This window comes from Mesoplodon mirus, assembly GCF_964341445.2.
Source record: "Mesoplodon mirus genome assembly, chromosome: 4".
Taxonomy (NCBI): domain Eukaryota; kingdom Metazoa; phylum Chordata; class Mammalia; order Artiodactyla; family Ziphiidae; genus Mesoplodon; species Mesoplodon mirus.
This window is the reverse complement of record NC_138979.1, coordinates 116,856,726-116,928,814: the sequence shown is the minus strand read 5'-3', so window position 1 is coordinate 116,928,814 and position 72,089 is coordinate 116,856,726.

Genomic DNA, 72,089 nt, shown 5'->3' with positions numbered 1-72,089 from the left:
CCAGAAAATTCTACTTTTTGTAGTTTTCATTACTTAAGAGCCTTTATTAAAAAGCAAATATATATTAGGAATAGTCAGAACTCTTTATCAGCTAATTTTTTTTTTTTTTGCGGTACGCGGGCTTCTCACTGTTGTGGCCTCTCCCGTTGCGGAGCACAGGCTCCAGACGCGCAGGCTCAGCGGCCATGGCTCACGGGCCCAGCCGCACCGCAGCATGTGGGATCTTCCCGGACCAGGGCACGGACCTGTGTCCCCTGCATCTGCAGGCGGACTCTCAACCACTGAGCCACCAGGGAAGCCCTCAGCTAATTTTTAATAGTTCATTGGCAGAAAATAGGGAAAACATAAAGAATATGGTTAGAGGATATACCAATTAAAAACATAGGAGAAAATAAACAAAGGAATGACAAGAGTGCTCACTTCCCAATCTTTCTCCAGATGTCTCTGGCAAAGCTTAGTCTATCTTCCCCGCCAGAAGGTAGAGTCCATGAGGATGAGGCTTTGTTCTGCTCATTGCTCTCTCTCCAGAGTCAAATCAATTTAGACACATAACAGGTATTCAATCAATGTTTGTTGAGTCAATGGCTAAGTGAACATCAACAGATTAAAGGTTAATATATAACTGCTGAATGAAAGTTTCCATTGGCATGATTCTGAATACTTAAGGAAGATACCCTTTCATGATCAAGACAGTTACAACCCTGGGTATTAATTTTATTATCTTTAGTGACTAACATCTAAACCACAGGATTTTAAGCTCAGTAAAAGGAGGGATACTGTTTGTTTCCTTTTTCTTAAACCACTATTGAATAAATGAATTGTCAGGTAAAAACAGGAGAAAACAACAGTGAATTAGATAGTAAATAGGAAATGCTGCATTATTGTTATAAGAGTCAGATCAGCAATTTCATTTGGTGCATGGGAAGAAAAGAATAGGGCATGTAGAAAGAAAAGTGCATTCTTTGAAATCTGTTTTAAAACTTTATTCCTCTTGTGCTTTGAGTCTACTTCTGTATAACTGGCTCCCAATAAATGTTTATTGACTGATTTTCTGATTCCTCTCTCACTCCAAAACCAGCAATCCTAACTCAAATATGGCCCCAGTTTAAAATGGATTAAAAATAAACATTTATTTAATTTTCACTGTGCTCGTGTCTTTGCAACTCATTTCTGCTTATTGTTAGAACCAATATGTAAATTACCAGGACTCCAAAACTCACCTCCTCTCCTCTCATACTCCCTCACTGCCCCATTCATCTATTCCTCCATATTCAATCTTTTATCTATAGAACTCATGTCTGTCGGGTGCCCATCAATACAGGGTCTGGCATATAATGGGCACTCAACAAACAATTCACTTATTCTGATTTGGAAAAGTACCCTCTTGACAGTGTGCAAGATGAGTTGGAAGAATGTAAGGCAGAAACCTTGAGTGTAATTGTCTTGAAAAACTTGAAATCATATCACATCAGAATAAAACTCTTTACTCCACAACCCTCCCAAAACTTGTTGGTCTGTTTATGACTTATGAATGTGTGATACTGTACTCATAGACTGTATACATCATAAAACATACACAAAAATAGAAATTAAAAAATAATGCCATAAAGTAAAAAATTTTTTTTCTGTCATGTTATTTTCTACTGTAATTAACTATGATCTTAAGGTATAATATACACTTGGAACAATATGGATATAAATCCTTATTTCAGTTCTTATAATTTTGAAACTTTCTGAATTTTTTTCAGATACAATTAGATATTAATTGTTGGTACCTCATGATGCAGCTGACAAAGAGCTTATTCTAGAAATAGAGAATGGTTTGTGCTTCCATTTGCTTGAGTTTGCTTCTCTTTGCATCTTTAGGATAATCTTAATTTATATTTGTTATTTTTTTTTCAGTAATCTTTTTAAGCCTCATGTCACATGGTAAGAGCTGATTTTGTTAAATGAGATAATATGGTATAGAAACCCACTTGCTAAGTACTGTGATGCTTGGGATAAATTGAAAGTAAATAAAAGTGTCAGTAAAACACCATCAATCCCTCCGTGTTATAGAACTCTCATTCTTTTTTTTTTTAAATAAATTTCTTTATTTTATTTATTTATTTTTGGCTGTGTTGGGTCTTCTTTGCTGTGTGCGGGCTTTCTCTGGTTGCGACGAGCTGGGGCTGCTCCTTGTTGCAGTGTGTGGGCTTCTCACTGCAGTGGCTTCTCTTGTTGCGGAGCACAGGCTCTAGGCACACAGGCTTCAGTAGTTGTGGCACGTGGGCTCAGTAGTTGTGGCTCAAGGGCTTTAGAATGCAGTCTCAGTAGCTGTGGCACACAGGCTTATTTGCTCTGCAGCATGTGAGAGCTTCCTGGACCAAGGCTCAAACCCGTGTCTCCCGGATTGGCAGGCTGCATTCCACTGTACCACCAGGGAAGTCCCAGAACTCTCACTCTTTCTGAGAGATTCCTTTGCTGATCTGACATGGTATTTGAACATCTGATATACAGACCAAGAAAGGGTACCAAATACATTTGTATATTACATAAAAGTAAAGCTCAATTTTTCTCTTTTAGGTAAAAATATAGAACAATCTAGTACTTTTCTTCCCCCAGGGGAAGAAAACACCCCAGGGAATTATCATGGGAGCCCCTAGGGTTCACATGCCTACTTTTGAGGTCCTTGCCCTAGAGGATGCCAGAAAGAAGCAGTGGAAGGGAGATGTGAAGAAAAATATAAGAGGTAGAAACAAGGGAATGTGGTGCTAAAGCCTGATTCTTTTAACGATTCTTGTTCAATTAATGATTTATTTTTTCAGTTTCTTCTACTACAACTCTTATTTTGGTGCACATCTTACATCTGAAGCACTGCAAGGTGTAATTGTAATTTCAGGCTATTTTAATTTTCTTGTTTGTAATAAGAATATTTTCTAAATGTTATATCATGACATGCATTGTGAGGTGTAAATGATGAATATCTAATCATAGCTGACAAAAATTCAGAAATATAACTTTTGTAATACTATTTTAAATTAGAAGTCTAAATAACCTAATTAAACACAGAAAAAATATTTTTTTAATGTTTTGTATTTATTTTTCAGAGATCTAGAAAATTATGCTACTTCTGAACCTACACTTTTGTATATTACATATTAAAAATACTTGGCAGTTTATGCAGGATAGCCTGAGAGAATCTAAATCCTGTCTAAAATTTAAAAACTACAATATATTCCTGATAACTTCAATTTATCTTATATATAAGCATATTATATTACATATACCACATTATACATTATGTACAATATGTGTAACATATATTGTTATATTGTTTGTGAATTATATATCTTTTTTTAAATTTCATTTTTCTTTATCTTGATGTTTATTTTTGTCCTTTCTTCAATCACAAACATCTCAGCCAGAACCAGAGAGGCAACTCAGCAATTCAAGTCTATCTTACCCAGCAGCTACAACAGCAATAGTGGAAATTAATGTTTATGTGTGACTTTTAGTTTACAAAATGTTTTCACATGTATCTATTTATCTGATTCTTCCAAAATTCTGAGGTAGATATTAATATTATTAGTAGTACTAATTTTATACCCCATTTTATAGACAAAAATATTAATGGCGATGTGGCTTGCTCAAGTCGACCAAGTATAAGAGCTAGGACTTGAAACCACATGACTGTATGTTTTTTTTTCATAAATAATACTCTATGTTCTCTTTGTGTATGAATAACCTTGTGCAATGAATTTTTTTCTTAATCAGCAGCTGTAGCAGGAAGTATGGGGAAAAGAGGTTAGACTTTTCAAAACACTTTGTCTAAACATGAAACATACAAAATTAAAAAGATAACTACAGAAAATAATATAATAGACACCTATATATCAACCATCAATTTAAATAGCTGTTAATACTTTGCAAAATTTATTTCACATCTCTATGTTTAAATATATAAATTAATACTTATAATGTTTATATCTAAGGCTCTCTGTCTCATTCCATTTCCCTCCCTATCCCAGAATTATCCAGCAGTTGTAATATATTATTCCCATATGTTTTTATACCTTTTTATGCCTTTTATATAAATAGCATTATTCAGGTATTTTAAAAACATATGTGTGTTTATTTCTCTGTATGTTTTTGGCATTATGCCATATATTTTAATTGGCAACTTGTTTTCTTCAATTCAACGACATGATGTGAGGATTTAATTCATTCATTTACACTCCTGTTTAGTATTCCTTTGCATGAATAAGCTACATTGAATTGCCTAATTGAGGGCAACTTGGGTGTTTATGCTTTTTTTCTGTCACAAACATTGCTACAGTAAGTGTTCTTTATATGTCTCCTTTTTCATACATTTAACAGACTTTTAAAGTAGATATCTAAGAAGAGTAATTGCTGGATCTTAAAGTAGGTATGTAATCAACTTTACCAGGCAATTCCAAATTGTTCACCAAAATGGTGATACCAGTTTATACTCTCACCAGAATTTCCATATTCCAATGTCCTTATTTTTCTGGTTCTAAAAGGCTATTCATTTTTGCCAGCTTAATGAATATGGAATATTGTTTCATTGTTTAATTGGTACATTCTTGATTATTAGTGAAGCTGAGAATTTTAAAATATTTTATCAGCAAGTCATATTTATTTTCTTGTGTTTCCTTTTATAGCTTTGCCCATATTTTCTATTGAATTACATGTCTTTTTCTTATTGATTCATAGAAACTTTTATATATGCTGGATTATAATCTGTTTTTAGATTCAAATATTATAAATATCTTTTAATTTGTGACTGTCCTTTTTATTTCATTTATTTTGTCTTACAAATACTTTTAATTTAAAAGTAATATTTATCAATCTTTTCTTCTATGAACCCTACTTTTCATAGTTTGTTTAGAAAATCTTTCTTCTCTCTCTAAATTCTTGCACAGGAATCTTTAAATCTTATTGTCTCATTTGAAATACCCACTACTTTCTTCATGATGATGAGATCCCACTTAACACCAGGATTTAAAATTTAAAAGCAAATGATAGAAAAGAAGCCATTTGGAACAGGCTACCTACTGTATGATTCTAACCACAGGACATTCTGGAAAAGGCAAAACTATGGAGATATTAAAAACATCATTGGTTACCAGGGGCTTAGCAAGAGAGAAGGAGGGATGAATAAATGGATCACAGGGGATTTTTAGGGCAGTGAAACTATTCTGCATGATATGGTAATGGTAGATACATGACAATATACATTTGTCAAAACTCATAGAATATATAAACACAAAAAGTGAATCCTAATGTATACTATGATTGTTGGTTAATTAAACATATATTAATATTAGCTCATCAATTATAACAAATGCACCACACTAATGCAAGATGTTAATAATAGGAGAAAAGAAACTGGTGGTGGGGGGAGAGGGGAATCAGGGGGTATATGGGAACTCTCTGTACTTTCTGCTTATTTTTTCTGTAAACCTGAAACTGCTCTAAAAAAATAAAGATTCTAGGGGCTTCCCTGGTGGCGCAGTGTTTGAGAGTCCACCTGCCAATGCAGGGGACATGGGTTCGTGCCCCGGTCCGGGAAGATCCCACATGCCGTGGAGTGGCTGGGCCCGTGAGCCATGGTCGCTGAGCCTGTGCGTCCGGAGCCTGTGCTCCACAGCAGGAGAGGCCACAACAGTGAGAGGCCCGCGTACAGCAAAAAAAAAAAAAAAAGATAATAATGATTCTATTAAAATAAAAAAATTCTGTTAACTTAAAAGAATGAGTTCTCTGGCAAGGAATACTTTTTTTCACATATGAAAGTGATTGGAATCCTTAAGGAAGTATTAGAAAAGAACAGTTTTTGCAGTTCAGAGATAAATTATCTGCTGACTAGGGTGCCTAGCCCGGTATTTGTTTATGCCTGTTGTCCTGGTATAATTATTAACAGCATTCTCTACCACTCTCAAAACATATCGCTTTTAGATAATAAATCACCTGACCATTCTGCTGATAGCTCTCCAGGCTTGACTATTAAATATGGGATATACAGGTTTCTTTTTGACTAAAGCAGGCTGGAGGGTGGTTTATAGATGTTTTCCCAGGTTTCCTGATTCTTGGTAAAAGAAGCAGCTTGGTTTTCAGCATGATCATTACCTCCTGCTCTGGGCTCAGAAATGACAGCTGTAATTAATAACTGGGGAAAGAAATTCATAGTTTATGCTGGGAGACAAGTGCAGTGTCAGTAGAAGAGTGTTAGAAAGCAACAGATCTTATTCACTGGGAAAAGAAATGGAAATATTTCCTCTTGATATAAAACATGAAGATAAGTGTGCCGTTCTTGATTCTTCTGCTCTGCTCTTTACCTTGCTCCGCTAGCCCATGTAAGGAATAAGTATACGTGAACTCTAGTATCAATTCTGCTACGTGGTCTGAGATAAGCCACTTCATCTTTTGGGGCCTCATTTTCCTCATCTGAAAAAGGAATTACCTGAGTCAGATAATCTTCTTTTTCTTTTAGTCCTAAAATTATATGATTATGTGTTCTACAATTTTTAGATATGCCACTAGGAACTAAGAGAAGTGGGAGATAAGGCTGGGAAAATAAATGAGGCAAAAAAGTGGGAAGTTCTGAGAAGTTCAGACTTGAGACTTACCCTTCCAACTGTGAGAGAGAAGCTGGCATCAAACAAACATTCCCACTGAGAATAATGAGAAAATCAGATAAAATATAATAAACAACAGTTTGAAACAACATTAGAGACAGGAAGCCAGTATTTGAGAGGCTGTGATTACAGAGACAAGGGAACCAGTATCATATACTTTGGTTACCCCTTCTGGAAACCAGATGATTCTTGGTGCTAGGTGTGTGGTTAAGAATGTGGGGAGAGTTCTTACCAAGCGACTAAAGGAGCCGGCAAAGCTTTGGCAACCACGTGGGGCTGGTGAGATAAACTTGGATTTCAGAGCTGTTAAAGCATCCAGAACTTGAGGATCCAAGTTCCTGGAGAGAACAAGGAAGTAGACCTGACCTTAGTGTTTTTCCCTGTTAGGAACATGCTAAAATTTTAAGCTGCTCAGAGTTAGAACTTAAGAAGCTAAGCAAAAAAGTGCTGAAAAACAATGTGGAGTTGTTGGCAGACTCATGGTCTCAAGGAGAGGAAAAAAACAAGATATGTCAAAGAGGAGGGACCCAATAAATATCCCAGGCTCCCGGTCAGGATCCCTAGAGGGCTGTGCTCTAGGACGGTGGGAGCAGATATACCAAAGGTAGATGGAGACTTACTAAGACCAAAATCCACTCTCTAGTCAGCTCAGTCTTTTTTTTTTTTTTTTTTTTGCAGTACGTGGGCCTCTCACTGTTGTGGCCTCTCCCATTGTGGAGCACAGGCTCCGGACGCACAGGCTCAGCGGCCATGGCTCACGGGCCCAGCCGCTCCGCAGCATGTGGGATCTTCCCGGACCGGGGCACAAACCCCTGTCCCCTGCATCGGCAGGCGGACTCCCAACCACTGCGCCACCAGGGAAGCCCCAGCTCAGTCTTGGATTAGACAAAGGCATTCCCTTTTTACTCTAAGTGGGGAAGATGAAAAACAATATTATCTTAGCACTGTACACATTTCATACCCAATGTATAATATTCAGTTAAAATGATGCATGCACACATACATAAAAACAGGTCCAGACCAATAAGGAATAATGGCCTTTTCAATTCATAGTGTTAGGATAGTTGTTTAGATGTGAAAAAAGAAAGAAATTGGACTCCAGCCTTATCCTTATGAAAAAATAAATTTCAAAGGGATTAAAGAACTATATATAAAGTGACAAAATTAATAAATTTAAAAAGAAAATAGAAGAAAATAATTTTAATATCTTAGGTAAAGAAAGTCCTTTAAGAAGAACCTAAAGGGAAACAAAAAAGGATAAATCTGACTCAAGTAAAACTAGGGATGTCTGTTTATCAAAAGATACCTTAAAGAAAGTGTTAGCAAAGTTCTAAAGCAATCAGAACTCTTACACATTGTGGGTGGGAATATAAATCAGTATCGCTATGTTGGAAAACAGTTTGAATTACCTTGTAAATAATCTCAGCTACTCCACTTTCTTGATATGCCTTAGAAAAAATAATGCATGTGAGCATCAGTTTTAGTATAAGAGTGTGTGTAGCAGCACATTTTGTAAACGTAAAGCAAATGGACAAACACTGGAAATAACCCAAATATCACTCAGGAATAGAATGAATGAATTCTTTGTGGATGCATTCCACTGAATGCTAGAAACTTGTGTAAAGGAATAAATTGCATCTATTGCAAAAACATGGAAAACTCTCAGGAACATAATATTGAGGAAAACAAAGTAAGTCATAGCAGGATACATAGGATTTGTTTCGATTTGTATGAAATGCAAAGTTTGACATGATTTCTCAGAAATTATTGAGCTAGAAAAAATAATGGCACAATCAATGAATAAACATAGGACTTGGATCTTTGAAAACAAACCAACCAACCATAAACTAGACAAAGCTGTCTAATGTAATCAAGAAACAGCAGAAGAAACACAAATATATGTGCAATTAAAAATGTTATGTTTTCTATTGCTGCTCTAACAAATCACTATGAAACAGTTTAAAACAACACAATTTTATTATCTCACAATTCTGTAGGTCAGAAGTACAGGTGGGCTTAGCTGGTCATATGGTCCCTCTGCTCTAGGACTCACAAAGATGAAATTAAGGTGTCAGACAACCTGGGCTCTCAAGCAGGGATGCTGGGGAATCCTCTGCTTCCAAGCTCATTTAAGTGTCAGCAGAATTCAGTTGCTTTTGGTGGTAGGGTTAAGGTCACTCCTTCCTTGCTTGCTGTTAGTGAGGACCTCTCTCAGGCTTAAGGTTCTCCTAAAAGTTCCTGCATTCCTTGTGAACTAGCCCCTCCATCTTCAAACCAGCAACAGTGTGTCAAGTCCTTCTCATCCTCCTAATCTGTCTCATGCTCCTTCTGCCACTTTCCTTCTGCCATACTTTCTGGCTCCAGTCAGAGAAAGTCCTCTGCTTTCAAAGGCCTTGTACTTTGGTTGTGTCTACCAAGATAATCCAGGAAAATCTCTCCTTTTCAAGGTCTGCAGCGTTCATCACAACTGCAAAGTACCTATGCCATATAATGTAACATTCACAAATTCTGGGCATTAGGACATGGGTATTTTGGGGGGGGTAGGTGCACAAGAAGAAAGGTTTAATCTGCCTACTATAATAAAATGAGGAAGGGGAAATAACCAACGATGCAGAAAAACATTAAAAAAATTACAAAGCAGAAATCTATGCAAGTAAGGGTGAAAACCTACTGAAACAGATGATTTTGTAGGAAAATATAATTTATTAAATTTTACATGAGAAGAGACAGAAAAAGAATCTATCCATGGAAAAGAACGAAGAATGTCAAATTTCCCACAAAAGCACAAGTCTACATGGTTTCACAGTTGACTTTTTCAAACCATGAAGAAATAGACAGTTTCAATGTTACCTACATGATCCCAGAAAACTGAGAGAATACTAATGGTGTGCCAGTCATATTTATTGCTATCCAGCCTCTTATCTGACCATCTGTGTTCTCTGCATTTCAAGGGTCTGGAAGAGGGCTTTGCTAGTAGTGTTCTGTTAGTTCTGCCAGCTGGAGGCACTAATGCAAGATTAGGAAGGGAGAGGAGTGGAGAAGCCAAGTCCTGCTGCTGGTTATATTGGTGGGTCCAAGGCTGGTACAGGCAGGCTTATGAGGGGCACTGATGGGGGGTCCAGAGGCAGTGGTGGCCACAGCAAATTCATGGGTATTTCTCCTTCAGGGGCTGCAATTGCTTGGTGTAAGTCCTGATCTCAGGATGAAATGAACTTCTCTCTTTCTCTTCCAGCCCTTCCAAACATTTTTAGACCCTATACCCTATTTTACCTCCCTCTCTGATTGAAATTCCCTGAGTGGTTTCTGTGCTTCTTATTGCAACCTGACAGATAAAGAAGGTAAGCTTTCAAGTTATTTTTATAAAGCCACTCAAATTGATCACATAATTTGACAAACACAGCATAAAAAGAAAATGACAAACTAGTTTGATGACTGAATGTCAATGCAAAACTTCTGAATAAAATGTTAAATAAAATATTAAAGTAAAAACATAATTTAATGGATAATTTTATAAGTGATAAGTCATGACTAACTGGGGCTCATCTCAAAATCATTTATCATATTAATATGTCAAAGGAGGAAAAGGGAATTAAATAAACAGGTATAAATTTTCCAAAGAGGGAGACAAATTTGTTTCTTATGGTAATGTACTAATATAGCCCCAAATAATCAGCTGAGAGCTATTGGAAACAATATGAATATTTAATAAAGTGGTTACAAATTAATTTATAAAATAATTAGCTTTTCTTTTAAAAACAATAACTGAAATGAAAGAAAGTATCCTAGTCACCAAGTCAAGGAGAAAAATAGAACTGGAAAAATGTTTTTGAAAATGTGCAGCTGCATGACCACTGATGAAGGGCATAAAAAAAGCCCAAGATATGAAAAGATGTATTTTGTTCTTTGGTTAGAAAGCTCAACGTTGCAAAGATATTAATTCTTTGTAAATGAATCTGCTAAAACCACATATTCCCATCAAAATATCAAAATGGTTTATTTTTCATTTTTTTGAATCTGACAAAATAATTCTAAAATATAAGTTTGGGAGAATACTGAGAGAAAAAAGAAAAATGATGTGGGCAGTCTAACTGTATCCAAAAACAAAATGTACCATGAATGTTACAGTAATTAAAACAGTATGGCGCTGATGCAGGAACAGACCTGCTGACAATGAAACAGAGGAGGAAGTCCAAAATAGACTCAAGTACCTATAGGAATTTGGTACATAATGTAGTTGGCATTTCAAATCTTCGGGAATAATAAACATTTGAAGTCACAAGAGTGAATTAGTTTTTATTATTGGAGTAAAGAAAGCTTTTCTAAGAATAAACCCAGAGGCCATAAAAAATAATTGATATATTTTGAACATATATATTAAAATTTTTCTATTAGGCAAGAGATATGGATGGATGGATGGATGGATGGATAGGTAGATAGGTAGATAGAGAGAGTCAAAAGACAAATTTTTTCACAGAGCAAGAAATATTTGTAAAATGTATATCAAGCAAAAAGATTGAATCCCTAAATATGCAGAAAAGTACATAAAAATCTATATAAAAAAGGTTAACAAACAATCCAATAGAAAAATGGTTAAAGGATACAAATAAATAGTATGGCTAATAACCTTAGTAATATTTTCAACATTCTTTAAAATTAATGAAATGCAATTTAAAATAATGAAATGCACTTTTTCATTAATCACATTAAGAAAAATTAAAGTCTATAATCTCATTGTTGGCAAAATAGAACAGAGTGACTGATACATTTTATGTAAGTACAAAATGGTACAATCTTTTTGGAGGTAAATAAGCAATTTCCATACAATTTTAAAATTCATATGTCCCATAAAGAAAGACTGGGGATTTTTCTGGGGATTTTCTCTACAGATTTAATTCATATATTTAACACATATGTATAGGACACTTACTATATGCCATTCTCTGTGTTAAATACCAGGGATACAGTAGTGCCCAAGACAGTCTTTGCCTTTAAGGTACCAGCAATCTAAAATGTGGCATTGCTTATAGTGATTTAAAACAAAACAAAACAAAATGATGTTGGGAGAATCTTTGTGTGTTGGTAATCCACACAACATGATACCATGAAATTATTAAAGAGAATGAGATAAGTATAAATGTACTTTGCAGGAAAAGTTCATCAACTATCGTGAAGCAGAAAAACAAGTCACAGAAAGTATGCATAGCAGGTTGTTTTCCCCAAAGCTTATAAAGCACACACACATTCATACCTATAAGACAACAAAACATCTAGGAGAATACACACCTCATTCAAGAGGTCCCCTCTGGGCAGATGCATGGGAAAGGATGGTGATGTCAGACTGTTCCCCTTAATTTCATAGAATTCCAAATGGTTTTTTTCCCATCATCACAGGTTAATTTTTAATAATTAAAAAAAATCCATCTCAGATCCTTTTATAAAGAGTTCTCTCAAAGGGTCTTCCATATTTATTCCCACAGTACATTGAGATCTGTTGGCGAAATCCAAATTCCCTCCCATGGGGAACGGATTCCTGCCTAATTAAGCAACCCAGCCAGCGGAGAAGGTACCGGCACCAACGTTTGCAACACCAGGGCTCACACTGAGAGTTGCTCACACTCCTTACTTGTGCGGCAGTCTGTCTCAGCTAGAATTGATTTCATTCTTGAAGTTCAATACCTTCCAACATTGCTGACTAAGTCTACCCTCACCTTTGTGGAGTTTTCATTCTAGAAGTCTTCACTCCCTTGTTTAGTGTTTGAAGTTTCAAGGGGAGAGCTGTCATTAATTTTGTAACCCCAAAGTAATCATAAGGTGGTTATTTTAATACTCTCCCCTTTAGATTCAGTGCCTGAGCCAAATAGGATAAAAACTCTGCAGCCTTGACACTTCATTTTGCAAATAAACCTTTTCAGGCATCAATTATGGTCCCAAGGCAGCAGTACTGTGGGCATCTTAAAACTTCTTTCTTACATAGAAGAGGTTCACAGTTCTATAAAGGTTTTGTCATGGCATTTAAGCAGTCTGATATTCTACAATGCAATCATACCTACAAATATGATGGATTATATCTTAGTCACAGTGATTGTTTTCAGTGGAGGAAAAAGCCTCCATGGACGAATTGATACTAGGCTCCATGCTGAGTCTTATACATTAATCATGAAGTATCATGCTTATGCAAATGTGTAGAAGCCCAATTAGGCAGAGAGCACAGAGCCCTGGGAATAATGTTATGGGCTACTGGGTGTTTGAAATACACTCCTTGGCCAAATTTTCAAAAGCAAAGCAGATTTGAGATGCCTTTTTTACTTTTGAAAACAGGTGTACAATTGTCTTCTTAGTGCTTATTTCATGCCTTCAACCTTAAAATAAAGCTTTCTCCCATTTGGCATGATTTTCCCTCATTGCTCAACAGGAGCAGTGGAAATTCTGAATCACTGACAAGAAAATAAAATGTTCATTCAAAATCTAGACGTGCTGAGAATATTGAGGATGCATCAATATTTGGGGGTTTTGCCACACATTTTGAATGTTTCATATATTCAGTTTTCCTCTGGTAATCTCTGCTATTTCTTATATTTTGTATGATTAATCAAAATATTCAGATTTCTGTTTTGCAAATCCTCTGCACACAATGCAAATGTTGTGAAGAGAAAATACAAAATGCTGGAAGACAAGCTCTCACTTTTTTGTATTACTTCCCACTTTCTAACTTTATTTTGCTAACTTGAAACTGCTGATGTCTTATCCCTGGCTCTTATTTTCATTCCCTTGTTGGAACTGCTCCAGGATTTGGAGAGGCTGTAGTGATGGATGGACAAAAGCAAAAGAGTTTAGAGAAGTTTGCTGTCCCCCATTTAAATATCTCTATCTAAGGTGATCATTTTGAATGTGGTTATGTCTACACTGCTAATTATTCAGATTAGACAGATAAAGTGGCAGATCAAGTGTTGCTATATAAGAAAAGTTCATAGGTTAGGAAAAAAGACTAACATTTTTTTTGCAGTCATGTGTATGTAATCCTTACCTATAACTATCTAGTTTAACAAAAGCTTCAGACACATATTTGAGCTTTTTTTTTTTTACTTAACTGGAAACCAGCTTAGTTCTTAAAACCCCATTTCCTTCATCAAAAACATCTAGGCAATGGCTGATTGACAGGTCATTTACTATATAACCCTTGCTTCTAATATAGCTCTCACTGATGGCTGGGGGTGGGTGGAGGATGGGCAGGGAGTAGAAAGAAAGAATGGAGGGAGGTGAGTTGGAAAGAGAAGGGAAGACTAGCAGGTCAAGGGACAGAGACAGAGAAAGAAGGAGACTTTCTTTATAACATTTGGCAGTGGAAGTTAATGTCTGGAAAACTCTCCTTTGGGGGGAGAAAATACTTCCTGCATTTAAAAATGGTGTTAATCCACTGCTCTGCTTTTAGAATGCCCCTGGCTATGTGAGTAGCACTTCCAATTAGATCTGGTTGAAAAGTTTGTACAGAAATCTAAAGCCCTCCAAATGCAATTTATTACATTAGGCTGTTCAACAAAAGATTGGCTTCTCTTAGCCCAAACCATATTCTGGCCTTGGTAAGTTAGTCCAGTCCAACTTTTCTGACATAGCTTCTTAATCCTGGCAACAAAATCATCCTTTTTACTTCTCTGTCTCTGTCTCTCTTTTCTTTCTCTTTCAGACACACACACACACACACACACACACACACACAACTTTAATAATTAAATTTAAAAATTTTTAAGTAATTACTGCCCCTCACTTTACAAAGACTAGGAAAAGAACTCTCTATGTAATCATTGTTTCAGTGGAGAAACTCATTCTAAATATATTATTTAAAAAACAGGAGCAGCAAGTGGACTTTGTAGGCCATGTCCTATACTTCCCATGACTTTTGAGCAGCTACAGAAAGAGAGCTCTACCCACTGACCCGATATACAACTGGGGCCCTCCCCTCATCTCCAAATTTGGAAAGTCTCCCCCTCCCCACTGGCACTGCCTTCCCTGAAACCGGAACCTAACAAACAAAATGATCAAAGAGTGAGACAAAGACCATAGTACATCCTTTTTTTTTTTTTTTTTTTTTTTTTTTGCAGTACGCGGGCCTCTCACTGTTGTGGCCTCTCCCGTTGCGGAGCACAGGCTCCAGATGCGCAGGCTCAGCGGCCATGGCTCACGGGTCCAGCCGCTCTGCTGCATGTGGGATCTTCCCGGACCGGGGCACGAACCCGTGTCCCCTGCATTGGCAGGCGGACTCTCAACCACTGCACCAACAGGGAAGCCCCCCCTTTTATTTAAATTTAATTTTATTTATTTTTTTTACACAACAGGTTCTTATTAGTCATCCATTTTATACTCATCAGTGTATACATGTCAATCCCAATCTCCCAATTCATCCCACCACCACCCCACCAACCCGTGGCCACTTTCCCCCCTTGGTGTCCATATGTTTGTTCTCTACATCTGTGTCTCTATTTCTGCCCTGCAAACCGGTTCATCTGTACCATTTTTCTAGGTTCCACATATATGCGTTAATATATGATATTTGTTTTTCTCTTTCTGACTTACTTCACTCATAGTACATCCTCCCAGAAAAACATCTGATTTCCATTTTGGGTAGGTTTAAAGAGGTTTAAAACAGGCATTTTCTGTTTCCATAGCAAAAAAAGGAAACAGCAACTGGAGCAATAAGGCGATAAAAAATCATGATGTCAAGTTGAAATTTGTTGAACAGAAATTAATAAAACCTGATGATACTCCAGAGTTTTCTTCTGCACAAGCAAGGTTATAGAAGGGCCTTTTGTGTCAATGTTTTGCTTGTTTGCTTGCTTTTTGTTATTGTTTTGATTTTCGTCTTTACTATGCAAGACAAGTATGTCTTTCCAATACGGTCTGGAACAAAGGGGCAGAGTGATGCTTGGAGTGGAGAGACAAGTAAAATCATATCCTTAAGAATATATGCTGGGGGATTCCCTGGTGACGCAGTGGTTGAGAGTCCGCCTGCCGATGCAGGGGTCACGGGTTAGTGCCCCGGTCCGGGAGGATCCCACATGCCGCGGAGCGGCTGGGCCCATGAGCCACGGCCGCTGAGCCTGCGCGTCTGGAGCCTGTGCTCCACAATGGGAGAGGCCACAACAGTGAGAGGCCCGTGTACAGCAAAAAAAAAAAAAAAAAAAAAAAAAAAGAATATATGCTGTGACCTAGTAAAATGGAACTCTTTCAGACAGGATAGCTCTGCCAGCAGAGGTGGTGATCATTCCCCACAGAAATGCAGAAAAAGAAGAAAGGGCGGACTTAAATTTCACCAGCCGGTACTATCCATCACTTATATCACGTAAGATCCCCAACCCTGTTTGTAACTGATCCTGAGAAAAATATCTCCTCCTGGCTCTGCCAGTTAATTGCCAGCAAATTTGCTCCTTCCCTCCCATCACCTGTCCTCTCCCAGTTAGCTGCACTGAGCTGGTCTGCATTTACTGTCTTCACTACTTTCCTCACTCTATTTATCCTTTCCTTCTAATTAGAACAAATAGCAGCAGTTCTCAAAGTGTGGTCTGGGGACTCTTGGGAGAGCACCAAGACCCTTTCAGGAGGTCCTTGAGGTCAAAATGATGTTTTTGTAATGTTATTTGTCTTTTCTACTCTTAATCTCTCACAAGTGTGCAGAAGAGTTTTCCAGAAGCAACATGAAGTGTGATATCATGACAGATTGACAGTAAAAGCAGATTTGAGATTCCAGCTATCTTTTATTAACAGACATTAAAGAAATTTACAAAAATCTGGAACAATGCCCATATTCTCACTAATTTATTTTCCTTTTGGAAAATAAAGTGATGTTTCATTAAAATATGTTGTTTGCGTTAGCATATAATGTTATATATAAATAACATTGTTATTTTAATCTATTAATAAATCTATGTTCTTAAATTTTCTGAGTCTTAATTCCTAATATGATAAATGCTGATAGATATAACCAACATAAAAACAAAGGTCTTTAAGATCCTCCATAATTTTTTAAACTGTTAAGGGATCTTGAGGCCAAAACATTTGAGAATCCTTGGCCTACAGAATGAGCAGAGCAGACTGACATAGAAAGTGGCACCTTTAGCTTTAGTGCCACAAAGTACTTATATATTAAGTACAGGTGGGCCTTGCTTTACAATAAACAAGTGTATTAATATCAGAATGCATAAGGAAGATAACTTACTTGGTGAAATTCAAATTATAAAATGATTTCAATGAGATTCTTTAAAGCACACTACACTTTAAGAGTGTTTAAGGTATGCCTAGTTTATAAAATCCTAAGTGCATTTTCAACTTCTAAGGACACATATAGTCAGCCTGGTGAACACCCTGGCCCCGAACCTAGGTGGATTTATTGTAACTCTCTTTAGATATGAGAAAAATAATAGTAATTTAACTGGGCTTTAAAGACAATGAAACTGAGAAATCTGTATTTGGCCTTTCTTATAAAAAAGTTAAAACCCAGAATAAGAGGTAGGGAAAGTGAATATGTATCTGCCTCTAGAAAGCAGAGATTAATATCCTTTTCAGAACCAGTGGATTTTAGCATAAGCTTTTTTTTTTTAAAGTTAGAAATAAGAACAAAGAATCATCCAATAGGAGAAACTAGATTATTCTGCCAAATTTGCAATGGCGTGTTGCTCTTTGAGGCATTACTAAGGAAAAATTAGAGCAGGGAAACTCGATTAAAATTGGTTTGGGGGGAATCAAGGGAGTCAAGGATTGAGAAATAGAAGCCCAGAGCTGAGTCTGGGGACCTGCAGAGAGAGCTGTTCAACTTGGAATTAATGAATGGGTTGGGGTCCAGCAAAGACAGGCTGAACTTGAACTATACAAGAGCCAAAGACACTACCTGTCCTAGGAGAAAAATTAAAAACATAGTTAATGAACAAGTTAACAAGTTTGTGTTTAGTTAGTAACAAGACCATGTGCTAGCTATGTGTGGGGGGAAGGTATATATATACACAGTGTGTGTGTGTGTGTATCTGGTATTGGTGCCCAGGTGTCCAGACCCTGCAGCACACGTCCTTGATGGCAGCAAGCTTGCAATATTGATGGGCCCTGAATGTGGTCTATCCTGGGGAGGGGGAGGTCAAGAGGCCCAGAGACATGTGGTTTGGAAACTCTCTCCTTCGCAAGAAGGAGAAATGCACATATACTTCTCTGATTTCTGGAGCACTGTTCCTATCCACAGAGTGACCAAGTCACCCCTGAGAATCCTGTTCTTGACAGCAATTCAAAATGCCATGTTTTCAGCAAGGGCTACTAATTCTGACATTTTATTTTCAGCCATTTGGATCAGTTGACATTTGACTGACTCTCGAGTTTACTATCAAAAGATGGCTTTTGCTTCTCCACAGTTATAATATTTGCTGAACTAATTTTTATCATATTTTTTAAAATGTCATCATCTTTAGCTGAGGAAAGGACAAGGAAGATCTTTCTTCAAATGAGAGTTCTTTTGTGTTAGCTGAACACGAAAGTTTAGAATGAAAAGTCCTGGCCATCATACATGTGGCCATAGCCTCTACTTAAATTTTTCATTTAATTTGTTCTATTTACTATATGCCACATCTATGTGTGGCTAAATTGTAGCTACTTAAAATCAAAGCTAAGTAATTGCACTGAAACATTTATATGGTTAAATCATGTGATAGAAGAGAAAAAGCACCGGTCTTCCTGCTCACATACTATAGGTTCCAAGGAATTATGAGAAATGATTTTCTAAAATGTAGTATCTAATCTGCCTATAATTTCTAGGTTATCCATGGATCTTAGTCCCTTATAGCTCATACATACAAGTGTACTCATGTAAACACACATCCTGCTGAATGCTGCTTTAGAAACATAGGAAAGAATGAGATGTGGAAAAAACATTTAAAAAATAGAATTTAAACTGAGAAGCTTGATCTGACAGACCACTTTAGCAATTGTAAGGAAGCAAGCTGCAAAAACATCCAATCAGAATTAAAGAGGAGGGTGGGAACGAGAGAAACAAGCTTCTGTAGAAAAACAAGCTAAGACCGAAAAAGGTTAACAGAAATACACACACACACAAACACCACACACACACAGAAAATAGGCCCTGTTCTTACCAACCTTACAAAAATTCTGGAAGAAAAGTTCAGGCTTCTTTGGATATTGCAGAAACATAGGAATCTCATTTCCGGTAAGGAATGCAAAAAGCACTGTGTACCTACAGTCAGTGATTGGACATACCTCTCAGAAAATTTCTTCACAAAAAGAAAGCAAGTTCCGTGATTGAAACCCTGCAAAAGATACTTAAAATCACCTTAATTTTCTTTCCAACTCCAGAGCCATGAACAGGAGGGGCCTGAGGGTGGCTTTCCTTTCTTGGGACTGTTGTCTACTTTCCTTCTACTTAAGTAGTTTCATGGGTTCAAATTCTGTTCCAGATTCGTAGACATGTTCCAAGGTTAGGCTCATAACTATATTAGAAATGAATAATACCCCCAAAACTTTTAGGAAAGTGGTAACATAAGTAATACAATTATTCAATGTCAAATGTAAGATTCATATACTGACCAAACAAAAGGCCTTCCTTCACAGCCTGGATGGTGATTATTGTTGTCTGGACACTAGCTTTCTATAGGGTCCCAGATAGGAAATGGCTCCAGATCTTCTTCTAAATCAAAGATCTTAAAATGTTTTGTGTCATGACTCTCTTGGGCCATCTGGTGAAGCCTATGGACTCCTTCTCAGAATAACATTTTGACAAAGGCAATCAGTTATGTTGAATAGGAATCCCCAGCTTCAGAATATATCCATATTCTATCCATACGATGGATGTATTCTGAAGCTGGGGCCAAAAGAATCTCCTGATAAACCGGATCTGGCCTGAGACAGGGAAGCCTGAAAAATGACTCCAAGCTTTCTGGGCAGGACAGATGGGAGGGTGGAGTCTCCATGTACTTAACCTATCTTTACTGGACACTTGGAGAGATACAGGGGAAGCAACAGTGGTCTATTGCCTTTGAGAATTTTTTTCTCATTATTAGGCATCCACTAAGTCTGTGTTGTTTACCGGGCTTTCTTTTTTTCCCTGCAGATGGAATTTATAATGAGCCTTGATGAGAAAGGAAACTAGTAAAAAATTGCCATTTAAAAGCTCATTCTTCAATGCAATGTGATTTATTTGTTCTACCTATGCTTTCCTTTATTGGCCATTAATTGAGTTATTAAATATCTTTCATGCTGTAACAATGTTAGTCCCTTACATGGTTGCCACTCATGGTTAGATATTCTCTGTGAGGGTCTGCTCATGGCCAGCCCTGGCTTGATGCTTGATAAAGTGTAAATAATTCAAAGAAGCCAATGGAGAAAACATCACAAGCACTCACTGTGAGCTCAGCAAATTCAGGGTAACACTGACATTGATAGTAAACCTTTATTCAGAGCACATTGTATTTGGTTTTTATTTCTGAGTATATCTCATCATTGTTTCTTGTGTTATTCTTTGGAGTAGTTAATGAAATGTCCAAGGTCAACTTTCATCAAGAAACAAGGAACTGAGAAGTGTCAGCTGACAGCCCCTCCCACTCACAGCCAGGTAGCACAAAGGCCAGTTAATGAATGGCCCTGCTCAGCACACAGTAATAGGACATGGGGTCAAGCATGGGACGGGGGCTTCAATTCCAGAATCTAATTGTCTTAGCTGCCTGGGCGAGAGGAAATGGGAAGCTCACTGTGTTTGCCTTAAACTGTTCCTTGCTTTACCTTTGAAACTGCTGGACTTATGGTCCAAATTGTTTTAGAAAACCCTGTTCTCTGTAACTATTTAGGGCTGTCAATAAGGACAGAAAGGACCAGGGAGATAAGAGATGAAGTTTAAACTAAAAGGAGAGTGATGCCAGTTTACACCGTGCTGGGATTTTTTGAATACGTGTTTGCTTTCCTTCAGTTTGGGGACTTGGGTTTCTAGTTTTGAAGTAGGTATATTCTTACAGCATTGCTCTAACTTTTCTGACAATAAATGTACATGTCTTCTAAACTAACATGTGCCAGAGAAGGTAAAGTCATAAAAAGTATGCGTGTTTGGCAAAGAGTATTATGGACTTAAAAGTGGGAGAAAAGAGAAAGCTTATTGGGATAGAGAAAAGGGATGAGGAGATAGAGGAAAAGAAATAAAGGGGGAAAAATCTGTTCCTTTTCCTTTATCTGTGCAACTCTAAAACCACTGGAACCAAAACGAAGAAAACCACAGAGGACAATGAATTCCCTCTTCACCATGTACAATGTGTAATTCTCTCTTTTAGTTAGGGATATATAATACCTACTCTAGGCAAAAGTGTAAAGTAAATGAAATTATTTCCAAAATCTTTCTATTCCTCATTTGTTGGATGCAGTCATAATACACACAATGGCATTCAACTCAAGCCCCTTGGAAATTTCCATGTGGGTGTGATGAATCTTCTCTGATCTCCCTCAAAATATACTTGTCCAATGTCCCAGACTTTTAGAGCCCAACATGTGACTAGCATTGATTAAATCTTGTAAAAAACCTCTAAATCATAGGATTAAGTCCTTTAACTAGATAATTATCTAAATAATAGGTAATAATTTCTAGATAATAGCTGAACTCTTAGCTCATTTTAGACAATAGTTTCATTTTAACAAGACACTCTCATGGCTTACCAGGAAGAAATAGCATGACCATTTAGACAGTGTAAGAGAATGCTAATAAAGATGTATTTTGACACGACAGTCCTTTCATTTTTCTTTAAACTGACCTTTAGGTGACCACCTGTTCAGGTCCAGGAAATCATATAGGCAAACAGTGGGAAGACTATAGTCTATAGTCATACAGATTGTAATGTGTCCTCCACATTTTCCAACATCAAAATCACAAAATGATTAGGAAATACCCTTCATAAAGAGAGTGCAAAGAATTTGAGATTATTTATGCTCGGAATAATTTAGTTAATATGTTTAGGAACTGTATATGAAGTTATTGGTTTCTTAATTATTCCATTTCACAGGATTAAAAGAAACAGGCTCTAATTGTAGTAGAATAAATTTATTTATGTCCCAAGGTTATTATTTAGGTTCTACATTTTGGAACTTCAAATTTAAAGAATTTGCAACTTCTACCTCTGTGGATTTTTATGACCAGGTGAGATTACTCTCTTGATTGGCTGGTTTGCTAATCAGCCTGATGGCATGTTTAAGTTTTCTTCTAATACTAGGATTTGGAGCCTATGGTGTTTCCCAGCACTGTCCTCTCCTCACACAATGCAGGGGCAGCAAACATGGTGGTTCTTTCTTGGTTGTGAATTCCTTCAAGGAATGTCAAGAATTTACTGAAATCTCTGCCTAATTGTGGAGAATAAATTCTCATGCTGCTCTTTTGCAAATATTTCAAATTATTTGCCTAACAGTAAATTAGACCTGACAAGTTAATTGGTTTAGGGAGCCATGCATGATGTTTGCTCATTTGTGACTAATTTTTAACACATTAATACTTTTGGAAAAAAAAAAAGATCAATTTGGAGAAAACTGGGTCTAGAACGCAATCATCCTGCAAATTCTGTTATCAGGGAGACCACAGACACTAAAATTAGTGTGAGAAGCACAAAGGTGGCTCATTCCAGACCTGGCTGATGACTCATATGACCTCAAACACGTAATTTTACTTCCCTTTTCCTGGGGTTTTTCCTTCCAGTAAAATAGATCGAATAATAGTACCACACACCAGCCTCATAAAAAAATTGACAGAATTAATGAGATAATAAAAATAGTAGGGAATAGTTGTTGAAAAGACCTCAGGGCCTTGTATTCACACTCTCTCCTGCTGTGTGGAAATATCTGACCCACCCAAATCCATTCTTTCAATGACTATTGAGCTAAATGTAATCTCTTAGGATGGAGGAGCTGCCCCCGTCTTCCACTCAGGTACTCCTCTGTTTTCCTGACTTGATGATTGAATCATTTATCACAGTGTTGAACCTACATCTCCTTTTTGGTGGCAGATAGATACCACTGTTCTGCGCCTTTTTCAGTGAACCTGGCAAACAACAGCATGCTTGAGAAAAGCCACAGAATCTCTTGGAGATAATGCATCTTGCAGTCATGTGTTTTTGTTTTTTTCCCTCCGTCTCCTTTTCCTTAAGAGTGGTATTTGGTGAGTGACAGAGTGGAGCTGGACACATTAAAAGGCAGAGTCTCACAATGAGCACAATTTATTCTTCCTTTGAGTCACACTATCAGGGATAAACAGAGACATTTGGTAGCTTTATAAGCTTTTTGTAGCCAGTTGTATATTTTTTAAAAATATTTTTAGCATAGAGCTACAAATAGACTGGAACTTGTCATGTAGTTAAGCAAGCTCTTGACATTTAGGAACTACTTTGAGAGGTTTACAAACTCAGGCCATGAAATATAGATATATGAGAGACAGATAGATCGCTAGAGATAGATAGAGATACAGATATAGATATCAATACTTTTAGATAGTTATATAATGATTTTTATCTGTGAAAGATCAAAGGTAAATTAGTGTGTTATTCTTATCAATAATTACATTCTGTCATCCAGCAAGGGAGCTAGGGAGAAAGTATTTTCTTTGAATTTCTAATTCTACTAGAGAAATTGAGGCATAGACCACACACACACACACACACACATACACACACACGCAAAGGGCTATAGAACATGTGGAATGAGAGACATTAGCCACTTGTGCTGGTTGGATAGATGCATTGTATAGTCAGTCATTTTTAGAATGAGAAGTGAGAGATATTTAAAAATTCATATTTAGTTGAATTGAATTGTTCTTGGTCATTGGTGTTCTATTTTGTATAGTCTAATTAACTCTTACTGCTTGAGTCTGCACCCTGGGGTGATTTTAACTAAGTAAATACATAAAGAGTTTTCATTTGTACCAAGATGTTGACTCACTGAGTGATCCTGTAGACTAGCTTCCATCTTTTCAGCCAGGATTCCTTCCTTCTCTCTCTTTCTTTACAAAAACCACTCATGTGCACGCACACACACACACTGATGATCAAATACCTCTCTCACTAAAGTTTTGAGTGCATTTCTGCCAAAAGTGTTATGTTTTATGAAAGACTGAATTAATATGATATTTTTAGATAACTGCAATTTCAAATTACACAGATAAGCAACTATTGGAATGTAGGTTTTTTTCCTGCTGTTTAGTATTTTAAGAAATATAGCTTTGAAAGTTCTAGTAGCTATTTGATTTTAGTGTCCGATTTTATAAATTCTGCTTCCCCCCAAAATAGTATTAAAAATAACTATTGAAGCCCCCCATACCTAAACAGATAACTTTGTCATATGTGTCAACTACATGGTAACTTCTGTATTTCTAATTTTGTACCCTTTTCTTCAAGAAGCTTTCACTCTTTAAACAATAGACTGGGGTCTCAAACAGGCAAACATTTTTGGGCCTGTCCTGACACAGTGCTTTGGCCCTTGAACTAGGAAGTAAAGTGGAATAGAAAACAAAGCAAAACACAAAACTGATGCAATCCTTTTTTGCCTCTTTCCCTACCCAAAAGGATAAACTCTAACCAGCCTTTATAGCCTCTACTTTCTAGGGAAAAAAGAGAGAGAAAAGAAGTTTTAAAAAAAGGCAAGACAGGAAGAAATGAGTGATGAGTAAGGAAGCTTGCAGCAAAGTAATGAAATTAGAGCCCTCGAAGTACCAAGTATATTTGAATGCCATTCTATTTTATTCTAACTCAAGATGTTTTAGAAATATTAAATTATTATCTTTCCAGGAAGAAAATGAAGAGATGGAAGGATTGCTCCCTTATAAAAAATGTGGCAGGGTGAGTTGAGCCTACAGCAGAGGATGGGGTGGATTATGAAGCCTTAAAGTAGGATGGACTATGTGGCAGATACCCAAGAGCCTGCAGAAAGCAAGGATGGACAAAAGCCAAGTCAGCATGAGTGAGTTGACCAAAGCCACATCAAAACATTCACTAGCCAGGGGTGAGCATCAAAGCAAGTATGGTATCCAGTGAATAGCAGAGAGTGGTCCATCCTATCAGAGACCAGATGATGCTTTTCATGTACTCTTGGGGACCTGTATGAAACCAGAGTTCCCTTCCACCCTTGTCTTGTTTCAATAAGACACAGGCCACACACCATATCATGTTCAATTAGTATCTTGGGAAAAAAGCAAGGAATGAGGAGGATATCTGTGAAATTGAACTTTATTGTTGTTCAACAAAGACAATACCATTTGAGAGGACTACTTTGATTATTGAATCAGACTAAGATTAAACATCTGTAAAATGTATTTTTTCCTGCTAACCAGAGAATATTGTCTTGAAGGAAGCTACAGAGACAAACAAGGGGACATATTTTCTCTGCATATCAAGTCTCAACTAATGCAACTTTTTAAAAAAAAATGCATTCTGGAAAACTATCCCTTCTTGGAGAGGGATGCTATTCTGTGTGTGGAGTGGTGGGAGCCTGCATACATTATTTTTCCAATATAAACATTTAAAAAAAATTTCTGCACTATTTCCAACCTGTTTGGTTCCTCCATCCTTGCATACGAGTGTTACCTGGCGAGCTTTAAAAGCTACCCCTCTCCAGCTGTGATCAATTAAGTCACAAGGTCCCTAGTCAGTTCTAATGTTTAGTCAGGGCCGAGAAACATTGGTATAGTCCATCAGGAAGGGTCTTGTGAGCCATATATGCATCACTTTTCTAAATCTGGGATAGTTTTAGTACCATTAGCATTGTTGAATGGCTGCCAACTTTGCTCTGCACACTTAAGAAAGGTTGCCTTTCAAAAGGGTAAATGTTTTTCAATTCTTTAACATCTATTTAAAGCTGTCCTTGCTGTGCTAATGATTTGATAACTGACAAAAAGCAATGAAGTTTTACTATATTCTCACCCATGTCTATTAATTCCCACCTTCCACTCTGAAAGGCAATTGCAGTTTAGGTAAATGAAGAAAATCTGGGAAAATGCCTGTCTCTGACCCAATCAGTAGAGACAGCATCCTCTTCCATCCAACAGATAAAGCAGGGCTGATGATTTTGTTTTAATCCTATGTGTCTGGTAACTGGTATTTATTTTTGTACATAGTGAGCCATTTATAAAATGATGAACCCCATATTCAGACAGTCAGGGAAACAATTCAAATCCTTACCCAAGTCTCTCTGGTCAGAAGGATTTATCTAGGCTCTGAGGCTACCTTCCACTCAAGGAAACTTTGTTTTAAATCCATGGGAACTTTGACTTATTAGTTTGGATTTAGCACTATGTTACTAGCCCTGAGTTCCTTTTTCGGACAGTGAACTTTGAACTTTCTCTTAAAGTATTGGTTTTTGTTATGGAGATTTAGCTACGGATGGAACTCAGCCACTTTGGATTTGCTTAACTTCGACATGGTCATAAGAACACACTGGCAATCCCCTTGTGCATTCAAATAGCCTTGCCTGAAAAGCTGAACCAACAAATCTTTAACAGTTACAAGAGTAATGTGTACTGAGAGGCAGTTACTGGATAGAGATTGGGTTCAAGATGATTTTCAATCGAGCTGATTCAAACAAAACCAGAGAAGTGTCATAAAAATATAATTTCACACACAAGAAGCACATTCAAAGGCTGATGTTGCAATATTAATAGACATTCTCCTGCTTCCATTTTCCCATCAAAAATCTTAGCCATAGAAACTAAAATGAGAGATTGTTATTGTATTTTAAAGCTTGGATGAGGATTTTAAGAGTAGCAGCTTAGAAAAGACAACAGCTTCATATAGTCAAAATATTAAACCTTGTCTCCCATCACTGGACTTCAGAATTATAAATTACAAAGTGTCTAGGAAATCTAGAGAAGTATGTATGAAAAAACTTTGAAGAAAAGTTTTCAGAAACAATATTAATATCAGAGAAAGATCTCAGAGTTGTATATATTTAGGAAAAAACCCCAACCCTATAAACTTTTCCATATATATTGGATTTATTATATTTCTCCAAAGCAATTTGAAAGGCACTGAATTATGTTCCTTTTCAGCTTCCAAAAAAATAAAAACACCATAAGTAATAAAAGCAGAAAAGTTGACTCTGAAATTCATTTTTGTATAGATTTATAGGAAAACGGCTTTGATGTCTTTTGCCTTCCCTTGCCAGTTTAAAAAAAAAGGAGAAAGAAAGAAAGAAAGAAAAGGGAATGTCTATTAAATTTAACATAAAAAAATCCACTCTTCAAACCTCATTTATCTTTGATGAGCCCTGGGCAGTGTGCCATAATAACACTATGCACATTATAAGAATTCTATAATCATTCATACTCTCTCTTCCCTTTCTTTTATAATCAGCTGAGTGTTGTTATTGGCCCTCCCTCTAACAAAGTTAGCAAGGCTGGGCTGACACTATGCAGTGCAGGCTGTGGTACACCAAAGGGAGCTGAAAGCGGATTTCAACATGTCCCAGTGAGGAAATTCTCATTTCACTCTCAACACATGTGCATTTAGGAAGCTTTCTTTGGTATGTTAGGAGCTAACGTCTTAATTAAGTGGGACTTCTCAGGGGTGCAGGTGGCCCTACTGGTGTTAAGGGGAACCTGCCAATGCCCCTGGCAATTAGTGGGGAAATAGATGCCTCGGCCTTTTCTGAAAGCTCAGTGTATGTGAACTGCTCAGACCTCACAAGTGTAAATCCTGGCTGAATCCTGGCTCCCCTTGTTCCCTGTAGGTATCATAAAAGCACAAACAGGGAGTGCTCAATTTAATATTGGGACAGTATTTATGTTTCAAACCAAGTAGAAAACCCAGGGTGAATGGATCTGGCACATTCAAACTTTCATTCTCTCTTTATTTCTCTTTCTAGCCATTAGAATGAGAATGTTTTCATTAACTGAAAATTCTGTTTATCAGAGAGCTAATCAAAATAATTTAAAAGTCTAAAAAAAATGAAGTCATCCATTTCTCTAACAGTAAAATGTCAGATCTGTTTGATAAAACTAGGTTTGATGGAGTCTGAAACCTAATTTTATATTTAGCCATTGTGTTTACTGGAGGAATTTCAGGTCTCTGTTTACCTTTAAGAAATTATGTACTTATAAATCTGGCTTATAGACCTGCTGATGATACTAGGGGGAAAAAAAAACTCAGATAGAGGAGAATTGCAATAAAAGAGTGCTTTTGGCAAAGGTAGATGGTTGTTTGTTTCCTTGGTTCAAGTCCTGGTCAGTTGATCTTAGACAAAAGTTTCCAAACTGCCTCCAGTCATTTGTTCTTTCAATATATATACAGCTGCCAGGAGCTGCTTTCTGAATACAGATCGGATGCTATCCATGACTGTTTATGCCAGTTCATACTCAATCACATAATGCTTACAGTACCTAGTACTTAGCCTCATTTTCAATTACTGAGGACAATGTGATGTATTAGAGCAAGTTGGAACTAATCCAGTGTGTTTTAATTGTTTTTTGTTTGTTTTTTTCTGGAGCTTAGAATTCCACTGGCTTTCCGTCCTTCCTTTATACCAATTTTATCTGGGTATATTGTGAGGTTTTTTGCAGTTTTGCTTTGAAAAGAGTTCTGCTGAGTTTTTCACCCTTTAATGTATAGGCACTAAATAGAGGTCCAGAACAGTGAAATGACAAGGGCACACACTGGTTTTTATTTATTGCACATCCTTGTATTATGCTTCTTTTCAGTTAGAACTATTTGGTTTTCAAGTTTAACTTCTTTAATTTGAAGAATGACCTATCACGGTTAGTTCCCTGATGACTGACAAAATCACAATTAAAGATCATTGCAATCATTCATCTACATCTATTGTAAAGGTGCCAAATTGAGATATCTGGAGCATCTAATTTGTTACATTTCATGGACACAGGCTTGCCCTCTAAACAAGGCTCCAGGGCACTACTCCTGTCCCACATTTCCTTGTAAAACTGCTTCTGAGGAAGCTGATGCATGACTTTTCAGGCTTTCTTCCAGTAAACCTAGACTAGACTGCCCAACCTCAACCTACTTGATTTCTTGCCATGGATAGAAACATTAGCATGTGAGTTGCATTACAAGTTGAAAGACTTGTGAAAACTTTGACAATTTTCTAAGTTGAAGCCAAAATGATCTAATTATTTTCCTTGACGTGTGTTGTGACTTAGGCTATCAAAATGTGTATTGTAATTCACTTTGCATGAGTCTTGGAATCACCATTATTGTTAACACTTATGAAAGTGGAGTGATTTGGGGATTCTTTCTCAGCACCTTTCCCCATTCTATGTCTTCATAGTTAATGAGTTTTTTAAAAGTTAAAAAAATTTTTTTTTAAGTTTTTAGAACACTGTTTAATCAGTGTTAAACTGTCTAATGTGAAAGAAACAGTGAAAAGATCCCTGGATCCAAAATATATTGGCTCAAGTGTCGGATTTGCCACTTAATAAACCTGATTTGGGGTATGTTGCTTATGTTCCTGATTTTTAGTTTCTCTAATTTTTGAATGGGAATAATAATCCCTGTCTATTATTAGGGGACTTTGTGAAAACAATATAATACATGCAATTTTTTTTTAATTGGAAAGTAGTCACCATACAGATGTAATATTCCATGTCAATCCATCTCCCAAACCAAAACACTAGAAAATAGACTTTCAAAAATAGACAATCATGTAATGAGACAAGGCCAAGATTAGATATAAGAAAATAAATTAATTATTTAAAAAGGAGCAGAATAATGAAAGTTAGAATCATGATAGAGTTTATGTAAAAATATAGTTGGTGGTTTATAACAGCCAGTGTAGTCATAAGGCTGATATAATACAAAAACGTAGTTCATATAACTTTATGCTATATTAATAATAGTATACTGACAAGAAGTTAATAATCTCAGTGGATTCTGCAATGGTCTGAGCACAGCTAATATATTGAATTCAGTTCTTGGCACCATGTTTTTGAAACAGGCATTTTCTTTTTTTTTTTTTTTTTTTTTTTTTAATTTTATTTTATTTTATTTTTTTGCTTTATAACAAATTTAATCAGTTATACATATACATATGTTTCCATATCCCCTCCCTTTTGCGTCTCCCTCCCACCCTCCCTATCCCACCCCTCCAGGCGGTCACAAAGTACCAAGCTGATCTCCCTGTGCTATGCGGCTGCTTCCCACTAGCTATTTACCTCACGTTTGGTAGTGTATATATGTCCATGCCGCTCTTTCACTTTGTCACAGCTTACCCTTCCCCCTCCCCATATCCTCAAGTCCATTCTCTAGTAGGTCTGTGTCTTTATTCCTGTCTTACCCCTATGTTCTTCATGACATTTTTTTTTCTTAAATTCCATATATATGTGTTAGCATACAGTATTTGTCTTTCTCTTTCTGACTTACTTCACTCTGTATGACAGACTCTAGGTCTATCCACCTCATTACAAATAGCTCAATTTCATTTCTTTTTATGGCTGAGTAATATTCCATTGTATATATGTGCCACATCTTCTTTATCCATTCATCCGATGATGGACACTTAGGTTGTTTCCATCTCCGGGCTATTGTAAATAGGGCTGCTATGAACATTTTGGTACATGTCTCTTTTTGAATTATGGTTTTCTCAGGGTATATGCCCAGTAGTGGGATTGCTGGGTCATATGGTAGTTCTATTTGTAGTTTTTTAAGGAACCTCCATACCATTCTCCATAGCGGCTGTACCAATTCACATTCCCACCAGCAGTGCAAGAGTGTTCCCTTTTTTCCACACCCTCTCCAGCATTTATTGTTTCTAGATTTTTTGATGATGGCCATTCTGACTGGTGTGAGATGATATCTCATTGTAGTTTTGATTTGCATTTCTCTAATGAGTAAAGATGTTGAGCATCCTTTCATGTGTTTGTTGGCAGTCTGTATATCTTCTGTGGAGAAATGTCTATTTAGGTCTTCTGCCCATTTTTGGATTGGGTTGTTTGTTTTTTTGTTATTGAGCTGCATGAGCTGCTTATAAATTTTGGAGATTAATCCTTTGTCAGTTGCTTCATTTGCAAATATTTTCTCCCATTCTGAGGGTTGTCTTTTGGTCTTGTTTATGGTTTCCTTTGCTGTGCAAAAGCTTTGAAGTTTCATTAGGTCCCATGTGTTTATTTTTGTCTTTATTTCCATTTCTCTAGGAGGTGGGTCAAAAATGATCTTGCTGTGATTTATGTCATAGAGTGTTCTGCCTATGTTTTCCTCTAAGAGTTTGATAGTGTCTGGCCTTACATTTAGGTCTTTAATCCATTTTGAGCTTATTTTTGTGTATGGTGTTAGGGAATGATCTAATCTCATACTTTTACATGTCCCTATCCAGTTTTCCCAGCACCACTTATTGAAGAGACTGTCCTTTCTCCACTGTACATTCCTGCCTCCTTTATCAAAGATAAGGTGACCATATGTCCGTGGGTTTAACTCTGGGCTTTCTATCCTGTTCCATTGATCTATCTTTCTGTTTTTGTGCCAGTACCATACTGTCTTGATTACTGTAGCTTTGTAGTATAGTCTGAAGTCAGGGAGCCTGATTCCTCCAGCTCCATTTTTCGTTCTCAAGATTGCTTTGGCTATTCGGGGTCTTTTGTGTTTCCATACAAATTGTGAAATGTTTTGTTCTAGTTCTGTGAAAAATGCCAGTGGTAGTTTGATAGGGATTGCATTGAACCTGTAGATTGCTTTGGGTAGTAGAGTCATTTTCACAATGTTGATTCTTCCAATCCAAGAACATGGTACATCTCTCCATCTATTTGTATCATCTTTAATTTCTTTCATCAGTGTCTTATAATTTTCTGCATACAGGTCTTTTGTCTCCTTAGGTAGGTTTATTCCTAGATATTTTATTCTTTTTGTTGCAATGGTAAATGGGAGTGTTTCCTTGATTTCTCTTTCAGATTTTTCATCATCAGTATATAGGAATGCCAGAGATTTCTGTGCATTAATTTTGTATCCTGCAACTTTACCAAATTCATTGATTAACTCTAGTAGTTTTCTGGTAGCATCTTTAGGATTCTCTATGTATAGTATCATGTCATCTGCAAACAGTGACAGCTTTACTTCTTCTTTTCCAATTTGGATTCCTTTTATTTCCTTTTCTTCTCTGATTGCTGTGGCTAAAACTTCCAAAACTAGGTTGAATAAGAGTGGTGAAAGTGGGCAACCTTGTCTAGTTCCTGATCTTAGTGGAAATGGTTTCAGTTTTTCACCATTGAGGACGATGCTGGCTGTGGGTTTGTCATATATGGCCTTTATTATGTTGAGGAAAGTTCCCTCTATGCCTACTTTCTGCAGGGTTTTTATCATAAATGGGTGTTGAATTTTGTCGAAAGCTTTCTCTGCATCTATTGAGATGATCATATGGTTTTTCTCCTTCAGTTTGTTAATATGGTGTATCACGTTGATTGATTTGCGTATATTGAAGAATCCTTGCATTCCTGGAATAAACCCCACTTGATCATGGTGTATGATCCTTTTAATGTGCTGTTGGATTCTGTTTGCTAGGATTTTGTTGAGGATTTTTGCATCTATGTTCATCAGTGATATTGGCCTGTAGTTTTCTTTCTTTGTGACATCCTTGCCTGGTTTTGGTATCAAGGTGATGGTGGCCTCGTAGAATGAGTTTGGGAGTGTTCCTCCCTCTGCTATATTTTGGAAGAGTTTCAGAAGGACAGGTGTTAGCTCTTCTCTAAATGCTTGATAGAATTCGCCTGTGAAGCCATCTGGTCCTGGGCTTTTGTGTGTTGGAAGATTTTTAATCACAGTTTCAATTTCAGTGCTTGTGATTGGTCTGTTCATATTTTCTATTTCTTCCTGATTCAGTCTCGGCAGGTTGTGCATTTCTAAGAATTTGTCCATTTCTTCCAGGTTGTCCATTTTATTGGCATAGAGTTGCTTATAGTAATCTCTCATGATCTTTTTTATTTCTGTAGTGTCAGTTGTTACTTCTCCTTTTTCATTTCTAATTCTATTGATTTGAGTCTTCTCCCTTTTTTTCTTGATGAGTCTGGCTAATGGTTTATCAATTTTGTTTATCTTCTCAAAGAACCAGCTTTTAGTTTTATTGATCTTTGCTATCGTTTCCTTCATTTCTTTTTCATTTATTTCTGATCTGATTTTTATGATTTCTTTCCTTCTGCTAACTTTGGGATGTTTTTGTTCTTCTTTCTCTAATTGCTTTAGGTGCAAGGTTAGGTTGTTTATTCGAGATGTTTCCTGTTTCTTAAGGCGGGGTTGTATTGCTATAAACTTCCCTCTTAGCACTGCTTTTGCTGCATCCCATAGGTTTTGGGTCGTCGTGTCTCCATTGTCATTTGTTTCTAGGTATTTTTTAATTTCCTCTTTGATTTCTTCAGTGATCACTTCGTTATTAAGTAGTGTATTGTTTAGCCTCCATGTGTTTGTATTTTTTACAGCTCTTTTCCTGTAATTGATATCTAGTCTCATAGCATTGTGGTCGGAAAAGATACTTGATACAATTTCAATTTTCTTAAATTTACCAAGGCTTGATTTGTGACCCAAGATATGATCTATCCTGGAGAATGTTCCATGAGCACTTGAGAAAAATGTGTATTCTGTTGTTTTTGGATGGAATGTCCTATAAATATCAACTAAGTCCATCTTGTTTAATGTATCATTTAAAGCTTGTGTTTCCTTATTTATTTTCATTTTGGATGATCTGTCCATTGGTGAAAGTGGGCTGTTAAAGTCCCCTACTATGAGTGTGTTACTGTTGATTTCTCCTTTTATGGCTGTTAGTATTTGCCTTATGTATTGAGGTGCTCCTATGTTGGGTGCATAAATATTTACAATTGTTATATCTTCTTCTTGGATCGATCCCTTGATCATTATGTAGTGTCCTTCTTTGTCTCTTCTAGTAGTCCTTATTTTAAAGTCTATTTTGTCTGATATGAGAATTGCTACTCCAGCTTTCTTTTGGTTTCCATTTGCATGGAATATCTTTTTCCATCCCCTTACTTTCAGTCTGTATGTGTCTCTAGGTCTGAAGTGGGTCTCTTGTAGACAGCATATAGATGGGTCTTGTTTTTGTATCCATTCAGCCACTCTGTGTCTTTTGGTGGGAGCATTTAGTCCATTTACATTTAAGGTAATTATCGATATGTATGTTCCTATTCCCATTTTCTTAATTGTTTTGGGTTCATTATTGTAGGTCTTTTCCTTCTGTTGTGTTTCTTGCCTAGAGAAGTTCCTTTAGCATTTGTTGTAAAGCTGGTTTGGTGGTGCTGAACTCTCTCAGCTTTTGCTTGTCTGTAAATGTTTTAATTTCTCCATCAAATCTGAATGAGATCCTTGCTGGGTAGAGTAATCTTGGTTGCAGGTTTTTCTCCTTCATCACTTTAAGTATGTCCTGCCACTCCCTTCTGGCTTGTAGAGTTTCTGCTGAGAGATCAGCTGTTATCCTGATGGGGATTCCCTTGTGTGTTATTTGTTGTTTTTGCCTTGCTGCTTTTAATATGATTTCTTTGTGTTTAATTTTTGACAGTTTGATTAATATGTGTCTTGGCGTATTTCTCCTTGGATTTATTCTGTATGGGACTCTCTGTGCCTCCTGGACTTGATTAACTATTTCCTTTCCCATATTAGGGAAGTTTTCAACTATAATCTCTTCAAATATTTTCTCAGTCCCTTTCTTTTTCTCTTCTTCTTCTGGAACCCCTATAATTCGAATGTTGGTGCGTTTAATGTTGTCCCAGAGGTCTCTGAGACTGTCCTCTGTTCTTTTCATTCTTTTTTCTTTATTTTGCTCTGCAGCAGTTATTTCCACTATTTTATCTTCCAGGTCACTTATCCGTTCTTCTGCCTCAGTTATTCTGCTATTGATCCCATCTAGAGTATTTTTTATTTCATGTATTGTGTTTTTAATCGATGCTTGATTCATCTTTAGTTCTTCTAGGTCCTTGTTAACTGTTTCTTGCATTTTGTCTATTCTATTTCCGAGATTTTGTATCTGGGAAATAGAATCTTGGATCATCTTTACCATCATTATTCTGAATTCTTTTTCAGGTAGACTGCCTATTACCTCTTCATTTGTTAGGTCTGGTGGGTTTTTATCTTGCTCCTTCTCCTGCTGTGTGTTTTTCTGTCTTCTCATTTTGCTTATGTTACTGTGTTTGGGGTCTCCTTTTTGCAGGCTGCAGGTTCGTAGTTCCTGTTGTTTTTGGTGTCTGTCCCCAGTGGCTAAGGTTGGTTTAGTGGGTTGTGTAGGCTTCCTGGTGGAGGGGACTAGTGCCTGTGTTCTGGTGGATGAGGCTGGATCTTGTCTTTCTGGTGGGCAGGTCCACGTCTGGTGGTGTGTTTTGGGGTGTCTGTGGACTTTTTATGATTTTAGGCCACCTCTCTGCTAATGGGTGGCGTTGTGTTCCTGTCTTGCTAGTTGTTTGGCTTAGGGTGTCCAGCACTGCAGCCTGCTGGTCGTTGAGTGAAGCTGGGTGCTGGTGTTGAGATGGAGATCTCTGGAAGATTTTCGCCGTTTGATATTATGTGGAGCTGGGAGGTCTCTTGTGGACCAGTGTCCTAAAGTTGGCTCTCCCACCTCAGAGGCACAGCACTGACTCCTGGCTCCTCAATTTGGGATGATGTGTTGTCTATTCATGTATTCCACAGATGCAGGGTACATCAAGTTGATTGTGGAGCTTTAATCCGCTGCTTCTGAGGCTGCTGGGAGAGGTTTCCCTTTCTCTTCTTTGTTCTCACAGCTCCTAGGTCTCAGCTTTGGATTTGGCCCCGCCTCTGCGTGTAGGTCGCCGGAGGGCGTCTGTTCTTCGCTCAGATAGGACAGGGTTAAAGGAGCAGCCTCTTCGGGGACTCTGGCTCACTCAGGCCAGGAGGGAGGGAGGGGCACGGAGTGCGGGGCGAGCCTGCAGCGGCAGAGGTCGGCGTGACGTTGCACCAGCCCGAGGCGCGCCGTGCGTTCTCCCAGGGAAGCCGCCCCTGGATCCCGGGACTCCGGCAGTGGCGGGCTGCACAGGCTCCCGGAAGGGCGGTGTGGGCAGTGACCTGCGCTCGCACACAGGCTTCTTGGCGGCGGCAGCAGCAGCCCCAGCGTCCCACGCCTGTCACTGGGCTCCGCGCTTTCAGTCGCGACTCGCGCCCGTCCGTGGAGCCCCTTTAAGCAGCGCTCTTAATCCCCTCTCCTCGCGCACCAGGAAACCAAGAGGGAAGAAAAAGTCTCTTGCCTCTTCGGCAGCTCTAGAGTTTTCCCGGACTCCCTCCCGGCTAGCTGTGGCACATTAGCCCCCTTCAGGCTGAGTTCTCGCCACCAGCCCCAGTCCTCTCCCTGCGCTCTGACCGAAGCCCGAGCCTCAGCTTCCAGCACTGCGTGCCCCGGCGGGCGAGCAGACAAGCCTCTCGGGCTGGTGAGTGCCGCTCGGCACCGATCCTCTGTGCGGGAATCTCTCCGCTTTGCCCTACCCAGGTATGTGGGGAGTTTCTTGCCTTTTGGGAGGTCTGGGGTCTTCTGCCAGCGTTCAGTAGGTGTTCTGTAGGAGTTGTTCCACGCGTAGCTGTATTTCTGGTGTATCCGTGGGGAGGAAGGTGATCTCCGCGTCTTACTCTTCCGCCATCTTACCCGGAAGTCTCTGAAACAGGCATTTTCAAATTGCCATATACCCATAGGAAAACAACCAGATGGCAAAGTTCTATATATACACTACCAAATGTAAAATAGATAGCTAGTGGGAAGCAGCCGCATAGCACAGGGAGATCAGCTCAGTGTTTTGTGACCACCTAGAGGGGTGGGATAGGGAGGGTGGGAGGGAGACGCAAGAGGGAGGAAATATGGGGCTATATGTATATGTATAGCTGATTCACTTTGTTATACAGCTGAAACTAACACAGCATTGTAAAGCAATTATACTCCAATAAAGAGGTTAAAAAATAAAAATGGAATGTGCATAATGGATCACTGAAGAAACTAGAGCATGGTACCTCAGAAAAGAGAAGATTTGGGGACATAGGACAGCTGTGTTCAAACACTGATGAGCTCTCAAGCAGAAAAGGGTTTAGACCAAATCTCAGGATTTCTTGAGAACAAATTATAATAATAGTTTCCTAATACTATCTTTTACCACCCCTTTGACTACTAGGGTACAATAGTTTGATTTGCAGTCAGGGTAGGTGTCCCCTTCCTCCCTTACTATGTAAAATCTGTTACTTGGTTGAAGATGAAAACTTTCCTAGAAATAGTTGGCTTCAGCAGAAACATGCTTTCCTTGCTTAAAATTCCTTATGATATTTTATATGTACAATTGCATACATAGAGAAGAATATTTGAGGACTTCCCTGGTGGTGCAGTGGTTAAGAATCTGCCTGCCAGGGCCTCCCTGGTGGCGCAGTGGTTGAGAGTCCGCCTGCCGATGCAGGGGATGCGGGTTCGTGCCCCGGTCTGGGAGGATCCCATATGCCGCGGAGCGGCTGGGCCCGTGAGCCATGGCCGCTGGGCCTGCGCGTCCGGAGCCTGTGCTCCGCAACGGGGGAGGCCGCGACAGTGAGAGGCCCGCATACCGCAAAAAGAAAAAAAAAAAAAAGAATCTGCCTGCCAATGCAGGGGACATGGGTTTGATCCCTGGTCCAGGAAGATCCCACATGCCGCGGAGCAACTAAGCCCGTGCACCACAACTCCTGAGCCTATGCTCTAGAGCCCGCGAGCCACAACTACTGAAGCCCGCATGCTCTAGGGCCAGCATGCCACAACTACTGAGTCCCCATGCTGTAATTACTTAAGGCCGTACGCCTAGAGCCCGTGCTCCGCAACAAGAGAAGCCACCGCAATGAGAAGCCCGCACACCGCAAGGAAGAGCAGCCTCCGCTCACCGCAACTAGAGAAAGCCCGCGCATCAATGAAGACCAAAAAATAAATAAATAAATAAATAAATAAATAAGTAAAATAAGATGGGTATATCTTAAAAAAAAAAAAGATTGGTTATATGGGGATGAAGTTAAGGGTATGAAGAAGGGGCCTTTTGGTGGGTGGTAATGTTCTATTTCTTAATGTGGGTGGTGGTTACAAGGATGTGATCACTTTGTGATAATTTACTGGCCCATGTACTTATGATTTATGCTTTTTCTGTGTGTTCATTATAATTCAAAAGTAAAGTTGATTTTAAGAAGGATATAAGTAATATATACTTAAGATATAAAACATACAAAAAACCTTTAAATATTTCTTAAGCTCATATAAGCACTAGGAAGCTGTTATGCAAATAAAAAACTTTAAAATGATCAATAATATTGAATTAATCTATGTGCTGCCACTTTATCCATTTCTATCTCCTCTTCTTAGAGATAACTGTAAGTATTTATTTGCATTTTTTTATTGATTTTCCCTTTCTTTAAAAAAATAGTTTTTATCCCAAATGTATGTAATTCTAAACAGAACTTGTTTTCTTTTGCTGGTTGTAGAGCTTTATCAAATATGCTTACATACTGTGTGTAGTCTTCTGTGATTCACTGTTTCCATATTGTTACATGGATTGCTTTTTCTATTGATTTATTGGAATAAGCCCTCACTGGCTAAACGTGTTGCAAATATCTTCTTCTGGTTTGTGGCTTTCTTGTTTTTCTTTTGAAATGACGTTTTCTGACGAATGGTGGTTTTAAAATTTTAAGGGGGTGGTGTTTATTGCCTTTTATTTTGTAATCAATGGTTTTTGCATATTATTTAGGAAGTCATTCCTTCTTCTAAGGTCATAAAGCTATTCTTCTGTATTATATTCTAAGTTTTTAAAGAGTTGTACTTTCACCTATATGTCAATCTATCTAGAATCGAAGTCAGGAGTATCCATTTTCATATGGACAATTATTATCTGAGCACAATTTGTTGAAGAGCCCCTCACTTATCCACTGATTTGCAATGGAACTTCTGTCATATAACAAATTTATAAGAAACATAGGCATGTTTCTAGGCTTTCTATTGGTCTAACCCTATACTAATACCACACAGTACTACATTACCATAAATCCATAATGGCTTTATAATTTATAGGGCAAGAACCTTCAATTTTTTCTTCTTCCTCAGGATTGGCTTGGTTCTAATTGATCCTTTTCTCTTCCATATACATTTTAGTATTAGTTTAGCAAGTTCCTTATAAGAACCAGCCATGCCTATGACTTTAATCATATTAAACTTTTAGGTCAGTGTGGGTAGGTTTGATCTCTTAATAGTATTGAGTCATCTTAACCATGAAGATCATGTGACTCTCTTTTACTTAGGACTTTAATGATGTTCTTCAGAGTTTTATGGTTTTCTCTATGCAGGTCTTTTACCTTTTTGTATTTTAAAGAATTATTCCTCAGTATTTTTGTGGTACAGACATGAATTCATATTTCTATATTGACATTTTATCTAGCTTATTCTAAAACTCTTATTAATTTTAATAATTTTTTTTTTTTTTTTTTTTTTGCAGTACGTGGGCCTCTCACTGTTGTGGCCTCTCCCATTGTGGAGCATAGGCTCCAGACACACAGGCTCAGTGGCCATGGCTCACGGGCCTAGCCGCTCTGTGGCATGTGGGATTTTCCTGGACTGGGGCATGAACCCGTGTCCCCTGAATAGGCAGGCAGACTCTCAACCACTGCGCCACCAGGGAAGCCCAATTTTAATAATTTTTAAGTGAATTAGTTTGGGTTTTTTTATGTAGAAAATCATACATCTGTAATGGCTATTATTTTTCTTTCTAATCTTTGTGACATTTTTTCCATCTCTTTACCGTGTGCCAAGATATGCAGTAAAATTTCAAATAGCGATAGTTATAGAGGGCAGCCTTATCTTGTTACTGATTTTAGCTTAAAAACTTAGAGTATCTTCTTGTATTAACATGGTTTCATAAGACACCATTGCTCCTTGGAAATCATTCAAAATTAACAACAATTTTTTTTAATGAAAAAGATGCACAATTTCTATCTTCATTAAAACTAGGGACATATATAATTCATAGACACAAAAATACTTATAAAAGCTTCCAAAAATAGCTCACCAACCAGGAACAAAATTGTGCTGAATTAAAGAAAGTGTTTTGAAGAATTAGGAAAAGGAATTCTAGAAGACATGGAACAGATATCCAAATGATTCATAGGTACAGTATCTGAAAAAAAATCGAAACAATGGAACAGAGAATAAGTTCCATATACAATTCAAAAAGGCTTTCTTGAGATTTAAAACAAGACAAAATAAAAATGTGTATCTACATATTGTAAGGACACACCATCAAAAAACAAAAACAAAAAAGAAAAAAAAACTGACCCAGCAAACTCAACATTGGGACCAAGCTTAGTAAATTTCTTGGATTTTAAAGATAAAGACTCTTTTGAGCAGTGGTATAAAAGGAACAAGACACTTATAAGGTGGAAAAATCAAGCTCACCATGGATTTCTCCACAGCAATTGACAGACAGGAAGAGCTACAAAATACTCAAGGAAAGAAATTGTGAGCCAAAGATTTTAAAAATTCAATCAAGTTGTTCTTCAAGCATAAACACCTCAGATAAATAATGTTAAACATGTAAGAAACCACAAGTCTTTCTTGAAAAAACTGCTGGAAAAATTAAACAAAGAAACGAGCTGGGAAAATTGTGGCAAAATAATTTGTTGAGCATTGAACATAGGTAACTATAAAACCAAGTCTCAAAGAAATGTGGTGCTTATGGTGACAGAACAGAATGTGAAAGTTACATGCCTATATATGTAGAAATGAGACAGCTACATACATTTGGAAGGAAGGAGGAAACAACATGAGGGATAAGTTCATTGATTAAAAGGATTAACTAGGAGTCAAAGGAATCCTTCAAAGCCAAAAAAAACAGTAATATAATTATAGATATATTTAAAAGTATAAGTGTAAATATTGGTAAAGTTAATATTAATGACAAAAAATAGAAAGTAGAGGTCATAACAAAGTAGGGATAGTTACTGTCAAAAGAAATGGATTAAAAAAAGAAATGGATTAAGTAGGGATATTAGATAAAGTCATAATTATAAAGGTAATGACTAGAACAAAAAGAAAAACTTTTATAACTATCTACACATAAAAAATAAAGTGAAGAAAAAAGACCACTATTTTAAGTCTCTTTAAAAACCTATAAAAAAAGGAAATTCCCTGGTGGTCCAGTGGTTAGGACTTGGTGCTCTCAATGCTAGTGCCCTGGGTTTCATCCCTGGTCTGAGAAAAAAAAAAAGAAAGTAATGTAAATTTTTTGGAATTCCCTGTCAGTCTAGTGGTTAGGACTCTGTGCTTCTTTCACTGCGGAGGGCCAAGGTTCAATCCCTGGTGGGGCTGGGGAACTAAGATCTCACAAGCCATGTGGTGCAACCAAAAAAAGCAACATGTAAAAAGAAAAACATAATGTAAAATTATCCAATAGAAATAAGATCAGGAACATTTTTCATATCAATAAATATAAATGAAATTAACTCATATTTTCAGAAAGATTTTCCAATAAAGCAAACTACTTCATATAAATATATATGTCTATTCTCTGTACATTATAAATAGCTAAAACAAAGTAATTCAGAAAGACTGAAAATAAAAGAATGACAAATTATACAAGCAAAGGCAAACAAAAGAAAGCTAGAGTCATAATCTATTAGTCAAGGCAGAATTCTGGCCAAAAAAGCATTAACTGAGATAAAGGACAGTCAGTAATGTTAAAAAGAGCCATCTAGGGCTTCCCTGGTGGCGCAGTGGTTGAGAGTCCACCTGCCGATGCAGGGGACATGGGTTCGTGCCCCAGTCCGGGAAGATCCCACATGCTGCTGAGCGGTTAGGCCCGTGAGCCATGGCCACTGAGCCTGCGCGTCTGGAGCCTGTGTTCCGCAATGGGAGAGGCCACAACAGTGAGAGGCCCGCGTACCGCAAAAAAAAAAAAAAAAAAAAAAGAGCCATCTACAATGAAAACATAGTAGTGTTGAATATCTATGAGCCAAATGTCTCAACTTCAAAAAACAAAACCTACAAGATAGAGGAATAGACATGTACAGAAGAGTTTAACTCACCTCTCAGCCCATGATAGTGGTTAAAAATTAATTATATAAAAAAATGAAATAAAAATTTTGTTAGGAAAGTATAATTTACAGAAATTAACCAGTAAAGAGGTAGAAAATTAGATTAATTTTCAGGGAAGAAATAAAGTTGTCCATTCACTACCTCACATGGCTTTACTTTCTACCAAATCTTTGAAAAATAGATTACCAATGCTATTTCAGCTGCTCCAAAGAATACAATATGTCAGCAATTGCATTTTAAAAGTCAGTTAAGATATCACTTAGTTCTTAACATATACCTGTGGGACGTCAAGTTGATCAAAGACCTTGAAGACTAGATGACAGACAAAAAGCAGGAGAGTTGACATTTTCCAAAATGTGCCATGAAGGTATACTGCTGACCTTTCCTGTTAAAAGAAAATTGCTCTGGTGGTTCTTTATAATTTGTATAGAGGAAAATAGCACAATTTATTTCTGAATTGATTTGCTTCACACCTAGACCATATCTGAAGATCCTACATAGGAACAGCGGCTGCAATTAGAATCAGCAATAATTAAATTGATCATAATCTACAGATATTCTCCAATACCCATCTGCCTAATGAGAATATTAGGAGTTTGTAAGTATCATCATTGCTACATTTTAAAAGTTTTAATGTTAACAATAATTTTGGCAATTTCCATAAGAATGTGATCTGCTTTTGGTTTATTATTCTGGTGTGTCTCACTCCACAGGTCAGGGACTTAATGTGGAAAATCTACTTAGTCTATTTCAATTATATATTTTGGAATTGAGAAAATAACCATGGACATCTGAGCATATTATGTGGCAAATCTAGGTCAAAATTCTATATATCATCTAACATCGTAAGCTCCTGCTTTGACTAATGGTAATGCGGTGGCATTTTGGATTCCTAGAATTTTTCTAGATTTATAGATTAACTACTGAATCCATTTATTTCAGTTCTAAGGACACTATAGTTCTTTAATTACCATCAAATATCCCTATCAAAAGAGGGATCCCTGTCTGATTGCCATTCTTTCCCTCCGCTTGTTACTGTGTTTCCCATTGAAATTAGAGAACTCAGGTCAATGAGATATCTCTCACCATTATCATCCCTAGTCTTCAGAGGACAGACACCAGAGAGCTTTTCAGTCATGTTGGTTCTCCCCTCACTAATGTATTTTTCGATGCCTAAGAAAATGAATGCCTAAGGGGACATCTTGAGAAAGAGTAGGAAATAGGATAGATTATATAGTATAGTAAATCCACTCTAACATTTCTAAATATCTGCATAATTTTTTGGATTTCTTTCTCTACATAATGCTAGGGAAGTTCTGTCATGTAATTATTGAATATAGGTCATTGAATATAGGTCACCATTGAATTCTGGTTTAGTCAACTCACAAAGCCAACTATCAGAGTCATTTCTAGTTGCTCAAGCTAACACATTAAATCCAGTGGATAAGTGTACCCAGAGTGAAGAATTTGAGTCAATGCAATATTATATTCCATTCCCCTTGACCTAACACCCATAGAATTGATTCCTATCCATAGTCTCCAGGTGTGTGCCGATATAAATTAGAGAAATCTTGCATGTACTTTGGTGTTTAATATATGTTTTCCTGGGTCAGATTTTGTACTTGCTCTCATTGGGGAATACGTAAACAGATTCTAGTTATGGTTATGGTTATCATGAAGCAACGATGGGTAGAGAGGGTATCTTAAGGAGAACAGTTATCCTCTTGCAAGGCAACTGCCTTGGGTAAGGTTATTACAGGATCTTCAAGCAAGAGTAGATGAGTCTTTTTAGTCAAGAAGAGAGGCATTCCTTCTACTTGGCTAGGGATGCTCCTATACCTCAGATTTTCCCTCATCTACCCAAAGGTTTCAATTTTAAGTCTCAGGGTCCCTACTCCTTCCCCATCAATGTCTTTCCTTTCCAACAACACACTTCACAAGGAGCTGAGTTCAACTTACGTTGTAATATAGCATCCTGTATAACTAAATTTTTAATCTGATTTTCAGCCATATCTGCCCTGCCCTAAAATAAATAAATAAATGATTAGTTTAGGGATACTATGAACAATTTTTGATCATGCCTTGTGTTGGGAGTTTAAGGCCTGAATTTGTGAGTTTATTTCCGTAGCCTCTCCAGAAGTAGACATCTAACCCCGTAGTACTTAAAAATCACCATTGCCACCTTAACAACTCAATGCAGCAACTAATTGTTCTCCCAAATTACTGCTTGCTATAGGCAGTTCATCCCAAGTAATCTCAGTTGATAATTTAAGAAATCATGATTCCAATGCATGCCATAGATTAGCAGTATCCCATTTTCCTGTGGGTATATGGCATCCCTGCCTTTAAGCTCCCATAACTTGGCAAATCACTCTGAGAATCCAATCTTGGTGAATTGTTTCATTGGCTTACTGTTACTGGTAACAAGTACTAGATAACTTAGGGTACAGTCAGTAAAAGAGAAATGATGTTTTATTTTTCACAGAGGTTTTCATATAGGTAACTAGTTACAAATTTGTTGAGGAGCTGAGGGAACAAAAAGGGGAAGATGATGTAATCCAGGGATTAACGCAGGATGCAGCCAATATCAAGTCTGGGGTAACAAAGGAGAAGATTTGGTGTTATAAGAAATAAAGAATACGCCTTTGCTGTGTGACTTGGGGTACAGCAAGGACTTGACATCCAAGGAGGGACTCCTTAGGCAATGTTGAAACCATGGAGCAAGTGCTGAGGAGCAGCCAAGGGGGTTCTAGGAAGACAGGTTCTAGGACTTCTTTAGAGGGGGTGATACACTGGAACCAGGGCTGAGGAAGAGACTCTGCCATGTGGGTGCTGGATGTGTTAAAATGTGCTCTTGAATGGAAGATGTGAAAGAGAAAGTCATTTCCCCACTTCTCATTTTCCAATATCCAGCAGTATCTCAGAGTGGCTGAGTCTAACTAGAAGTCAGTCAACAAGACAGGTTGTCACGTGCCAACATAGAACACAGAAGGGTGGCAAAGGTGGCAAAGAATATTCACATAGATGACTTTGTCTCACTTTTCTTAGCTTTCCCAATGGAAGGATAAATTCTGTTCTTCCAGAATTTGGAGGGCAGGACTTCTACTTCTATTTATAGTAATTTTTATTCTTATTTCAAAGTTCCACTCTGACTTGTCTTTTTCTCCATTTTTGCTACTATTGTCATCTTAGTCTAAGACCCTTCCATCTAATACTTGCCTTGTTTTAACCCTCTCGATAGAAATATACTACAAAGGTCCATGAATTTTTATCTTCAAATTCTTACTATTTTTTAATATACACTGGACTCTCTGCTAAAGAATTATTGATGCATTAATCAGGGTGTATAGCTATGAATTTATCCTTTATGGTTTATTTTATTGTGAAATGGAAATAAAGCATGTCGGAGTTCAGAAAAGCAAATAAAAACTCTGACTAAAACAAAGAGCTGTGTCATTGTCAATTCTAAAACCACAAAGTTCAGAAGATAGATTTACTACATCAGTGAAACCTATTAGGTCAAGGAGTATATAGCTACTTTATGTCATGATTGCAATCCTATAAATTTACCTCCCACGCCCATCCCTGTTATATATCCCTAGACATCATTCACAGTGGGCTATCTTTCTTCGGACATGACATCCTCTCACATCTCCACAGATCATGCTGTTACACCTTTCCCTTTCCTCCCTTCTTTCTAAGTTGAGTAAATGCTCTTCACTGAGCCAGGCTCTGCTCAGGTGTTCTCACCTTTGTGAAGCCTTCTTATGTCATTTAGAACATTTCCAGAGTACCCGGGTCACACAATTTGAATATCACTTAGGACATGATGTTTTTAACACGTTAATACAAAAGTAGCTTAATAAGTAAGGTGGATTTTCCATGGTATGGTTTCCCAAGTGAACCTAACCAAACAGGAACTTCAACACTGTACTCAATCTTTGAGGCTTTCTATCTCCTCCATGAAATTTTGAGCTCCACTTTGAAGGCAAGAAATAAATGTCATTTGTATTTCTATTTCTAGCACCTAGTTTGATGCTGGATACATAGTGGGCTTCAATAAATGCTTAATGTATTTTAATTATATATCAATGAAAGAATGCCAAAGTCACATATTATAATGCTTTTGGATGGTGTGCATATTTCTGATTTTCCTACCTGTTCTGGTCTGACAAGTACCAATTTTCTAACCTTTAAATACATCTTTAAATACATTATTTTTAAAAGTTAATATTCCTTCCTGAAATTATTTAACCATTTCTTGCAGACATTTGAAAACCCAGAGAAGCACATTTTATTCCAATTTTTATGAACATATATATTAGTTTTATCTAATAATTTGTGTCTGTTAGATTTGACCCAATTTTAATCTTATACTCATCATAGGGATAATTTATGTGAAAAATATTGCAAAGCCTCCTTCAGAAAGCTGACCTTCAAGAAGGGGGACTTACATAATCTCTTTTTTATCATATTCTTGGTTGGATTACAGTACCATTCTGGATGGCAGTAATTATACCTTATATTTAATTTTTTGAGGAGAAGCTTTGTGATGACTCTAAGCCTAGGAAGCATAGTCAAGACCTGGATCAGGGTTTTCAAAAGGCAGCTACAACCATGAGAAAAAGGGCAATTTTTGTCCAAGGGCTGTGGGATCATGAAGCATGACCATGCCTACACACATGGATCTCAGTGGCCATCTGTAGTCTCGTCTTAGGGTATGAAAGCTCCACTTTGGTTAAGATATTTTGTTGTGTTTGATTTCTGAGTATTTCTGTTCTTAAGATCAAAGACCTAAAAGAGAAAAAACATGCTAATGAAAGAGAAATGAGCTCCATACTTAAACATAAATGAGGTTAGACTGCTAGGATATTTCATCTTCAGAAGCTAGTATGTTACCATAGTGAACAAATGGACTTTCTGTCTGGGCAAAGGCCTATTTGCCTTCCCAGATGATTCCACTCTGCACACTAATGGATACAATGCTAATAACGTCCAATTGTCTCTTTCTTCAACACATTTCATTTCTCTGCATCTTGACACCATGTCAGTTTGAGGCAAGCTGTGGCAGGCACATTGCCTAAAAGGATACCCATGTTGGGAAGCAGCAGCTGAAAGCGCAGTGCCAGGATTAGCCATTAGCAGTAGGGGAAAAAATCATTCTTGTTGTAGTCTTATTTGCTGGAAGGTTACCCATTGGCATTTGAAATAGTTCTCTCCTGTCAATCAAACAAATTGTTCTGCAGATCTACTAGGTGTTTAGGGGATAGAGGAATAGAATTTTCAGATCTTTAGGAGCTTTTTCAGGAGGCGATCTGCATTTTGTAGTAAAATCTGAATTTTTCTTTTTAAAGGATGGGTTCTTCCTTCAGCAGTAATGGTAAGGTACCCATTGTGCCTAGAGATTACAGGAAATACTAGTTTTCAGAGGTCTTATTACAATTGCCCTACTTTTGGAGGGTATTAATGAAAATTTGGATATCATTAAATATCTTTACTTTGGTCTCCCAGGGTAACAAGGTAACCTGAGTTAGCAGAACAAAAGATAATGTCATTGTTTGGAGAAGCTATGATAATTTTCTTCTTTAATCTTCATATGACCTTTGCCCCTGAAGCCATACTTCACATTTATCTTACCTGTTTTCTCTTACCTGTCCTCATTGGCAAAAGAGATGTCAATCTACAATATAGGCTGGGAGTAGTGCTTATGAAGAACTATAGATGTACCTTAATGTATTAAAATTAAATTATATAAAAAAGAAAAATGCTAAGGCCTGCAGTGAATAGCCACCTTTGTATTGCAAATATGCCTCTCTCTCTATTACTCTTTCAACTGGAGGTGTTCAACTTTTATCTCTTTTATTTCTTTAAACTTCCATGTAGAAGCTCCTCTCTATGTTTTATTTACTTCTAATTAAGATTTCATCTGAAGAAAGTGGTGTTACTAAAAAATTTTTTTTAAAAAACTGAACTATACACATTATATGAGACAGAATGAGGTAAAATACCATTCCCCCAAAATCTTGGAATTAAGGATACTCATTTGAATTGTTTATCTCAGTGGGAATTGTCTTGTGAAAGTCATAGAGCCTTTTGAAGAGTTCATCATCCTTGTGACACTTTATGAAAGTTTTGTAAATTCTGCCAGGCACTTGTCTTCTTGTTAATATTTACCAAACCCTCTGGGCCATCAAGACCCAAATATATACTATCTATATACTACAAGTATATTTCTATAGTACTTATGAGGTTTTTGGGGTTTTGTTTCATTTTGTTTTTAGTAGAAGCCAGGAGTGATAATTGCAGAAAATTTGAGAACATGATTTTGTGATTTGTGTCAACATACCTAATATGAAACTATATTTCCCAGTATTTCCTTCTTTTCCTCTAAGATGTCCCATAGACATATCAAATTTAACATATTTCTTTTTGTTGGATTCCCTAGAAGCAAGCTTTGTGGTGGAGATTTGGGAGCAAGTGACTTATTAAGGGAACGTTCTCAGGAGAAACCTGTGGAACCTAGGAGCTTTGGACTGTAACTTGAACTGCAGGATCTATCCTGGTTTGAGTCTTTTGTACAACAAACCCCATTATGTGTTACCCCAGAAGAGTGGTCAAAACTACCAGGCTTCCATGGATATAGCAGATCTAATAGCCTAAATGCAGTCCTTATTATTCTTCAGGAAACTTTGCAAGTGTGAGCTTTACCAGGAGCATCCCGAGGAAGTAGGAAATAGGTATACTAGAATGGTAGGACTGAACCAAAGGTGGGATATCTCTAAAAGTTTAGGAAAATATTGTTATTTCTATAAGAATTATGTAACTTGTTAACATATAATGGGCTTATTATGGTTATTTTAAGTGAATTAATAAACATATTGATATTTTTAAAAGAAAATTAAATAAAATGAAAAATTTAGTTAGTCACACTAGTCACATTTCAAGCTCTCCATAGTCACAAGTGTCCAACGGCTACCATATTGTACAGTGCAAGAATAGCATATATTAGGCACTCAGAAGTTTTTGCATTGATACTAAGATAACTCCATCTATACTATTGATTACACTTCCTGTGACACTCTGTCTCATAAACACATGCACTAGCTCAAACTGTTCCTCTGTCTAAAAGTAACCTCGTTTCCTCTCAGTGTCCCCACCCTCACCCTGAAAAATAATTACTAATTTTTCAAGCGTCATTTGTCAACGAACTGTTTTGATTCTCCCTTCCTTGAAAGAATCAATTATTTCATACTTTCAGTTCCACTGTACTTCCATGGATTTCCATCCTAGTATTTTTTTTCATACTTTTTGCATATCTTTAGCTGGACTGAAGCCTCCTGGATGGCAGGGCCTGGGTCTTATTTGTTTTTGCATTGCTATATCTAGCACAATTCTAGCATACAGAAATCGCTCAGCAAATGCTGTTTAAACGGAAAAAATGGAAGGATCTCCCTCCTCTTTTTATTTTTTGTAGTCTTATGACATCTATTACTTTTACCTCTCATATCTTTGACTCTCAACTAACTTTTCTTTTTTACACAAATATGCTAAAGTCTGTTCTATTGAAAAAATCACATTTATGAAACTTTCTTGATGTCATATTTAAAGGTGACATGATTGGATATACCAATTTTTAGACATGCAGATATTTTACCAATGACAATAGTTAGTAATATAGAAGTCTACAACACTTTATTCATAATTCCAAAAATTTGCATATTCTAAACATCAAAAGGTTTTCTTGTAACTCACCTGGTAATAGATGGTAATAATTCCTGATTTGGTATTCATGGACATGAGGCTATTTATAGCCTATTGATCTCTGTTAATGTGAATATTAAAATGGTATTTGAGTATTTGTGCCTCATTGCTTTTCTAAAATCAGAAAACTTCTGAATTCTGAAATATGTCTGAAAGATTTGGAATTGTCTATGGACCTGTGTGTCTTGTGGTTATTTATACATAGCAAATATATAATATGTAGATTTTTTACTAGTAGTATAAAATTTAACAAAGACAGTTTAATTGGTTTATTCTTAAAAATCATTCTACGGCTAGTTTTTGAAGTTTTAAAACTTCAACAAAAATTCTGTTTGATACTTGATAAAGGAAACTATTTTCAAGATTTTGAGTTTATAAAAAATCAGGGCTATTTTTTTTTTTTTTTGGCTGCATTGGGTCTTTGTTGCTGTGGGTGGGTTTTCTCTAGCTGTGGCGAGCGGGGGCTACTTGCTGCAATGTGCAGGCTTCTCATTGCGGTGACTTCTCTTATTGTGGAGCACGGGCCCTAGGCACGCAGGCTTCAGTAGTTGCCGGATGGGGGCTCAGTAGTTGCAGCGCGTGGGCCCTAGAGCACAGGGCTTCAGTAGTCGTGGCCCGTGGGCTCAGTAGTTGTTGCTTGTGGGCTCTAGAGCGCAGGCTCAGTAGTTGTGGCACATGGGCTTAGTTGCTCCATGGCATGTGGGATCTTCCTGGACTAGGGGGACCGTGTCCCTTGCATTGGCAGATAGATTCTTAACCACTGCACCACCAGGGAAGTCCAGGACATTTTTTATGTCTTATTTTTTATTCAGATAATGACCAGATGACAATAGCTTTAGTTTCATTATTTTTGAGAACATACTTTTACAGAGCCTAAAATTACAGAACTGTTCTGGAATTTTCTATAATTACACTGTTTATACCCAAAGTTACCAGATACTGTGTCTTCTTGATTGACATAGTTCTGCCAGGCAGAATAAAACCATCTTAAAATGATATGGCGGGCTTCCCTGGTGGCGCAGTGGTTGACAGTCCACCTGCCAATGCAGGGGATGTGGGTTCGTGCCCCGGTCCGGGAAGATCCCACATGCCGCGGAGCGGCTAGACCTGTGAGTCATGGCTGCTGAGCCTGTGCGTCCAGAGCCTGTGCTCCACAACGGGAGAGGCCACAACAGTGAGAGGCCCATGTACAGCAAAAAAAAAAAAAAATGATATGGCAAACACTTGACAATTCAGTCACACAGAGGTCTATACTCCAAAAGCAATCATGAAAACTTAAAGTGTGATTCATGCTCAAAGACTGTGAATCTCCCCCAAATTTGTGACTGTATTTCCTGTAAATAACTCTACAGTTTTTCAGTAACCATGGTTCCATTGACTCTAGGAAAGTTTAGCAATGAAGTGAATGGAGTCTCCAGTGGGTACTGGCCCAACCCACATGAACAATTTGAGTATGAAAGTACTCACTTCCTGGAACAAATCAGTGATGTTCTTGTATTTCCCCCTGAAGTTTCAAATTCATTGTGTTGAATTACTCTATCGTATCAGTAAAAAAAGAATACAATCTTGTGAACTACTAGTAAGCCAATAAGCTGGAGAGCTCAAAGACATCGCTTTCCAAGAAATGCCTGATCTGGGGAAGCAGTTCAGTGAATCTCTATCAAGTTTCAGTGACTGGGTCAGTTATTAAGCTATTGCCTTGCAGCATCAAACCCACCCAGCCAAGTGAGGGTTTGGGAGGCTGGGGCTGAGCCTCTGTAAACTGCATTTCTGTTTTGACTCCCAGTTGCACTTGGCTTATAGGAGGCACTAGAGAGAGACCAGGAGGCTGGAGGACAAAGAAGAGACAGGTTCCTTCCTGTTTACTTTCTATTCCTGATTTTACTTCTTGCTCCCATCATTGTTGTCCTAGCAAACCTTCCTCACTCTGGCAGCAAAATTGTTTTCTAGTAGTAGCAGGTATTTGAATTTGCTGTGTTTCTCCAAGACTCACTCCTTCAAACCAGCCTCACTGAACCTCTTCAGACATACCAGCAACAGCTGGCTGGTGCCCCCTTCTCAAAGTCTGGGTTTCAGCTGTATAGGCTCTCTCCTCTGAGTATTGGAGATACCAATACCAGCCAGCCAGAGACTCCCCTCCTCAGAGACTCTAAGTCCCCATTCTCTGGTGCCCTTTCTCCTCTAAGCTTCTAACTTTTAATAATTCTAACCTCATTCTCTTTATCCCCCCAGCCTAGGGGCTGTAGCTGTTTCCTTGTTCCTGTCTCCTTGATGCATTTAGCCTTGCCATTTTGATTTTAGAGTTTTCCAACGCCTGGGCTAAAAATTCTTTCTATTAAACATCTTACAATTAAAATAACAGGTGTGATTTCTATCTTCTGACTGGACCCTGACTGATACAGTGATATAGCTATAGGATTGCACTAAAGTAAACTCAAACATGAGAATTTAATTCAGCTTCTCCTACACACAGTCCTAACTCATTAACATCTAGCACCAGATGCAGCACCTCAGTTACTTTCACCATCACAGCAAGCAGTGAGCCTCATTTGCAGGTTCAGAGTCCTCATTCTTATAAGATTCTTCTGGTAAACTTGAATTATCTGTTAAGTCCTTTTACTCCTTTTTATCAATTGCAGATGGTTGGTGTAGCAAATAAACTCATTTTCTCATCATTAGACTAAACTTCTCAAAATATTTTGCTGAACAAACATTAATCCTTATTAGCTAATATATGCTAGTATAATTAAGAAAACTATTTTCCCCTGAAATCCCAAGCAATCTCCATTTGACCTTGAGGTCACATGCTGGATACTCCCTATACAGAAAAATGTCCACAACAAAAGTTTGTATTGCAAAGTTTTTGTTTGCTTATTTTTGTTTTTGTTATGTTTTGTTTTATTTTTCTATTTCAAAATCATATTGCACCCTGACCTTTTCTTTAAAATAGATAACTGGGAGTTTGCTTTAGCATTTACAGTTTTCCTGAGGCATAAGCTCAAATTAATACCCATATCTGTTTCTATACATCACTATCACACTTTTAAATCTGTTCTTAGAATTCCTTAGTGAAGATTTAGGTGTGTGGAGGATGGCAGAAAAAGTATGGAAAACAGCTCCAAAGTCTTTGGTTTCGTGGAAACCAGTTTTTGTAGGCTTTATAGTTCAGCTTCTTTTTTGTAAGCTAGCCCTAAATGCCCTGAAATGAAAAGTAAATCAAAACAAATCTCTTGGATCATTCTTACTGATATCACATTGTATATGTAAACAGTGCTTTCCAGTTGGTAAGCATAAGTAAGACAGATCTTGCCCAGAGAGTTTACCAGCTTACACGGATGCTACATAGGAGGAAAACAGAGAAGAGGCTGTTTTGCTTTTGTTTGAGATTCACAACAGCTGTTGTATTCTTCTTGACTGGTTCCAAATTTAATAAGGCCCAATAAATCTCTAAGAAAATAGCCCTGAGACACTGCTATTGTTTTTATTTTGGTGTTGAGCTCATAGTACAAAGTCTTTCTCGTTTCAGCACACTTTCTGGCAAATTTCAGAGTAGATCTTGCCAAACATAAAACCCAAAACGCTAGCCCAGAAAATCACAGAGAAAATCACATCCCTGGCAATGGATATTGACTAAGAGAAAGCTTCCCTTAAAACCTAACTCAGACTGCTAGCATTTGCAAATCAGGTGGAGATTGCTGGTCTGGCTACCCTCAGAGCCTTCAATGCCTTTTTCAAACGATTGCTTCAAACTCTTGGCTATTATTCCCTTATAAGTAATTTGGGGGAAAATATCAACAAAAGCTTACGTAATTTCTCTGGTCTGCAAAATGCACCCAGCCCACTTCATTGGGATCACTGTGCTAGAGATTACACCCCCGGTGAAAGCCACCAAAAGGAGCATACTACTGAAGTGAGTAATATAGTTTCAATTTTTAATGAAGTGTTACTTGTCCACAACATTATCTCTTTTAGGTTCTGGGCTGTGTGCCAGTGATAAACTGAGCAGCTCAAAATCTTATCTATTTTTAAGTGACCAGTATTTAGAGGTAAATTCCCTGTTCTCCTCAGTGAATTGATCTAGTGTTTGGCTACCATCAAATATTTTACAAGTGTACAAGATGTAATTTTTTTTTTAGTGGGGATGGGGACTGAAATATATTTCTATTTCCTCTTTTGTGAAAAAGTTTAAGTAATATGCACAGCTGAGTGTGTACAGCTGAAGCACATCTTCAGATGAGCTTGAGGCTTTTGTGATTTCTGCCTGAGTTGGGGAACAAGTAAATATGTTATAAATGTGAGCAAGTCTGTGAGGTAAGCAGGTAAAAGGAAGGAGAACCATCCTCTGTGCTTCACTTATTTATACTTAAGTGCAAGTAACACTACTTCCAGGTAGGATGGGATAAAAAATCCCCAAATCTAGGCTGAATAAAAACATCCTCCTCTGTGAAGATGGAAGAGAAACAAAGACCAATGTCAAGTGGCTGTTGGGTGGAAGAACATGGCTGAGGAGAAGGAAGGGAAACACTGAGCCACTGGATCATTCTTTAGAATCAGGAAGTTTCACAGGGACCTCAAATGTAATAAACAGGTACTGACATCAGCAGATGTCTTTCCTGTGGAGGTGCACAACAGTCACTGCATCCAGTTTTGAAATGACTTAGAAGATGAGCAGGGTATTCCTTGAGCATATATCTGAGATGTGCTGGAGAGCCCAGAGAAATTTACAAAACTTATAACCTACTAAACTCATGATCTACTAACCAGTTTGGCTGCTTTACAGGATACCATGAGAACTTTTCTCATTTATTCCCCTGGCAAATCTGAAATCCTGTTAGAAACCTAAAGGTTAGAAGGAGGCAGGCTATACTTTAATTTCTCTCTTCTTTAAGTTTCAGGCTCTGACTTTGGAAAGTAAACAAGAATGTTTGGAAGAGTACAAGACATCAGAATTTGATATTCTGGATCATTACTTAGGGTATCCAAACAATGACATTAGAAAAATATTCTGTCCGTTCTGATCAAAATGACTTCAAACTAGAATTATGAGTGGAAGGCATTAATGAAATATAAGCAGGTAAAACTGTAAAACTTACTGTGTGGTTGGCAATGGTTATATCATGAAATAATGATGAAGAGCAGAACAGTATTTCACAGAAGAATAAAGAAAGGAATTCAAGAGCTAAACTAATAGCTTCAGGCAGGTATAATGTCAATATACAGTATAGTTTATAAAGTGTGCCTTAAATATAATATGCTAAATATTCTCATAAGGCAGGCATTACCAAATCTTTTTTTTAAAATTTTATTGAAGTATAGTTAATTTACAATGTTGTGTTTAATTTCTGTTGTACAGCTACGTAACTCGGTTATACATATATATATTCTTTTGGCATTGCCAAACCTTGATGTTGGGACAGATGACCCATAAATATTTAAATAACATATTTTGCTTAACAAGTGAATTCGATAAACAGGAAAGAGAACTTGTAAAAAAGAAAAAAAAGATACAAGATTTCTTGGAACCAATTAGAAGATAGAGGCCTGATAGAGACATCTGAATAAAAATAAAAGTAGAGAAAATCATGAGGCTGAAAAAAATCTATGAATTTTGGGGATAACATTATTCTGTTCTAATGTAAAATCTCAGCCTTATTATTAGCAGTGGAAAGACATCAACACTCAGACATTAGTTGAAGCCCCATTCTGCCACAAATGAAATATTTGATAAATTATTGCCTTGCTTAGTTGATAATTTGTTCTTTCTTCAGAAGGCTGAGGAAACAACCAATAGAATGAATATCCCAGATTGGTGGTGTCCCATGGGCATGGCAATGGAGCGAGAGAATTTGTCTTTGCAAAATTCCCCCAGGTGATTCAAATATTCTTTCCCCTTCACATTTGAATACCACTGTCTTAGATTTGCTTCTAACCAACAGGAAGCAATAGATTGTTAAAGGACATGAGGTTATCATATCAGATATTTAACACACCAGCTACTTAACCTAGTCCTATGTTAAATAGCCCTAGATATTGGGAAAATAGATGTTGAAAAATTCAGCAAAAGGGTGGATACTCTCAATTGTTGAGCAATTGCTCTGGTCCTGGCACTGAGCTAGACACTTACATAACTGAACAAAAATTATTTAATATTTTCTTAAAAGTCATGAGTATTACATTGTAACATATTATTATTATCCAACTACAAAGAGGAAGGAAATGAAAATTCAGAGATTAAATCACTTGCTCTGGCTTCTACAGGCAACCAGAGCAGAGCTATGATCTGAACTCATCCTTCAGGGTCCAAAGCCAGAAGTCTAACCCCCTCTCAAATGTCTCCATGAGGCACCTAAATAAATCCTTGTAGTGGCACAGGAAATCTCTGATGTGTTCAGATTTAAAATGCACACATGCAAAAGATGAAAGGTGGGCATTTCCAGAGACTGGAATAATCCCATAAGAGTAAATGTTAAGACTAAACCCAAAGGTGTCCAAAAACAAAGAGGACTATATTGACTGTTTCCTAAGCATGAGAGACAGAGAGAGGGTGCAATCCACTACTGCTTAGGGAAGATAGCATAATATTATCAAATTACAAAGGGGCAAAATCTCTCTCCTCATCTGACTTCTGTATTCTTCACCATATTTCCAAGTACTGTCTAACAGCAGTAATCTAGTATGAAAAAAATCCAAGAACTCTAAAAAGTTTGCATTCCATTACCTTTTCCTGCTACTAAACCTTTAATAGTATTTATAATCTCTTCTGTCATCAGAGGTTTTTCCAATCTTAATTTACCTTTCCGAGTCTCCATTGTGCTCAGTCAGACAGTCTCTAATAAACTACCTGAGGAAAGTCACTGTGCACCCACAAAGAGATCCACAATTGGCCTAATTAGAACCAAAAAAACCACTATTAAAATGAGTTTCATCCTGTGCCTCTGTGCATATATAAGCCTTTTATATATGGAAAATGCTTGCATTTAGTCATTTTGCACACACCGGATGTAAATTACAAGTTTTATCATTCTACGTATGTGGTCAGTGGAAATGCTCAGCGTATTATTTGTACTAATTACCTTGGTAGTTCTTTATTTCTGTCAAAGTCTTAGCATCCAGCAACTCTAGAGGTTGTTGATGGGTAAAAACTAGTCCTAGTTAGTAGGATTAGGATGGTTGCTGAGATCAGTATTTTTATTTTCAGCAGACAGAGGGTCTCTTCTTGGTACAGTGCCTTCCACTTTTTTCTGTCTTTAAATCATTTTCTATTTCAAATGGCTGGAATTAGAAAATGATGGTAGAGCTGTAAGATCACCCCCAACTCAAGCCTATGCCTGTTCCTCAGCTGGAAGTGTACCAGAACATAATCCATCTCCCGAGCAAAGCGTGAGAGCTATATGTTTCCCTGGATCATTCCACAAATCTTGTTTCACCTGGTCCATTACATTGCCAAGCCCCTGAGGTGGTGGTCTGTACTCTTTCTGATGGAGCTTTGAAATCCCTAGCATCTCTGTTTATGGGCAGTGATGCTCTGGATGCAGCCTGAAGTGTCTCATGACAGCTGATTGTTAAATTTTCAGGAATTTTGTGAGCTGGTTGATGTCATGGAGGAGCTTAAAATGGGCCATGGTTGGAGTATTTACACCACAGAAATCAACAAATGCTACAAATCAGGGCTCCTCTTACTCCAAGAACCATTTGTTAAATATTTACCAGCATTGTACTGGTGGTAGGCATTAATTTCTTACTATTGCACTCAGGACTAATTGGAAGAATCATTGACAGCCCAAAGAACAATTTTCTTGTTCCTCATTTCTGAAAACAGCAAGTAGCTGCACTAACACAGTTGAAAATCTCTTAGGAAAAAATTCTCTTTCCCCACCCCTGCCTCCCCACCTCCCTTAATTCCCAGCCTTCATTTTCCAATTGCTTCCCTTTCAAGTTTGTGCCAAGTCAGAAATGCTCCAAGGTTGTTTCTTCTTGTGGTATTCCTACTAAATAATCATTGTGCTCTTTATTTGGTCTCTACCATGTGCCAAATGTGGAACCTTATAATACAGCCTTTTGGTTTTTAAAGACTAATAAATTCTAGGTAGAGACCCAAACTCAGCTTAGATAGACTCTCTTTTTATTCCCAATTCTGTTGAGTCGTTATATAAAGACAAATATAGTAAGAGAAGTCTTGGTGTCTGAGGACTTGCGTCTGAGTGGTGGGTACACCTAGCTAGTTGGGAAGCAGGGGGATTTCTTTGCATTTCCTGGTATTTCCTTCACTGCAGAGGGTGCTCCCCTAGAGCAGCTCTCATGATTTTTCTTTACCCCCTGCATACTACTCTCTAGGAGAGGTGCAGTGGCTTGTCTTATTCTTGATTGTCAAAGTGCCACTTCTTATTTCTTCCCTTCTATGGGATCCAGTTGCCAAGGGAGAAGACATTCTGCTTTTCCCCCTATGCTGTATACTTTATACGGTGAGGACTCCAGGCAATTCAATTGTCTGAAACTGATAGGAAAGTCTCTTTAACTTTAGAGTTCTGTATTAGGAAGTCCTTGGTTCTTAGACACCTATATCATGTTCTTCAATTTAGACTTAATAATAAAAGTGATATTCCAGTCTCTTTTCAGACTCCTTGTCTTCATTAACGGTTCAGAACTCAAAAAAAAGAAAAGAGGAGTGTGATTTGTGGGGTCCCTTTGAACACCAAAACTAATGTAATCTTGAGATTACTTAAGTTCTGTTTCTGCATTAGTGAAAAAGAGGAAAACTACCAATGTTGCAAGGTCCCTTGATTCACCAAATATTTACTGAGTACGTTGTATTTACTAAGTGCCCTGTGTATATCAAGCACTGCCAAAGGTACTAGGAACATTGTGTCCCAGACACTATGAGGGCAGCTACAGACATGTGAAAAAAGAATTCTGCATAAAGTTTATAATCTAGAAAAGAGCAATAATATTATACTCTGAGTGTCATAATAGGAGCATGGAGAAGAGAGTACCTAACTCTGCCCAGGTGGAGTTCAAAGAGAGAAAAGACATATTTTTTTTAAAAAAATAACCTCCCCCTCAACAAATCTTTTACCAAACTCATTTTTCTTTTAATTTAATTAACTCACAGTTCCTGAGAAATATGTTAATGATATAGAAATGAGAAAAAAAAAAAGCTGTATGACCTATGCACTATCATTGATCCTTAAAAAAATCAAGAATTGACCACACTGACATTTGCCAAACTGTATTTGTTTTCTAGGGCTGCCAAAACAAAGTGCCACAGACTGAGTGGCTGAAACAACAGAAATTTATTTCTCACAATTTTGGAGACTAGAAATTCAAGATCCAGGTATTGGTTTCTTCTGAAGTCTCTCTCTCTTTGACTTGTAGATGGTCATCTTCTCCCTGTGACTTCACTTGGTCTTCCCTCTGTGTATGTCTATGCCTTAATCTCCTCTGCTTAATCTTTTTTTTTCCATTTTAATCTTTTATTTTTTTAACATTTTAAAAATTGAAGTATAGTTTATTTACAATGTTTCCATTTTATTTGTTTTGTTTTCTGTTTGTTTTGTTTTTTGTTTCTTTTGGCCACACCACGTGGCTTGTGGGATCTTAGTTGCCTGACTGGAGATTGAACCGGGACCCCTGGCAGTGGAAATGTGGAGTCCTACCCACTGGATTGCCAGAGAATTCCCTTAATCTTCGTATAAGGACAGCAGTCGTATTGGATTAGGGTTTTCCCTAAAGACCTCATTTGCTTGTTTACTTCTTCAGAGACCCTACTTCCAAATGCAGTTACATTCTGAGTTACTGGGGGTAAGGACTTCAACATATAAATTTCAGGGGGACACAATTCAGTCCGTAATAGCCACCTTGCATGAAACTTCTCTAGCAGTAGTGAGGAACTTAGCTATGATCTTGAGAATCAAGCACTCCTTTCCAGAAGTCAATGATTTGCCAAATTGTCCTTAACAAGTACATCCTTTTCCTCGCTATAAATTTTATCCTTTCTATATGACCTGTTGATAATACTGGCTTTGGGGGGATGGTTTTTATGTATGGAACTATGCAATTATGAAATAGTTAAAAACTCGTGACTATTCAAATTCTCTCCTATTCTTTTTTATCAGAAGGAAGAATTTCATGTAAGAGACCTTGGTATGCCACGGGTTTCTTAATCTCGCTCATGTTTACTTTATCTCTCTTTCTTATTCCCTTGTAATGCTAAGAAATGCCTCGGGGCAAAATGAAGGAATAAATCAATTAAGAAGCATTGAATTCATGCAGTTGTACTCTTCCAGCTGAGTTTTCTATTTATGTAATTTTCAGGAAATTGTAGAAACTGTTAAAAGAGAGTGCTGCAAAAATGGAAAGCTCTTAGTAAATGATTTACTTTGGAAAAGAGACCTCTGTTGGGAACATATCTTGCTTCTGAAATTATCTAAACCTGTGCATAGAGCTTAATAAGTATTAGAATTCCATTGATTAGAAATCTGCCATACCCTTTGCCATGTCTCTGCTATGCCTACAGATGGGTTTGGAATTTTACCAACAACTTGTGCAATATGTATTGAAACTGGAACAAATGTCTTTTTATCCTTAGGCCTTGTGCTTTCTTATCATCCTGACTCTGCTTTATCACGTTCTACTTTTCTGCCTTTATTCTCAAATGTATTTTATCTGTGTTATCCTCCCTCTCTGCATTTTACTTTCCTATTTCATACCTCAGTAGGTTTCTTTTTGAAGTTCTGGAGAGTTTTAAGGAAAATAGTTCAGGCAGAAACCCTAAGGAAATAGAAGTGTCCAAATTAATACACCCAATTTCATGGGCAAATGTGACCAAATTATCAATTTATTTGGAAACTGATGCAGTAGTTCAGACTTTACCAGGTACAAAATCTCTAATAGAGAATATCTTAGATCTAATAAAAATTTAATGAGGGTTTTGTTTTTCCTTTAATCTTGATATTGTTAAAGTGTTGAATCCTTTAAATCTGGGGGACAATCAATCATTGCATATCTGTTAGTCTAGTGAGATAGTTTTTCAAAGAACTTAAATGTTAGTGCCACATTAATTGATTTGGGGGGAAAAAAAGCCTTACTGAGTTTCAACTGCTTTATTCTACCTGTACAAGGTAACTAAATTTGGGAATACTAAATTAGTAAAAGTAGTTGACAGGCAAATTTATTTTTCTCATTCCCATTCCAGAGTATTTTCCTTCTCACCATGGTCTCTGAAGTGGAGAGTCAGTAGTAAACTGGTGAAGAATATGAAGAATCAAAATGAACTATATACTTATCATCCCTTTTCTCTAGAAAAATGCCTTATAAATTGTATCAATAATAATAAGAATAAAAATAATAGTAATATTTATATTAACATCTAGCATTTATTATGAACTTATTGCCTGTCAGATACCATGTATTATTACATCATTTAAACTTGAAATTGGGAATGTACTAGTATTATTCAAATTTTACCAAAAAAATCAAACTAAAACATTAGAAAGACCTGGGTCACGTGGCTACTAAATGACAAAACCAAATACCCTGTCTTTCTCCAAGCACTTCTCACCATTTTTAACTATTTTGATATAATAGCTAATGGATACATCTAACTTAGTGTGTCATTTGAAAAGGAAATTTTTGATTGATTATAAAAACAACTTACTGTCTCAAAAACTCCACTTCTCTGAAACTTTTTCCAATAAATATTAAAGGAAAGATACTTTATATCATTTTATAAAAATGTATATTGACTTAGAAAAAATTAATGTATTTCTCAAATGCAGGTAATAAGGGAAATGGGAATTAGGTATTCTGGAAGAAGAGAGAAATTGTGTTAGAATATTAAAATTTTAATAATGTCTGCTCCTTGCCACAGATGTAATACTTATGTTTGAATCTTAGAATAGGCCTGGGGAGTTTTATTTCAAACTGGCAAAGCGATTTTCAGCTTGGGCTTTCTTGTTTTCTAGACTTCAACTGTTTTGTTTATCTGATTCTGTTTTTATTCTTTTATTCTCTTATGCCTTTTCTTACTTTCTGATTCCTACTTTCTCTCTTATTTTTTTTAGCTCTCTTCCCAGAAGATTTCCTTTCAGAATATAGATGTATTTCTAAGAAATGGCATAGGGAGTGGGCTCCCCAGAGTTCAGGTCTCAAGAAATAAAATGGCTCAATAGAAATAAAACAAGGAATCAGTTCCAGACCTGGTTGAAAATCTTGACAGAGATAATGGATCCTTGGCCTGCTATTTCCTATCTTCTTCATTAACACTTCATTTTGGGTGAAAGTATCAGAAGTTTTTTGGAATGTGAGGTTAATTAAGATTTTAAAACAATTGAGTGTTAATGTTTGCTATTTGGTTTAGATGGCCCAACTCCAAGAAATTTTCCTTAAAATGCTTTAGGTCCTGAAATACAATAGTCTCCCACATTATCAAGATATAACATAGAATAAGCCGGGCCAGCACATCGGTCCTATGCAGAAGTGAGTCTAGATGTCACTAGACTGATTACTGGAGATCTTCCAAAGGGGAAAAAGTTCAAATAAAATAGCATGCAGGACTTCAGCATCATTCTGTTAACTAATATGTACTTACTGAGGGACCATACAGTGTATATTTCAGATTTGCAAAAAATTTGAAACATAAATCTATCAGCCTATGTATACTGATGGACCTGTGACGACAAAGCGATGTTTTTAATTGTAAAGTGTTTTCACAGTTTCAGTGCCAAAGGGTGTGGTGAATTAGTAAAGTTAAAGCCTCTGACTTTGGACCCCTGAACTTCATGGTTTGATATGAATCTTTGGGTTACCATGGCAACTGCTGCCACCATGAGATAAGTCCATAGGGGAAGGTCTCTTTCTCAGGCTTCCTGGCAAATTTTCCCTCACCAATCCCAAAGGCCCCTTACATACAGGCAAATGCTTATGTTGGCGCCCCTTAACTTTGTCATAGACACAAGAAAAGTTCCAGAATTTGGTGATGTATAGGCAAGAACTAATAGAATATATCTTCAGGTTTTGAAGTGATTGCAGTTGTTGGATAATAAGGATAGTTTTTTGTTTTTTGGAGGGTGGTGACAAATTTTGCTCAGAGACTGTGATTGTCTTTGCCAATAGTTTATCTAACATGGGTTCACTGCTGAGATTTCACAAGCCAATAGCATACAGGATAGTGTCTCTTAAAAAACCTAATGAAATAACATAGTCCAAACAAATGATACATTAATTTACATTATCTTTCTAGTCAAGGGGATGTGAAAGGAATGAAGTCTAGGTGTAGTTGAGGTGTACCTTTTCTACAAGTTTCGCTTTCTCAGGAGAGACCAGGCCTTGCCAACCAAGAGCTGATGTCCTACTGCCAGCACAATAAAATTCCCTTGTTGCTAGAGCACGAGACCAGGGAACTAGGGTAACACTGGTCTTGACAGGCAGTCTGATCTTCTCAGGTTGCTGCAGGATTTGTCCCACTGCCTGTAAAGGAGTTGCCATTATCACAGCAGGAGCTGTGCCCCAAGGTCTTCGGAGAGCTAGACCAGCAAAGGGTAGCTTTGCCTAGTCCCAGACTCTCAGATTGCCCTTACCAACTCTGAGTGTTTACAGTCTAAATGCCCCCTCACCATATTTGCTTCTTCATCTGTTTTTATTGATAAGCCCCCCAGTAGCTGAGCCTTGAGTGCTTATCAAAGACAACAGATGAGATGATGACATCCTGACAGAGCCCACTTCACTCTTATACCAAAACAACTCTACTTCTAAAAATAACTTCTTTGTTTTCTGTCTTTGTCATAAATAAGTGGATTAAAACAACTTCATTTAAGTCATAATAAGTGGATTTGAAATTATATCAAACCAATTCACAACAGACACACTCCCTGAGGATCTTCTGACTTTGTGATCTAGGATGAACTTTGTTTCTCTCTGCTATGGTTTATGTCCCACTTTTTGAAACAGAAATGTGTGCCTGTGTCTGATTTAAATCCTTGGGTAACTGATTTAAATCCTTGGGTAACTGATTTTTGCTTAAAGCTTCAGTCTTGGGCAGGCAGCAGCTTACTACTGCCTGCAAATAGATTTATGTTGCTTTGCTGCCTTCTTCTCCAATCTCCCTTGGTGGTTTCTCCAGATCTAAAACATCACAGACCCACAAGACTCTTTTCTTTAACCATGTGATAACTTGAAATTTCTGCTTGCTTGCCCTCCATATCCTGTTCAGAATCCTGCAGTATTTGTGACATCTTATGATATGGAAGGATCAGGTTTTTCACTGCATCATACTCCTCTTCTTTTTCATAGACTGTTGTAATTGTTTCAACTCTTCCTACACCTGCTAGGTTTAAATATTTAGTGGAAAATTTCTTATTTTGTTAAAAATCTCTCAGTAGTCGCAACCAAAGTATCTTGAATTTGAGGAGGTAGATGTTATCTCACAAATGGTAAAATAAGTTAATATTTGTATCTGTGCATGTACACAATAATATAAATAAGAATAAGCATACATAACAACTATATATATATATATATATATATATATATATATATATATGCTTATATGCTTATTCTTATTTCTTTTAGACCTGAACAAATTCAAAGGTAAGGATTTAAATCTTTTGGGGAGTTAGTATTTGCTGGTTGATCTTGTTAGCCTAACTTCTACACATTTTCAGAACCCATATTTATCTGGATGCTTATAATTCGACTGTTTCTCTACAATAGTAAATACTCTAAGAAGATGTTAATCCATGTGGTTATAATTTATCTATGGAAGATATTTATCCAAGAATATGATTCTAAATCTTTATTCATTATGAGAGAGTATCAGGGTCACTACCTTCCTCCCTCTGTCCCATTGCCACCCAAAATCTCTTTCTTTACTTACCTAATTCTCCACTTATCTCTAACTTTGGATTGTGCTGTGACACAAAGAAAATTGTGCAGTTGTGAACTGCTACATACTTTTTCAACCTAAATATGTGATCTGGAATTTTGAATGACGTATTTAAAATCTTTTGAAAGTTTTAGACTTATTTTTCTCTCATAGCAAAGATAGATTATGAGACTAACAAGTCAACTTACTTTGGGGGAATTCTCATTACTGGATTATCAGAGTATTAAATAAAATGCTTCAAGCACTGACACAACTAAATGCTTCCAGAAGAATATTGTGTGATTTTTTAAATATTTGATAGAACAGGTTGAAGTGCAATACATTGGCACAATAGAGGATGAATTGGAATTTTAAAAATTGTTATTTGAGGGCCTCCCTGGTGGCGCAGTGGTTGAGAGTCCGCCTGCCGATGCAGGGGATACGGGTTCGTGCCCCGGTCTGGGAGGATCCCATATGCCGCGGAGCGGCTGGGCCCGTGAGCCATGGCCGCTGAGCCTGCGCATCCGGAGCCTGTGCTCCGCAACGGGAGAGGCCACAACAGTGAGAGGCCCGCGTACGGAAAAAAAAAAAAAAAAAAAAAAAAAAATTGTTATTTGAGATAGTTTTGGAATGTTATCTTGTGTCTTGTGATTCAAAATATAATGGCAATGATAGAATAAGAATAATTTGAGCTATATTTGTCACTGACAGTCATTGCCTTTCGCAAAATGTGAGGTAGGAACAGGAATGTTAAGTGAGGTTGGAGAGAGTTATACTGTGAGAAGGAAACTAGATATGGCAAAACAACTGAATTCACCTTCTCCTTGTAAACACTTTGAGTTACTCAAAGAAAATGGAGACTCCAGTGGTTGTTGATGTTATAACATTCTTTTCCTTAAATGGGGGATTTATTCATTAATAAACAAGTCATTAAACAAGTCATTTTTGAATACTTTATTGAGCACCTATTGTTATGGAAGCTCTGCCAGTGCTGTGGGTTTTAAAGTAGAAATCTAGGCAGAGTGGTAGAGCTTGAAAGAATCTTGGAGATTGCACTTGAGTATAATCTTTTTAACAAATGGGGAAATAAAAGCAATGTAATGTCCAATCTTTGTTCTGAAAGAGTTTATAATCTACATGGGTAACAAAAAGGCTTGTTCTTATGAAAAATTACATAAAAATGTTAAGCTAGTATTCCATAATGGTAGAAATAGGGACTTTTGAATTTAACTCTGCTACTTACTGTGTGACCTCTGGCAATCTACTTAAGACCCTGAATACTTCAGTTTTCCTCATCTATAAGAAACATATCTTGTAGGGTTGTTTTGAGAATTAGATGTGATCATTAGAATGTTTTTAGAATGTTTAGACACATCCTGAACATGATAAATGCTCAATAAATGGTAATTTTTATTACTACTGAGCTCTTGCTGTCTTGGGAGTGCCATACCAGTAACATAGATGTCAATTGCCATAGGAAATTGGCGTCTAGGAAAGCAGTGTCAAAGATCATTTTTTCCCTTTGTTCTCTATTCTCCTTTCCCTTTTTCTATTTCCTTCCCACCCCTTTCCAAAATAAATGACACCATAAGATAACTAAAAAACATACTTTTCTTTTGTCTTATATCCCACCAGTTGTCCTCTGCACTGCTGCCACACACACATACCCACCAAATATTTATTACCTTAGAGACACAGGGTCTCAGGGTTCAGTGACAATTTCTTTGTAGATTATGATGGGTTAGCCTCTATGACTGAGTCTGTCAGGACAAGAGCATGGTCATTCAAATCTTCAGTAATATGCAGCCAACAAATAGTAGCTGTCATTTCCCTTTTAGAAAAGCTTCAGTTTCTTCAACGTTAGTGTTTTTGCACAACATGTTTTTGAAATAAATAATTTTCTGACTAGCTTCATTTTCTGAGAACACGTAAGGGCTCCAGTCCCCATAGGGATGGAAACAAGGCAACTGCTCAGAAACTCCACCCCTGCTGCAATATCACGAGGTACATCATGCTACTTTCTGATTTCTAAATGGAAAATTGTTAATACCATTCTTTCTCATTTCATTTTTCTTTCTGCATGACCTCTCCCTTGCTACCCTTTTGCTTGAGGTTTTGATTGCCTTGCTGAATTACTTTTCAACCTTTTTACATATTTATTATTCCATAAGCCTAGATGTTGATTTTCTTTCATACTTGATTTAATTTATTTTATGAGTTTGTGTTCAATTTATGGATTTTGAGATAAATCTCTCTCATTGGTTCTTTACGCTATAGACTGCATAAAATCTGATTTATAAAAGTTCACTTTGTTTTTGATGTAAAAGCAAATATCACATTTGATTTGGCCTTGGTTCCATGGGGTTATTAAGGAAGGGAAATGCTTTTGATACTAGTAAAATTAGCCCTTTTGATTTTCAGTTGAAGCAAAGAAGAGGGAAATTGACATTTGTCTGAGTTTGATATTTGAGCTGATTCTGATCTTTGATTATTTTTAACTGTTTATGTAAATCCGAATTCTGTCTAAGCAATCTACTATTAGCAGACTTTTAGCAAATCAGCAACCATAGCAGAGCTAGATGCTTTCAAAACTAAAGCCACTTACATATTTTTCAAGAAAAACATTTTTTTTTCACTTAAGAGCATAAGAATAATGGTGATCAAACAATTTCATTTCAGATTCTATGCGTTTTTCATGAATGAGCTAGGTAGGTCCCTAGGACCTATCCTGTACCAGTCCAGGGTACTCAGCTTTTACCTGTTAGGGCCTTCCAAATTAAATTTTGTGATATATACGTAGATATTGCATATTGTGTAGCATCAGACATAATGTATGTTTAAAGGAATTGCCCAGAAAATAGCAAAAGATCTTTAAGAGATATGTGGGTGTATTTTATCATGATTATCACAGGGCTCACAATTGACGATATTCACCTGGATCTTCTCAGTGCTCAGCAAAAGGTATTCTATCAGCTTCAAACCTTTTGCTAACAATTCTTATATTTTCAAGAGAGTTCCCCCCCCCAAATATTTTGTCTTATTTATTTCTTGAGGACTTATTTATATTTATGCAGAGACTTTCTTCTTTCTTTTCAGACAATTTTTTTATTTTTTTGCGGTACGCAGGCCTTTCACTGTTGTGGCCTCTCCCGCTGCGGAGCACAGGCTCCAGACGCGCAGGCTCAGCGGCCATGGCTCACGGGCCCAGCCGCTCCGCGGCATGTGGGATCCTCCCGGACCGGGGCACGAACCCGTCTCCCCTGCATCGGCAGGCGGAGTCCCAACCACTGCGCCACCAGGGAAGCCCGAAACTACTGATTTTTGAAAAGAACCATCTATTCCTAAGCATTTCATGCATTAAATACAATATCTTACTTAAGATTGCCCTTACCCTTGTATAATTTGTAAACTATTTATAATTTTATTTAATAATATAACATTTATTTGGAAAAAAAAGAATGTTCTGTTCTAAGATTTGATGTCTAAAGTAACAATGGCCGTAATAGCACTGCCACTGTAACAGCAGTAACAACAATTACCCAAGTTGTGGGCCAGTTGGGAGACAGCCTAGGGCAAAGGCATAGTGACACAAGTAGTATGGCTTATTGAACATCCATCGGAGAGTAACCGAGAACCTTTGAAACCTCTCTGATCCTAGTGATGATACCAAGAATCTTTATCTTCAATCAACTTTCTACCGTACACTTTGTTCAGAGAGGGAAACCGAGTCACTTGAATGCTTAAGAGATTCCCAGAAGTGCGTACGAAAACAGTAGCACAGCTCCGGGAAACATAAGAAAATCTAATTTAAATCTCTAAACAGAAACACTTTGCCTATTTTAAGAACCCTTGTAACTGTATCTCTACGATAAACCTGCAGATCATCAAAAAATGTATGGAGTCCTTTCCGTTATCAGAGTCATGTAAGGATATGAGTGAGCAAGGCGTTCTTTTTTTTTTTTTTTTTTTTTTGCGGTAGGCGGGCCTCTAGCTGCTGTGACCTCTCGCGTTGCGCAGCACAGGCTCCGGATGCGCAGGCTCAGCGGCCATGGCTCACGGGCCCAGCTGCTGCGCGGCATGTGGGATCTTCCCGGACCGGGGCACAAACCCGTGTCCCCTGCATCGGCAGGCGGACTCTCAACCACTGCGCCACCAGGGAGGCCAGAGAAACTTGTTTTAAGGTTAGTGATTTTTTTTTTTTTTCCCGCGGTACGCTGGCTTCTCACTGTTGTGGCCTCTCCCGTTGTGGAGCAGGGGCTCCGGACGCGCAGGCTCAGCGGCCATGGCTCACGAGCCCAGCTGCTCCGCGGCATGTGGGATCCTCCCGGACCGGACCAGGGCACAAACGCGTGTCCCCTGAGCAAGGCGTTCTTGAGGGCAACATTACAGAAATGACATTATGCTGAACACCATTTGTCAGGGAAATGCATTAGGGTCATTTTTATTATGTAAGTATGTAGAAGGAAGAGAGTCGCTGACTGTTTCCCAGACATGCCCTGCTCTACAATCTGTGGCAAGTTGCTAAATTAATCCCAGCAGGTATTCTCTGGAGCGACAGCTATATTTAGGCGTGTGTGTTTGTACGTGTGTGTATGTGTGTGTGTGTGTATACCTAACCAAAGCTGATGAAAGTCTCTTTTTGTCGTATTGTCTCTCTCTTCTAGAAAAGAGAAGTAGTCCTTCCAGCCTAACCCTCTACTTGATAGATCAAACGCTTAATGCTTAATGTCTGAATTGTCACATCCAAAAGAGGCCTTATAAATCCAAACTCTGCTGTTTATATTTTTACACCCAGATTTCTCAACTGACACTCCATTGTATTTATGGGGTCTAACTTGCTCCACCAGATGAAATTTTATTCAGGGGTCAGTGGTGTTGGCTTCTTAAGGTCACTTTCAAAAGTTTATTTCCCAGCTCCTTTTGCAAAGGGGGGGTTTCCTAGGAAATAGCAAATGCACGTTGGTGTGAGGCTCTCTGTGCAAAACACAGTGCTGTTTGCCTCCAGGCTTGCTCTTCTGGAGTAAACATTGTTTGTTAGAGAGAAAAGATAGGATGCTGCTTCAACCTTGAAGGGGAAGGGAAGGAAGAAATAGCATTTTCTCAATATAAGCCTCTGTGATAACACCAAAATGTGAAACTTTATGAACGCTGTTTGAGAGATTCTATTTTTTGATAACTCAGAAATTGCATTTTTGGGAGAGTGGTTTCAAAAAGGGAACACTAGGGCTTTGATTTGGTCCTCTGTTTTTATCTGCAATTTTAATCTATATACAGGGAAGGTTTTCTTTGACATTTGTAGCAGCATTTCTGAGATTGATGTTGCTGCCTATTATTATACAGGAGAGCATTTGATACTAAAGGTTCCCACAGCTCCCATCAGCTTTCTATAGCAGGTCTGCTCTCCTGACATTTAATGTCCCTTAAGCCTGATATAGTCTGATAACTTCAACATGAAGCTGCTTTGGGGAGAAATAAAGAACTGTGGTATCCTTGATTCTTGGTAGGGACTGTCACTACCTGCATCACCAGTCACCCATCAACCTTTCCCCTTAATATGTGTGAATTAAAGTCTCAGAAAAGTACGTGCATTGTGTCTGTGTGTATGTGTACCAAACACACCAAGATTAAACCAGATTAGAGAAAATGTAGTCTTCTTATAAACACAGCCAAAGGACCCAGCATCTGTCACCTTGTTGAGATGTCTAGATTATCTTTCTTAGGCTGAACTTTGAGTGAGACCAGTTAAAAGTAAAACTCTCCTATGCCTCAAATATCAGTTTTTCACAATCACTCTTTTAGTCTGTATGCCTAGAAAGAAGTGTCTTTGCTGTAGATGCCTTAGCTAACAAGAGTTAGGATTACCTCTCTAACCATAATTCAGAATCCGGAATCCAGAATCCCGATTGGATCCTGGTGAAATAAATGGGTACATCCACACAGTGGGTGAACTGTCAATAGAATAATCTGTAGCTGTAAGTTTATTCTTAAACCTAAAATTTCTGTATATCCTGATTTGAAAGCTCTCCAGAATATGTTATCAGTAGAAAAAGCAAAGTGCAAAAACCTGTCCGTAGTCAGCTATTTTGGGGTGTGTGTGTAAAGTAAAATATTCATATTTGCTTGTATTTGCATAAGTAAACACTGGAAAGATATTTGAGAAACTAAAGTACTGAGCAGTAGAGAGGAAGGCAGCGGGAAAGGAATGGATAGGGACAGGGATGGGAATAAGAGCTCTTTTTTATAGCTTGTTATTTTCATTTTTAACCATATGAATGCATTACCTATTAAAAATTTGTAATTTAATGTTTAAAAACATTAAGGCCTTCATTCTCATTGGAGTTTTGTTTAATATCTAACAGCATTAACTGGACTCTAGGAGACTTGGAGTTTGCATTTGGTTAAGCCCCAATCTCCAAGTTGTGCCACTGAGTTCATAGAATCATTCTAACTCAGTTTGGGAATGTGTATTTTATCACTTGTGTGCCCCTTTAGCCCATCATAAGCTCACAGAGGGCAGACACCGTATCTCTGGTGACAGTGCCAAGGACAGACCTACACTCCTGAAAAACACTTCCAGGAGTATGTGTGATATTTCTGAAATAAGAGAAAGAATGATGACCCAGTTTCTCAGCAGTAAAGACCGATTATTTTTTAAACTCATGGTAGTCTATATCCAAGATAATAGTTTATAAGAATGCTGTTTTTCAGTCCATTGCTCATGAAGAAAATTAACCTTCCTCATTTTAGTCATCTTGAGAACTACTCAATTTCAATACAAATGGAAGAACAGAATAAGAACAGAGTATGAACTTTCTGAAGTTATCTTCTTAGCTTAATCCAAAAAAAAAGCATTGTTATACTTAATCAACATGCAATGAATGCAAAACATGGGAAATTTAAAAATCTAAGATTGGTAGAAGGATGTCCTGATAGCTTTGTTAAACTGGGAATGGAAAATGAAGTTAACTCTCTGACGTCTCCCCAAACAAAGTAATGTACCTAAGCAACACTATCCTGTGTTATAATTTAAACAACAAAATAGCCTGGAATACAACTCAGAAAATGAACAAGGTCTCAGCTATTACCCAGGAGTAACACTTGTTCAGAAAGAACATGGCACAAAGGATATTGTAGGTATAGGGAGACGATGGAGTCAGGAATAAGTCCAGAAAGATGACTGATTTACCAGGAGAAAAACTTCAGATGCTTTCTCCTGAAATCTAGGTAATCCACGTCATGACTGGACCACATAACCTGAAATGCTTAATCACTAGAAATTTTGAAACCCTGTCTGGATCAGTGTGGGCATTTGGGGAAGAAGTAAAGAACATCTGCAGACCAGCAGTTCATTGTGAAGTAAGCAGTTGATTTATAATATGAAATATTTAGGTATAAATGTGGATTTTTTCTGTGTGAATTTTTGGAAATTTTAGGAAAAGAATAAATCTTAGTAATAATTTGCTTTTTATTCTGAACATTAGTGGTGACATGTTGACAGGTTATTGACATATCAGCCTTAACACTGAGAAAGAGGGGAAAAAGGAGAGAATAATAATCTTGAGATGGGAATCCAATGAAGGAAGAGAGGAAGGGGGAACTCCTTCCTGCAGTCATCTCTCCTGCTCTGACCTTGAGGTCAGATGATTTCAGTTCTAACAAATATGTTTCTGTGGAATAGTGATTTCACAGCCCTTTTTCTGCAGGAAGATGACCGCCTGGAAAAGTTTTCTGTTTACCCTTCGTGTTCTGAAGGCAGAGGCTTGCTCCTTCCAGCTCAGTCCCGGAATGCCTGCCCCCTGAGTGCGGTCTGAAGTACTGACCCTTTCAAA